This window comes from Carcharhinus amblyrhynchos, chromosome 9 (genome assembly GCF_965287045.1).
Source record: "Carcharhinus amblyrhynchos chromosome 9, sCarAmb.v2.hapA, whole genome shotgun sequence".
In the NCBI taxonomy this organism is placed as follows: domain Eukaryota; kingdom Metazoa; phylum Chordata; class Chondrichthyes; order Carcharhiniformes; family Carcharhinidae; genus Carcharhinus; species Carcharhinus amblyrhynchos.
Genome location: NC_137332.1, coordinates 48,707,210 through 48,779,298, shown reverse-complemented (window position 1 = coordinate 48,779,298; position 72,089 = coordinate 48,707,210). Strand labels below are relative to the sequence as shown.

The window sequence follows — 72,089 nt, the reverse complement described above, 5'->3', positions numbered from 1 at the left end:
TCTGGTATATTTCTGAGCCACACCAACCACTGAAGTCCTGGATTCTAACCCTGAGTTAGCTCAACTTCATAAAGTTTAGCTTCTGCTGGAAATGTTTAAAAATATCAGCTGGAGTTCCAGTTCCGTTTGCTATCCAGAGACCCCTACTGGCAAGTGTGTGACTGTTAGGTAAGAGAAAGACCAAAGTTTTGCTATCATACCTCCCCCCCGCCCACACACACACACACACACACACACACACACACAAACAAACAGACTCAAGTAAACTGCAAACATGTATACCAGTAATTTCTACATTTCTCCCAATCTTCCAAGAAACTGGCAAAACCGACATGGAAATTGCAGTAATTTGATTTAAATAACTGTTTATACAACAGGCTCAATTCTCCAATCTCTTTAGACTCCCAATCAGTTTCCTGCCCAAAGTGGGCAGCAACTGATAATTATGCAACCCTGCTCATTTGAATGTTATTAGTGGGTTTGACAAACCATTCACCAGCTTCCCCCCATTCACCCTGCCTGCCAGTCGGAGTGAACCAGGCTGGCTTTATATGTGCTACCCATAAGTCGGGACTTGGTGTGCTGGACCCTTAGGGTCCAGGGTAGTACCACCAGCCCCTCATAAAAGAGAGACATCCTCACCCCAACACACTCACAGGGTGACCTGACCCAACCCGTTCCAGCTCCCCCTTCCCCCTTGACCTCCTCCCGCAGGCCCCTCCCCTCTTAGACACCCCCCGCCACTTAGCCCCCTCCCACTTCAGACCCCCAACTCAGTCTCCCTTCAGGCCACACACTATAATATTGCCAACACTACTCTCAGTCTTCTATGGCCAAGCCTGTTCTGAATCCACCTAGCTAGTTAGAAACATAAAACTAGAAGCAGGAGTGGGCCATTTGGCCCTTTGAGCCTGCTCTGGCATTCATCTTGATCATGGCTGAATTGTTTTCTTAAGCTCCTCCCTGCCCTCTGGCACCCTGGCACTGACACCCTGACCTGGTACCTTGGGCCCCTGAAGGTGGTCAAGGATGTAGGTCCAATGACCATTTGCCCCTCTGCTAATGTCAGATTGATGAATACAATGACAAGTTCCTGGTGTTGCTCTCAATATTTTTCTTGCATTTATCTGGCAACAAGGAGCGTATTGGAGATACCTCTGGAAGCTCTAAAGTCACACTGTATCACTGGGAGGACTTCCTCAGCCACAGGAAGTAAAAGATTTCAGGGAAATGATTATTAGGAGTTTCACTATAGGCTAGTGGGAAATACCTTGATACTTCACAGCATGATTTATCTTGTTTCTCGAAGATAGTACAATTGCATTCCTGAGGTTGAGGTAGATGTTTTTCCCGCCTGAATCTGTTGGATGAGTGCATGGGATCTTGCTGTCAGCATCAATCCACCAGTTTTGAAGACCTCAGCTGGAATATTATCCAGGCCCAAGGCTTTGTTGTTTCTCACCTATTTGATTGCTTGTTACAGATCTCCCTTTAATGGTGGTTCACCTATGGATTCCACCATAGGTGGGGGAATAGGCGGCAGAGTATCAGCTGCCATTCACAGATAAGGAGTTGTTGCAAAAGTTGAAAATGTTCTTTGCACGTTGACAGAGCTAGATTTGAGCATCGTCATCAGCAAGATTGGTTCAACAAAAATGATGCTCAAATATGTGACCTTCTGGAGTAAAAATGAGCAGCTGCTATTGCCTGGCAGAAGAACCCAAGGTTGTCAAGAAGACGGTACTCCAATAGCTCTAAGTTTAAGTTAAATTAAGTTTATTTATTAGTGTCACAAGTAGGCTCACATTAACACTGCAATGAAGTTACTGTGAAAATCCCCTCGTCGCCACACTCTCGTGCTTATTCAGTCTGCAAGGGTTTCTTCCGGGTGTTCCAGTTTCCTCCCACAGTCCAAAAGGCTTGCTGGGTAGGTGCCGTGGCCATGCTAAATTCTCCCTCATTCTACCTGAACAGGTGCCGGAGCATGGCATTAGAGGATTTTCACAGTAACTTCATTGCAGTGTTAATGTATGCCTACTTGTGACACTAATATATAAACTTAAACTTAGGAACACTGAGGGCCAATGCACCTAATCAGCATGTCTTTGAGACTGTGGGAGGAAACCGGAGCACCCGGAGGACACCCACACAGACACTGGGAGAGTGTGCAGACTCCGCACAGACAGTGACCCAAGTTGGGAATCTAACCCGGGTCCCTGGCACCATGGGGCAGCAGTGATAACCACTGGGCCACCGCGCACCCTTGTAAAGGGAGGTATCAAAACTAATGCCCAAGGAAAAATTCACAAAATATAGGACAAGTCGTAAGAAGAAGAAAGTCTGAGGGATCAAATAATATGCCAACCATCAGGATGTGTGAAGATTTTTAAAACTAAAGGCTATAAGGACAAAATCCTCTTAATTCATAGGGTGGTATTTCTGTTCTGAAAAATGAAGATGCCAGATTCATACTCATAGAATGGCTATTTGGGTGATTACCAGAATGGTAATTAGCATCCTTGGGACTAACACTAACCTCATTATGAGTCGGTAATTTCAGAAGAGAAGAAGAGAAAAATATTGAAGGGAAAGAACTAGATCTGTGGAATTCAAGTCTGCTGAACCAATGCAGGTAAATCAACAAGCGGGCAACTGAGAGAGCAGCTATTCACTGAAAGAAATGAACTGTCAGCTCTCATCTAAAGGAGTCGATCCCACATGAGTGGCCGTGGAGAAATGATGTCAGATTAATGACTTGCTCCATTACCCAACGAAAAATTGATATGTAGTTTGTGACAAATGCAAGCAACTGATCAAGCCTGAAGTCAAGATTCATCAATATTGCATCATGCTTTTTGTGGCAATATGTTCTCAATTTCTGCTGAAAGAATTTCATCACTGGACTAGCTCTTAACAGAAACTATTCCAAGGGTCAGGTTAATGTGCAGAAGACATCTAAAATGCAGAAAATGTTCCCTTTCTGGATCCATGCGGATGCTTAAATTAATCTGCATACTGCTGACAGTGCCATGATTTGTAGTTCCACTCTATGTTTGAGTTTTCAGGCAGAGGTGTTAGGCTGTTAAATTATCCATATGTCTGTTTAGATTTTCTTTTCCTCAAGAAATCTAGGTGGCAGTCATGGATCAAAGAATGAAAAGAGTAGATGTTCAGCTAAATCAGGGCAATTATGTCAGTCTAAGGTTTTGAAAATTTGTAGCAGAAAGCAATTAAGTTTGAGCGCTGTAAAGAGTCCCACAGTCTTCGTTTCTGAAAAAGAATGTGATAGAATTGGAGATAGTGGGTCAAAAAATACACAGCTTACAATCCAGAAGGAGGTAGGCAAGATTGTTTCTGCAGGCCTCCAGAGCTGACCCCAGTAGGATATGAAGTGTCCGGGGCAGGGTTGCAACTGATCTTTAAGGTGTCAGAGGGTATTTGCACCTGTATGGCACAACTTTAGTTTTATAATCTGCTTAATGTAGCCAAAAACACCAGAGGTCACCTGTTCCCTGGAAGGGTATCCCTGTTCCCCCATTCCCCCAGTATCAGAGACACGATTAACAGCCCTCTTTCACCCCTTTACAAAGCGGATGGATGCAAGCAATTTTTGCACTTTGTAATCTTTGATGCTTAGGCCACTTCTTTGACCTGGCCATCCCTCACTACATCCTTTTGGAAGCTGGTATACTTCATTTCACTGTGCGCTGTCACGTTCATGCAACACAAATGTCTTAACTTTAAGAATTAACTAATGAAATATAAATCTGAAATCAGTATTTTCCTATAAAACAAAATGGATAAGAGACCAGGAAATTTTTTCATGCCAATACATGAAACTGTAAGAGCATTGAACTATCATGTCTAAACAAGTCTTGACAAAGTCATGAAAATGCACATGACTTTTCAGGACATATCGTTGAGAAGTCATTAAAATGTAAACAACCCTACTTGTGGTTAATGGCTGCACTTCTCCAACTAATTGAAAAGAAAACTGGATTCACAATATTGTTGCAGATTCTTCAACTCCAATTTTGAAATCCAGAAAATGGATATTTAAAGCTCTATATTATCAGGATGGAATCTGGATAAGTGATACCTGAACTCCATTGTCTACTAACATCTTAACCATCTGAAATGATGATGACAATGGAGGACAATGTTCTGGTCACATGGCTGAAACTGTTTCTGATAAGGGATTTTAAGAAGGACTATTTGATTCAGACAAAGACATCTATGCCAGTGAAGGAAAGACACTGCCTAAGAAACACCAGTAGCAAGAGACTTAGGTTGAACTCTTCACCTTAGAAACCTTACCAGAGTTTGCCATTGATCCTTGACTGGAGTGGAATAAATCTGTTATTGCAGACATAAATCAACAATGAGTCTGTCCTTCTAAATTTACCAGAGATAAAAAAATTGGTCAGCATTGTTTGAAGTTTTCATCCCAGGGAAAAGCGAGTGAATGATTTCAGGAGAACTCTTGAAATCATAAGACTCAAATGTAGGCCACTTTTATAACTGTAATATTTTTTCTGTGAGCGCGTGTGTGTGTATAAGTGAGAGAGAGGGTGTAGTTGCAAATATTTGGACATTGAACAATAACCTTTAAACCTGTCATTTGTTTGCTCTTTACAGCTACAGCTCTCAGGGGTTAAAATGCTTCTTAAGAAACTTGCTGTTTTTGGACAGTGAAGAGATGAAAGGGGTAGCCATCTCTACGTGGTCTTCTACAACTACGCTGACACAGATAGTGAATTTGTACTAACCTCAAAATATATGCCACATCCCATATGAGAAATGTGAACTCCCAGTCCAGGGTATCCCTGCTCATGACTCGACCCTCTCTATATCATTGGCTGTATAAGTTGCAGGCGGAGATTCTCCCTTTTACAAGTCAGGCAGAAAATCCTAGTTGAAATCAGAATCTGTTCTATCTGGTCTCTGGCATTTTTCCAAATTCACTGTCTGTGTCAGCATAGTTGTAGAAGATGAGCATGTCAAATAGAGAGTTTGAGTTGAGGTGGAGCAAGATTTTAATAAAGAAATTACGAAGTATGACTGAATATTTCCAGCCCAGAAACTAGCCATTCAGCCCAACAGATCCATGTTGGAGATCATGCTTCACGCACTCTACTTCCATCCATTTTCACCCAACGCATGCTTATCTAACCTGTGGCCCACAAAGCCCGTTTATGTGATTCCCAGAGCCACTGTTCAAAAAGCTGGTAAGACAAGTAAGTGAAATCCAATATTTTGCAAGGAACTGCTCCAACTACTGAGCCTATGAGCAGCAAATGAGAGAGGAAAATTGTCTCTGTTTAGAGAAGAAGCAAATACAGACAGCAATAAATATGCTGAGTTGTTGCGACCTGGGGGAACGAATGTGTGGCAGGCCTGCGGGGGCATAGAACATAGAACATAGAACATAGAACATTACAGCGCAGAACAGGCCCTTCGGCCCACGATGTTGCGCCGACCAGTTACAAAAACAATGACCCACTAGCCTATACCAATCCCTTTTCGTCCATAAACCTATCCGGAGATCTCTTAAACGCCCCCAAACTAGACGCATTTACAACTGCAGCAGGCAGGGCATTCCAATCCCTCACCACCCGCTGGGTAAAGAACCTACCCCTGACATCCGTCCTGTAGCTACCCCCCCTTAATTTAAAGCCATGCCCCCTCGTGCTAGCTTTCTCCATCCGAGGAAAAAGGCTATCACTATCCACCCTATCTAAACCTCTAATCATCTTATATGTTTCAATAAGATCCCCTCTTAGCCGCCTTCTTTCCAACGAAAACAACCCTAAATCCCTCAGTCTCTCCTCATAGGACCTCCCCACCATACCAGGCAACATCCTAGTAAACCTCCTCTGCACCCTCTCCAACGCCTCCACATCCTTCTTGTAATGCGGGGACCAGAACTGCACACAGTACTCCAAGTGCGGCCGCACTAGAGTAGTGTACAGTTGCAACATTACACTGCGACTCCTAAATTCAATCCCCCTACCAATAAACGCCAAGACACCGTACGCCTTCTTAACAACCTTATCTACTTGATTCCCAACTTTCAGGGATCTATGTACACACACACCTAGATCCCTCTGTTCATCCACACTATTCAAAGTCCTCCCGTTAGCCCTATACTCGACACATCTGTTGCTCCTACCAAAGTGAATTACCTCACACTTCTCCGCATTAAATTCCATCCGCCACTTCTCGGCCCAGCTCTGCAACCTATCTAAGTCTCCCTGCAGACTATGACACCCTTCCTCACAATCTACCACACCTCCAATTTTGGTGTCATCAGCAAATTTACTAATCCACCCAACTATACCCTCATCCAGATCATTAATAAAAATTACAAACAACAGTGGCCCCAAAACAGATCCCTGAGGCACACCACTCGTAACTGTACTCCATGATGAATATTTACCATCCACCACCACCCTCTGTCTTCTATCTGATAGCCAATTCCTGATCCAACTTCCTAGATTACCCACAATCCCATACATCTGCATTTTCTGCAGAAGCCTACCATGGTGAACCTTATCGAACGCCTTACTAAAATCCATGTATACCACGTCAACTGCCTTGCCCCCATCCACCTCTTTGGTCACCTTCTCAAAAAACTCAATAAGGTTAGTAAGGCATGACCTACCCGCTACAAAACCATGCTGACTATTTCTAATCAATTCATTACACTCCATGGGAGAAGGTTCAATGGGCTAAGGAAGGGGCAAGGCAGGGAGAGGGTGCAGTGGGCTCAGAAGGTAGTGAAGGTGCGGTGGTCTCGGGGAGTGATAGTGTGGTTGGCTTTGGATTGGGAAAAGATGCAGCAGGGCCCAGAGAAAAGGAGAGGCTACTGGGTCCCGGGAGAGAAGGCTCTGTGATAAGCGTTTAATGTCGGAGAGAGTGAGTATGTGTGGGTATTGGAGAGAGAGTGAGTATGTGTGGGAGAGAGTGAGTGAGTGAATATGTGTGGGGGGAGAGAGGAGGATTGAGTATATGTGTGTGGGAGAGAGAGAGCAAGTGTGAATGTGGGAGTGAGTGTGTGATACAGTCAGAGTGAGTGTGTGTGTGGGGCGGGAGAGAGTGAGTGAGTGTATGAGAGAGTGAATAATTGAGTCTGTGTGGGAAGGATTGAGTGAGTGTGAGAGGGAGGGTATGTATGTGTGGGAGAAAGTAAGTGAGTGGGTGTGGGAGGGAGTTTTTGTGTCTGTGTGGAAGTGAGTGAGTGTGTGTGGGAGGAAGTGAATGAGTGTATGTGTGGGAGAGTATGAGTATGTGTGCGTGTGCATGGGACTGAGTGAGTTTATGTGCGTTTGGGAGTGAGAGAATGTGTGTATTTGGGAGAGAGCGAGTGTATGAGTATGTAATTGTGTGTGAGTGAGTGTATGGGAGCATCTGTGGGAAAGAGAGAGACAGTGTGTGTGTGTGTGTGTGTGTGTGTGTATACGTGTACGTGTGTGGGAGAGAGAGAGTGTGTGTGTGTGTGTGTGTGTGTGTGTGTTAGGGATCAGATCAGAATACCCAAGTTATATCATGAAGTTAGACTGGACCCCAACAGTTTTTTTTATTTTGATATTAGTGTGAGGATAAGGTGTTTCATTCCAGGTATAACACACTAGGAAGCTTTTATCAAAACAAGCTTTGTCTTAGCAATACAGATTAAATATAATGAATTAATGAGTTAGCTTAACTTTTACGAATTGAAATGCATAAATGTGACAAAATTCAAATCTTACCTGCTAAGCTCCATTAGTTCCAATGTAAGCAATATTCTTCATAGACTAAGCCTCCTCTTCAAAATTAGCTAGCAAACTGCATTGGCTTATGTGCCTGTCAACAACCTCTGGAGAGAGACCTATTTCCCTCAGCAGGTCCCAAATAATAGCCTCCGGAGAGAGAAAAAAAATACCTCTTGCTTCTTTCAGGATCAAGTAGGAAACTAAACTGTTTTCCACTGTAAACTTAACTCCACCCATTCACATCACTGTCTCTCGCCAATCATCCAAATTAAACCCTACACTGAAACCCTAGAGGAAGAACAAAAAATGAACAAAAATGCATGAGCTCAAATTAAAACAAACACCACATAATCTCAGATCAATTATTGTCCTGCATTCTCAGCATGGTTTGCAGGCTAAACCAGAGCTGATTTTTAAACAAAGCCCTCACTAGAAACATAATATAAACACATTTTTTAAAGACACAGTATCGTCACAATGGGAGAGATTCAGCGAATCCGTATGTGGAAGAATGAGTGTGAATGTAGCCTGAAGTGACTTTGTGCATGTGAGAGTGAGCAAATGTGTCTGTGTGGAATGAGTGAGTATGCCAGAGGTTGAGTGATTATGTATTTGTGAGAGGGTATGTGTGTGAGGGAATGATTGAGAGTGTGTGCATGTGGGAGTGAGTGAATGTGTGTGTGGGAGTGATTGAGAGAGCAAGTCAGTGAATGTGTGTGTGTGTGTGTGTGTGTGTGTGTGGGGGGGGGGGGGGGAGAGAGTGAGTGTGTGTGGGAGAGAATAAATGAATGTGTGTGTGAATGTATGTATGTATGTGGGAAGAGTGAGTGAGTGTGTTGGGATAATGTGTATGGGAAAGTCTGTGTGTGGGAGAGAATAAGTGGGAAAGTGTGTGGGGGCAACCTTACCAAAAAAAATTCTATGTCCAGGATGGTCAGGTGAATGGGAGGATTTCAGATCTGTTTTTTGGACAAGTTTAAATCTGCAGTCTTATTCAGTCAGTGCATGAAAAATCAGCAGAAGCAGTTTCTTGCCTATAGAGGGAGGGGGTGGTGTTTAAGTCACTCAAACACTGGCTCAGAGCAGTAGAGGGTGCCATTGCGCATGTGCAGGTCTCTATAGCAGAGACCTGTAACTCAGCCTCTGCCGCTGTCAGCCAGCCTCCATGGATTAAAAATAGCAACACCCCCCAGTTAATTTGAGGACATCCCCACACCTACCCACACTGATACCCCTCCCTCCCACCCAGCGAAAGGCCACCCGAACCCCCGTGATTGGCCACCTAACTCCCCCCGCTGCAATTGGCCACCTGACCCCCTCCCCCACCTCGATTGGCTGCCTGACACCCTCCATGATCAGGTGCCTGACGACCCTCCCCCATGGCCAGTCCCAATTGTCCCCTGTCTTACCCCACGTATCACAATGCAAAGTGGCAGTGTCACCCCCTCTCTCCCCATATTGATCCCACTTCAGAAAGCACAGCCTCGAGTCAGCTTTGTCCCCTCAGGCCCATCCCCTTGACACTGCCCAGTGCCCGGTGGGCAGTGCCAGGTGCCAGGCTGGCACCGCCCAAAGCGCACCCAACACTTGCCCCCCGATGTTGCCAGGGGGCCACAATGGGCCTCCAGTTCTACCAACGAGGCCATCACGCTTAGTGCCCTTTGCCAGGGACCAGCTGTGATTTTTGCCAGAGAGAACCTCTCCTGGCAAGGTCACACAGGCAAGTGAACCCGGATGATAGTGTTCCAGGCTCATTAAATCAGTGTAAAACAACGTTTAAATATATTTAAATAATTTATTCAGCCTCAACGCTGGAAATGGGCACAAGGCTGACCTCACCAGATAGCGGGTGCCAGTAAGATCCAGAGGTGAGAAATCAGGTGTGAACCTGATTTCCTGGCTCTCGTGCATTCTTACCCACTTGCCCCGCCCATCAGCCGGAGGGGTGCAATGATAAGATCGCCATCTGTATGTTTGAATGTGCATGGGAGGGTGAACATATGTGGGAATGTGTGTGGGGCAAGAGTATGAATGTGCATGTGAGTGGGCGGGGAAGAGTGAGTGAGTGTGGGGAGAGTATGAATTTGTGAGTGTGTGTGTGTGTGTGGATGGGGGAGAGTGAGTGATTGTGAGAGTGTGAATGTGTGAGTGTGCGTGTGTGGGTGGGGGAGAGTGAGTGAGTGTGGGGGACAGTGTGAATGTGTGAGTGTGTGTGGGGGGGGAAGTGAGTGAGTGTAGGGGAGATGTGAATGTGTGAGTGTGTGTGGGGGGGGAAGTGAGTGAGTGTAGGGGAGATGTGAATGTGTGAGTGTGTGTGGGGGGGGAAGTGAGTGAGTGTAGGGGAGATGTGAATGTATGAGTGTGTGTGTGTGGGGGTGGAGAGTGAGTGAGTGTGGGGGAGAGTGTGAATGTGTGAGTGTGTGTGGGGGGGGAAGTGAGTGAGTGTGGGGGAGATGTGAATGTGTGAGTGTGTGTGGGGATGGAGAGTGAGTGAGTGTGGGGGAGATGTGAATGTGTGAGTGTGTGTGTGTGGGGGGAGGGAGAGTGAGTGAGTGTGGGGGATAGTGTGAATGTGTGAGTGTGTGTGGGGGGGAAGTGAGTGAGTGTGGGGGAGATGTGAATGTGTGAGTGTGTGTGGGGGGGGAAGTGAGTGAGTGTGGGGGAGATGTGAATGTGTGAGTGTGTGCATGTGTGAGTGGGGGAGAGTGAGTGATTGTGGGGGAGACTGTGAATGTGTGTGTGTGCCTGACTCACTTCCAGTCTCAAGATTTGCAGTTATCTTCACCCCACCCAATAGCAGATTCTCCCACATCCTGTCAGTGGGTGGGGGTGAGTGAGTCAACATTGTGAGAATGGGAGTGAGCCACACACACACTCTCACCCTCTCACACTCTAATGGTCATTTTTATAAGTTACTCTTTCTAAACACATCAATTTACTGCCTTTACCTCACTTTATTTTTGCTTAGTGAGTTGTTTCTTTTCTTCATATTCAACTTTTTTTTGAAATTGATGTAATTTTCTGAAATTTGCTCATTAGCTCCTTTAAATAAGAAAAATAGTACCCCCCCCACACAAAAAAGATTGGACCAGCCTGATCTGACCTCATTAATATATCCTGACATTCTTTTTTCTCTCATGCTTATGTGACTGTCCCTGAAATGTATCAATGCTATTTGCTTAAAATCTCCTTGTGATGACGTCTGGTTTTGGTCTTCTGCACAAGTGAAAGCATTTTCTCTACCCTTTCAAATTATTTGATTATCTTAAAGAGTTCCCCCCCACCACCCTCACCAACTGCTGACCATATTGCTTCAACTCATGTTCTTCTTCCCTCACAGTTGCTACAGTTCCCTATCGCTCCCTTTCTTGGATACCCTTCTTCTTAGTAGCTTTCAAATATTTTCCTGATGGCTACATCTATTGCAGTCATCCAGTCTTCCATTCCTCTCTGGCGACTGCCTGGAGATGCCTAGTAGAATATCTTTTTTTTAATCCCTAAAGTGCAGAAGGAAGCCATTTGGCCAATCGAGCCTATGCCAACAATCCCGCCCAGGCCCTATCCCCATAAACCCTCATACTTACCCCACTAATCCCCCTGACATAAAGAGGCAATTTAGCATGGCCAGTCAATATAACCTGTACATCTTTGGATTGTGCAAGGAAACTGGAGCATCCAGAGGAAACCCACGCAGACATGGAGAGAATGTGCAAACTTCACACAGATAGGGAACTGAGGTCGGAATTGAGCACAGGTCCTTGGCTCTGTGAGGCAGCAGTGCTAACCACTGTGCCACCGTGTAGCTTACCAACTCAATGTTGATGAGGCTCTAGGCCTAAAATCCAATACACCTCAGGCCATTTCCTGCGCCGAGATTGAGCTGTGAAAAATAGGTGCAGTCCAATGATTGCAAGAAAATATTTTCTACAAAATGAGTGCAAGTGGCTAAAGCAGAGTTACATGGACCATAGGTGACTAGTCAGTAACTTTTATTGAGCCACACTGGTGTAAATATCTCACTAAAACATTGGTGAGTGCATCTCATTTGTCGTTGTTTTAAAAGAGGTGAAACTTGCTGCATGAAATTTCTCAACTAAAATATTTATTTGCTTTGATTCTTCACTATTCTGTGAGGTTACTATAAAATCTAACACTTAACACCTGCCATCAAGCCTGTACGTGGTCCAGATGTAAAAACTTGGATATGATTATTGCTGGATGTAACAACCGGTGTATGACACAGGCAGAAACACCCCCACCATTTCAATATATTTTGGGCTCCTCAAAATACTCTATGCTGCCATTATAATTTCTCTAATTATAGTTTCTCATTAACATCCCTTAGCGTACTACATATTTATTATTGGAGGCAAACTGCTTACTCTTCCCCTGCTCATCCCCCACCATCCCAAATAAAAACTAGATGAAGGAAGTAAGAAAAGATTACACTGAATGTATTCGTCTCAGACCTTTCCTAATTTTGATAAAAGCAGGCGTTTCTTTTTCTAAAAAAATAAACAAACAGCACCCCCTAAAGGCCATATGGGCTTCTGTTTAAACCACAAATACGAGTGAATTTTAATATGCTAAAATTGACTTTGAAGGGTACTTATTAATCACCACAATATGGGGCAGGTTGAACTATCACTTTATCAATGTTGATTATCAGTGCACTGCACTTTTACATGGGTCGTTGATCACAGAATTATGGAAGCCCTATAGTGCAGAAGGAGGCCATTTGGCCCAACAAGTCTGTACCGACCACAATCCCACCCAGGCCTCACTCCCGCAACCCCATACACTCGCCCTGCTAGTCGTCCTGACTGGATATTAAAGTAGCAACGCGGGCTTGTAGGGCCAAAGGGCCTGTTTCCTGTGCTGTGTTGTTCTTTGTTCTTTAGGGTCAACTTAGCATGGCCAATCAACCTATCCCGCACAACTTTGGACTATGGGAGGAAACCGGAGCATCCGGAGGAAATCCATGCAGACACGGGGAGAAAGTGCAAAAAGCTTTTTTGATGTCTCTGCCTGTTTCAGCTGGAAGGCTCCTCTTAACATGCAAATTGGAATCTTGTACATTTCATTGCCATTTTAGGACAGGACTGGTCAGGGGGTGTGCCATGACTTGTCAACTAATTTCATTGGTGACAAAGGGTGTTTGGTTTGGTTGCAATTTTTTGGTAGATTGAGAAGGAGCAATTATGTTGCTCAGGCTTCTCAAAATGATACAGGCCACTGCTGTCCTGACTTTCTCCCTCTGAAATGCTGAACCGCCACCTATCCCTCCTCACCCATATACCCTTCTACCACCCGCAACCTTCCTCCTGGAATTAATTTTCTGCCAGCTGAATGGCTTCTATGCTACCCAATATTGGACTGGTCTCTGCCCCCTAAACAGGCAGGCTGCTCACACTTTGTCCAAGAGTTAAAATCTACTCAAAGGACAGAATTTACAACTTCTGTGTAAAATGGGTGGTGTTGAGTTGGCTGTTAGTGATACACCCCCTCTGATTTTCCTTTCTCTCCTGAAATTGAAAGATCTACTAATAAGTTTTGCAACTGTTATGGAACATTCAATTAAAAACTTACTGAATAAATGTAATTATGCAAAGTCTTCAGCAGTGAAAAGTTTCAGTTCCAGATCAGACTTTGACCAATTTATGGCAGAAACACAAACAACGCAATCCTTTATTACAGGGGGAGGTCCAAAGAAATGACCACGTATAGATGTAAAAATACTTGCTTTATTTGGCAATTTTTTTCTCACTGCCAATTTTTCTCCTTTCCACTCTGAATTTTCCCCCAGGTTTCCATATATCTGCCTGTCAATCTAATTTAATACATCAATGATAAAATGGCTGAAGGGACAGGAAGTTTACCCTTATTTGTTCACTGATAAGTTGTCACTAGCAAGACCCATCCCTAATTGCCCTCTAGACGGTAATCTGTTGCAATCTGTGTGGTGTCAGTACACCAGCTGTGCTATTTAATAGGGAGTTCCAGGATTTTCACCTAGCAACAGTGAAGGAAAAGTAATTTGATTTGATTTGGTATTGTCACATGTATTAGTATATAATGAAAAGTATTGTTTCTTGTGTATTATACAGCTTTGTTACAGCTTCTTCCCTGCTGCTATCAGACTTTTGAATGGACCTACCTTGTACTATGTTGATCTTTCTCTACACCCTAGCTATGACTATAACATTACATTCTGCAGGAAGGTACAGACTTCAGGAAGCATAGAGGAGAACATGCGCAGAACATGCCCCTGTCTACGTCAACGGGCATGAAATAGAAAGGGTTGAGACCTTCATGTTTTTAGGTGTCCAGATCACCAACAACCCGTCCTGGTCCCACCATGCCAAAACTATAGTTAAGAAAACCAACCAACATCTTTACTTTCTCAGAAGACTAAGGAAATTTGGCATGTCAGCTATGACTTGCACCAACTTTTACAGATGCACCATAGAAAGCATTATTTTTGGTGGTGTCACAGCTTGGTATGGCTCCTGCTCTGCCCAAGACCACAAGGAACTACAAAAGGTCATGAATGTAGTCCAATCCATCATGCAAACCGGCCTCCCATCCCATTGACTCTGTTTATACTTCCTGCTGCCTCGGCAAAGCAGCCAGCATAATTAAGGACCCCACACACCCCGATATTCTCTCTTCCACCTTCTTCCGTTGGGAAAAAGCTACAAAAGTCTGAGGTCATGTACCCACCAACACAAGAACAGCTTCTTCCCTGCTGCCATCCAACTTTTGAATAGGCCTGTCTTGCATTAAGTTGATCTTTCTCTATACCCTAGTTATAGCTATAACACTACATTCTGCACTCGGTTTCTTTTCTATGAACATTGTATGCTTTGTCTCAATAGCATGCAAGAAACAATGCTTTTCACTGTATGCTAATACATGTGACAATAATAAATCAAATCAAATCAAATTCAAATTGAATATCCCACTTCTGTTCTTATGATGGAGGGGAGGTTGATCACAAAGCAGCTAAAAATGGTTACACTAGAACACCACCCTGAGCAATTTCTCTAACAATGGCCTCAGGTTGACATGATTGAACATAAGAACATAAGAAATAGGAGCAGGAGTAGGCCATCTAGCCCTTCGAGCCTGTCCCGCCATTCAATAAGATCATGGCTGATCTGAAGTGGATCAGTTCCACTTTCCCGCTTTCTCCCCATAACCCTTAATTCCCCTGTCTAACAAAAACGTATCTACCCGTGACTTAAATATATTTAGCGAGGTAGCATCCACCACTTCAACGGGCAGAGAATTCCAGAGATTCACCACCCTTTGAGTGAAGTTCCTCCTCAACTCTGACCTGAACTGCTCCCCCCTTATCTTGAGGCTGTGTCCTCTAGTCCTGCTATACTTTCTAAGCGGGAAGAATCTCTCTACCTCTACCCTATCCATCCCCTTCATTATCTTATACGTCTCTATAAGATCCCCCCCCATCCTTATAAACTCCAACGAGTACAGACCCAGTCTATTTAGTCTCTCTTCATAGTCCAACCCCCTCATCTCTGGTACCAGCCTAGTGAACCTCCTCTGCACTCTCTCCAGGGCCAATATATCCTTCTGCAAGTGCAGTGACCAAAACTGCACACAGTACTCCAGCTGCGGCCTCACCAGTGCCCTGTACAGTTGCAGCAAGACCTCCCTGCTTTTATATTCTATCCCTCTCGCTACAAAGGCCAACATTCCATTCGCCTTCTTGATCACCTGCTGCACCTGCAGACTGGGTTTTTGCGACTCGTGCATAAGGACCCCCAGGTCCCTCTGCACCATAGCATGCTGCAGCTTTTTTCCTTTTAAATAATAATCCCTCCTACTATTATTTCTGTCAAAGTGGATAACTTCACACTTGCTAACATCCATCTGTCAGGTCCTCGCCCACTCGCTCAGCCTATCCAGATCTCTCTGCAGATTTTCCACACCTTCCATGCAATTTGCTTTTCCGCTCATCTTTGTGTCATCAGCAAACTTCATCACCCTACACTCAGCCCCCTCCTCCAGATCATCTATATAAATGGTAAATAGTTGAGGCCCCAGCACCGACCCCTGCGGCACTCCACTAGTCACCAACTGCCAACCAGAATAGCACCCATTGATACCAACTCTCTGCTTCCTATTAGACAGCCAATCCTCTATCCACGCTAACACCTTACTCCTAGCTCCGTGCACCCTAACCTTCTGTAGCAACCTTTTATGAGGCACCTTATCAAACGCCTTTTGGAAATCTAAAAACACCACATCCACTGGTTCCCCTCTGTCTACCGCACTAGTCACATCCTCATAGAAATCCAATAAATTCGTCAAACATTGCCCTCCAACAACCATATCCTTTGTGCTGGGCTTGGTTCCAAGCAGTGGAGTTTTTCTCCTGATCCCCATTTTAAAAAATAATTCAAAGGATGTGGGCTCCACTAGCCAGGCCAGCACTTTTTTTTATCCATTCTTAATTGCTCTTGAGAAGATGGCAGCGAGTTGCCTTCTTGAACCTCTTCAGTCGTGTGGTGTAGGTACACCCACAATGCTGTTAGGAAGGGAGTTCCGGGATTTTGACCCAGCGACAATGAAGGAGTGGTGCTATAATTTCTAGTAAGGTTGGTGAGTGGCCAGGAGGGGAACTTCTCATGGTGGTGTTCTCATGTATCTGCTGCCATTGTCCTTCTAGATTTGATTTGATTTATTGTCCCACGTATTTACATGAAAAGTGTTGTCACTTGCGCGCTATATAGACAAAACATATTGTTCATAGAGAAGAAAATGAGGGAGTGCAAAATCTAGTATTATAATCATAGCTAGGGTGTAGAGAAAGATCAACTTAATGCAAGGTAAATCCATTCAAAAGTCTGACAGCAGCAGGGAAGAAGCTGTTCTTGAGTCGGTTGATGCATGACCTCAGACTTTTGTATCTTTTTCCTGAAAGAAGAAGGTGGAAGAGAGAATGTCCAGGGTGTGTGGTACCCTTAATTATGCTGGCTGCTTTGCTGAGACAGCGGGAAGTGTAGACAGAGTCAATGGATGAGAAGCTGGTTTGCGCGATGGATTGGGCTTCATTCATAACCTTTTGTAGTTCCTTGTGGTCTTGGGCAGAGCAGGAGCCATATCACACTGTCTATCATGCATCTGTAAAAGTTGGTGAGAGTCATAGCTGACATGCCAAATTTCCTTAGTCTCTTGAGAAAGTAGAGACGTTGGTGGGCTTTCTTAACTATAGTGTCAGAGTTGGGGGGCCAGAACAGGTTGTTAGTGAGCTGGACACTAATAACGTGAAGCTCTCGATCCTTTCTACTTCGTTGATGTAAACAGGGGCATGTTCTCCTTTATGCTTCCTAAAGTTGATGACAATCTCCTTCATTTTGTTGACATTGAGGGAGAGATTATTGTTGCCGCACCAGTTAACCACATTCTCTATCTCATTCCTGTACCCTGTCTCATCATTGTTTGAGATCCAACTCACTATGGTAGTGTCATCAGCAAACTTGAAAGTCAAATTGGAGGGGAATTTGGCCACACAGTAATAGGTATATAAGGAGTATAGTAGGGGGCTGAGAATGCAACCTTGTGGGGCACCAGTGTTGAGGATGATCGTGGATTATCCAAATGGTAATGGTGGTGGGTTTGGAAGCAGCAGTCTAAGGAATCTTAGTTTCTGCAGTGCATCTGTAGATGGTACACATTCTGCTACTGTGCATCACTGGTGGAGGGAGTGAATGAATGAATGTTTGTAGATGACGTGCCAATAAAGTGGGCTGTTTTGTCCTGATTCCCATTGACTTCAATTTTATTACAGGTAATTTATGCCACACTTGGTCAAATGCTGCCGAGGACATCACTCTCACCTCACCTTTGGAATTCAGCTCATGTCTATATTTGTCTGTTAGCACCAATACAATTTGGGAGCAGTTTATTGGAGAGTAAATGTTGCTTATCAACACTGAATCAACATCTTCCATAACTCGGCTGGTGAATGAAAAACTGATGGGGAAATAATTGTCCAGATTATATCTGACCTGCTTTTGTGGACAGGACAACCCTGTGAAATGTTTTCACTTCGTCTGGTAGATCCCAATGGTGTAGCTGTATTGGAACAACTTGGCTGGGGACATGGTCAGTTTTGAAAAGCAAGTCCTTATTGCTACAGCCAGGATGTTGTCAGGGCCAGTGTCCTTAATGTACTCCATGCAAGTTGGTGTCTCATGATATTAAGTGGAGTGGATTGAGTTAGTTGAATACTGATGGTGACTTCAGGAGTTGACTAAGGCCCAACATCTATTCTGCACTTCTGATTGAAGATGGTTGCGAAGTGCCTCTTTGCAATATAAATGAGGACGTTTGTGGAACCTCCTGGATTACTGACAGGAATTGTCAACCACTGACTGGCAGGACTGCAAACCGATAATTAAAGATGGTTTAAAATGAGTCCACAGTCCAACAGATTCCGCTTTGATCATTTGATTAGTTTCTGAACGAATGCTGAGACTTTACACATCTTTTATTTATCAATTAATGAACAATAGACAGAGACATTCACCGGCAATGTTCAGCGGGGAGCGCCGGGTTCCGTTCCCGCTCCGCCCGGGGAGGAGGCCCCGGGTTCGGGTCCCGCTCCGCCCGGGGAGGAGGCCCCGGGTTCCGTTCCCACTTCCGGCTGCACGCTGGCAGTTGCGGTTAAACTTCCGGCGAGAGGAGCGGCGGAAAACGAGCGGAGAAATGTACTGGGAATTGGCAGTGTAAGTGACGGGCAGCCCGGCGCTGAGTAATGGCGTGCCCGGGATGGAGCGGGGTCTTTCCGCTGAATCCCTCCCGCTAGGCCCTAAAGGCCTCGGGCCTGAGTAACTGCGTCTCGGAGACTGAACGCCCGCTAAGCGGCCTGGTGGATTGTAAACTCCTTCTACCAAAAGCAGGGTTTACAACAGCAATATAACTTGCAGTAATTTTTAAACTTTGATGTATTTAGGCCAAAAATGTGCTGGTTGGGTGGATTAGCTATGCTGAGTTACCCCTTGTGTAAATTAAGGGGATTGTGCGGTAAATCCGTGCCGGGGGGTGGGCAGGATTGTTGTTAATACAGGCTGGATGGGCTGAATGGCCTCCTGCACTGTAGGGATTCTATGATTCTAGTGTTTTTGTTTCCAGTCACTGTCTAATTCATCTTTGTCTCTCCTGTATGTGTTTTTAAGAGAGTGAAAAACAGACTTCTTGTGGGAGAGTGACTGGGAAGAAGTTTTACCTGCTCTCTCTCACTCAAAAGTTAGGCTAAATGGCTGCTTAACGGCATTGTTTATTAAACTTTCTAATAAGGCTTTCTTAGTGGTTGGATGGTTTAAGTCAGCTAGTGGTTGAGTCATACAGAGTTCAAGATGGTACTAGTTAGAACATAGAACATAGAACATTACAGCGCAGAACAGGCCCTTCGGCCCACGATGTTGCGCCGACCAGTTACAAAAACAATGACCCACTAGCCTATACCAATCCCTTTTCGTCCATAAACCTATCCAGAGATCTCTTAAACGCCCCCAAACTAGACGCATTTACAACTGCAGCAGGCAGGGCATTCCAATCCCTCACCACCCGCTGGGTAAAGAACCTACCCCTGACATCCGTCCTGTAGCTACCCCCCCTTAATTTAAAGCCATGCCCCCTCGTGCTAGCTTTCTCCATCCGAGGAAAAAGGCTATCACTATCCACCCTATCTAAACCTCTAATTATCTTATATGTTTCAATAAGATCCCCTCTTAGCCGCCTTCTTTCCAACGAAAACAACCCTAGATCCCTCAGTCTCTCAGTTGGTCCATGGTAAGTCAGTTAATCTCTGCCAGAATGCCAACTCATTACTACAATTGGTTTTATTAATTCTGGGGTGGAAAATTGCCAGAATTCCTGATCTTGGTTGGCGTCCAGTGAATACTGCTTAAAGTGGATATGTGTGACAGGATGTGCTGCCTCCATAATAGCTTTAAACACTCACCTTCTAGAGTGACGCATGTAGAATGCTGCCCTAGGTGAGTTCAAAAGGGCGACAGATTCTAATGCCAGAATGAGTCAGTTTGTGGGATTTTCCTGCCTCGCTTGCCCAAAACTGGAAAATCCCATCTGATGTCAATGGACCTTTCTGTGGTTCCCCCTCCCCCTCCCCCCGCTCTGATTCCCATGGTGGGTGGGATGGTAAAATTCCAGCCAGTGTCTTCAGGAAAGGAAGGAGAAAAAAATCTTCCAGAATTATTCTAAGTAGTTAAAGGAGATATAAATAATTGTGAGTGTATGTTTGTGTAAGGGAACAGATCAGAAATTCCAAGGTATACCATAAGGTTAGCCTTTTTTGATTTTGGTATTAGGACGAGTATTAGGTGTTTATCTCTGGGTACAATTTGATTGATCCGCTAGGAAGCTTTCATTAAAACAAACTTTATTTAACACTGTTAAAATATGACAAAAATAATTAGCAAAACTTTCATCTGTAGGAATACTTAAATGAGATAAAATATAATTCTTAACTAGCTATTTCTGTAGTACAGGGGATTTTCACAGCAACTTCATTACAGTGTGCAATGTAAGCTGACTTGTGACTAATAAAATAAACTTTATAACTTTTCAATTGGTTATTGTGGTAAACAATAACCACACAGACACCAGTCATCACAAAAACAAATATGCTCACGTGGGTGCTACATTTCCACCTTTTTAACCCCTCTGGCCAGATGCAGAAAGACACCTCTTTTCTGATTCCCATACAGCAGTTTCCAGAAAACTGTCTATTCCCCAAGCAGCAGAATCTCAGAAAGGGACCCATTTTTCTGGCAGATCCCAGTCTCCAAATCAAAGAGAGAGATTTCTCTCTAAAGGTTACAGGTAAAAAGTAAGCTGCTTTCTCTATGTAAGCCTGGTCCTGCCCAGTCACATGATTTTTTCCTGTCAACTGAATCAAGCCTACTCTGAAAAAACCCTGGGAAAACACTAAAATAACAACACTGCATTCACCCAGATTAAAATGAATACTTAACAATGAAGATCAATTATGCTGCTGCAGTAACAACATGGGCTGCTAGTTATAGACAAAGCAGCACCAATAAATGGAACTGACTGCTAAAACAAATCCTGCACAAGAAGTGTGCCACAAATGCATTCCTTAAAGACATAGTATCATCACAGTTTGTAAATATTAAATGCATTGATTATGGTATGTGTCCTTTGCTAGAAGACGGGTCCTTCGTTTAATGTCTGCTAATGCTTCACCCTGATACAATTTCTTGACAGTTTACGGTGTTGGTTTGCTATAATCTTCTGTTCTCAGGGACAGCAGGTGGGATTCTCCAGCCTCAAAAGTAAGAGAATGCTGCCCGAAATCAACGGACCTTTGCATTGTCTGCCCTCTGCCTGCTACAATTCCCATGGCGGGCGGGACAGAAGAATTCCGGCCAGTTTGACCAACTCTCATAAAATAAGGGACATTTCAATTGGGGCTTCAGGAAGGAAAGGGAAGGATCCATAGATGCTGGTCACCACGTGGAACTGGGTGGGTGCTGGTGATCATAAGAGTGTTGGGCGGCCGGTGGTCATAACTCCACCTAGTTATTGACAGCTATAGTGCACGTGCTTACAAAAATGAAGAGGCAAAGACAAGGGTAAACTCCCAGGTTCAGTCTCTCACAGACTGTCCTAGAAATAAGAGACAAAAAGGGATAGAGGATAAAAGTCACAATAAGGTACAATCCCTTTAAAATATGAGAAATTGTTCACCCACTGACAGGAACGAGGAAGTAGGTCCCAAGTCTACTTCACCCGGAACAGGTACTTAATCCATGTTGTTGGTGTTATTCTGAAGTACGTGCTAGCCACCTGATCAATTGAACTATACAGATCTGAAAACAACCATTCAAACACTTTGGGGACAATTCTCCCAAAAAAATTCTGTGCTGAATTGATGGGGAAAATGGTGTAATTCACGATTGCCTTTTCGGTGGGAGTTCAGACTCGAATCTCCCACACTGTGTGTACCACAGATGTCACAATCGTGAATATTATTAAAAGCTCGGGCGTGGCCTATTCACATCAAAGTCTGACAGTTCTGGGTCTTTGCAAGGATGCCCGTGCCCAGAGAGCACCACCCTCCTGCCACCCAACTTCCTGGAGGGCCTCAATTGGCCCCCCCCCCTTCAGTCCAGCCAGTTCCCCAAGAGTGGGGAGCTACTCTAAAGCCTGCCAGAATGAAATACTCATGGTGGGATGGGAGATACTATTGGGCTTGGAGAATTCAGTCCCGGGCCCGATAATCACATTTAAATTACATTACAAATAGATTAAAATCACTTCCCTGGTCTTCCCACCGGTTCCCAGCGTGGTCCGAACTGGGCCTGTTCTCCAGCAGTGGGAGATGCTCATGTAGGGCGGGGCTTAGGGGGTAGTGCAAAGGAAGTGGGACCTACTGTGGGCCAAGGGACAATCCGAGGGGATGTGGGGTCCCTTTGCCACTCTTTGTGGGGATTGGTTGGGGCTGGAGGGAGGCCAGCAATCGGGGCAGGTGGGGGGGGGGGGGAGGATTTGGGAGTGGTCTGCTAAGGGTTCTGTCTCCCGGGGATTGGTCTGCCTCCTGTGGGAGGGTGGTTTGCCAGAGTGGGTTGATGGGGGATCATCTCTGCTGGCGGGGGAGTGGAGCTGGAGATTGTGGTGATCTGGCGATCGAGCTGGCCAGCAAAGTGTAGGCTGACAGGTAGGGGCCACTGCGCATTCACGAATCAGCGCGCGCACGTTTCTCACATTCCATCCCACCAAAAAAACTAATGGGTCAGAATGGGAGAATCGCCCCCTTTGTATCACAATCATGCTAACCCTAAATACTGTAATGAGCAGGAATTGGGACATCACCAAAATCTAACATAGATCATAGAACCCTACAGTGCAGAAAGAGGCCCTTCGGCCCATCGAGTCTGCACCAAACACAATCCCACCCAGGCCCTACCCCCATGTCCCTACATATTATACCCACTAATCCCCTCTAACCTACAAATCCCTGGACACTAAGGGGCAATTTCTTAGCATGGCCAGCCAACCTAACCTGCACATCTTTGGATTATCTAATTTCCAACATTTTGAATATTGGAAATTAGATAATCTATAGAAAGAGTGAGTGGAAAAATTCATGCTATTTTGTCATGGCAGAGGGGAAAAATGATATCTGAAAGACATGTTACTGCACTATATGTGAACCAGAACTTTGTATACAAATTCCCTCAATCTCTACTACTGACAAAAAAAATCTTAATTAGTCATATTATTGATGTTTTCAGAAAGATTTTTGAATGCATTGACAGTATCTCCACAGTACTAACCAGAACTGTAGTTCTCCCAATGTGCCTTAGTCCAGCCTTAGAAGTTCACCAGCTTGCTTCAAATGAGGACAAAAGAGCTGAATTCCAGAGGTGAGGCGAGGGCGATAGCCCTTGGCATCAATGCCACATTCGATCGAGTGTGGCATCAAGGAGGTCTAACAAAACTGGAATCAATGGCTGTCAGGGGTCAAACTCTCTGCTGTTTGGAGTCATACCTGGTTCATAGGAAGATGGTTTTGGTTGTGGAGGCTCAGTCATCTCAGCTCCAGAACATATCTGCAGGAGTAGGGATTTCAGTTAAGTCAGGCAGCACGGTTGGTGCAGTCTTGGAGGGCCGAAGGGCCTGTTCCTGTGCTGTAATTTTCTTTGTTCTTTGAGTCCCTCATGGTAATGTCCTAGGCCCAACAATCTTCAGCTGCTTCATCAGTGACCTTCCCTCCATCATAAGGTCAGAAGTGGGGATGTTTGCCAATGATTACACAATATTCAGCACCATTCGCAACTCCTGAGATATTGAAGCAGTCCATGTTCAAATGCAACAAGGCCTGAACAATATTTAGGTTTGGGCTGACAAGTGGCAAGTAACATTCGTGCCACACAAATGCCGGGCAGTGACCATCACCAATAAGCGACACTCTAACCACTGTCCTTTGACATTCAATGGTGTAACTATCACTGAATTCCCTACTGTCAACATCCTTGGGGTTACCTTTGACCAGAAACTCAACTGGACTCACCACATAAACACAGTGGCTGCAAGAGCAGGTCAGAGGTGACGAATACTGGGCGAATAACTCACCTCCTGACTCCCCAAAGTCTATCCACCATCTACAAGGCACAAGTCAGGAGTGTGATGGAATACTCCCCACTTGCCTGGATGGGTGCAGCTCCAACAAAACTCAAGAAGCTTGCCACCATCCAGGACAGCAACCCACTTGATCGGCACCACATCTATAAACATTCAAACTGTCCACCATTGAAGTACATACTGCTGCTACAAGATACACTGCAGCAATTTATCAAAGATCCTTAGACAGCACCTTCCAAATCCACGACCATTTCCATCAAGAAGGACAAGATCAGTGGATCAATGGGAACACCACCACATGCAAGTTCTCATCCAAGCCACCCACCATCCTGACTTGGAATCGCAGTCGCTGGGTCAAAATCCTGGAATTCCCTCCTTAACGACATTGTGGGTCAATCCACAGAACATGGACTGCAGCATTTCAAGAAGGTAGCTCATCACTACCTTCACAAGGGCAACTAAGTATGGGCAAAAATTGCTGGCCAGCCAGTGACACCCATGTCCCACAAATGAATAAAAAATAAATAAACCCATTGGGCTGGTTAGCTGCCTTCCTGATAACCCAGTAAGCAAATCTTCAGTTAAAGGAAGTGGATATCGATCAGCATACAACACTGGTTTATGATTATTTTGAAATCAAATACAAACTGAACCATATGGTTTCATGACAGATACAATGGTGTTAGCCCAGTCATTCATTGTAACAGCTCCAACATGTCAATAGTCAACTACTTGTCAACAAGTAGTACTAATTCTTCTTTAACCTTGGGATGAATTGCATATGGCACCATACTTTTGAGACTTTTTGGTTGCCTATTTGACTTTATCCTGAGTTTCACTTAAACTCTCTTCATTGAGCCAAATGTCTCTTGTATTTATCCAGAGAGTGCTGTAGGTCTATTTTACATCCACCAGTCTGTTGACAGCACTCCCGTTAAGCTTTATCTTCTCCAAACATGAGCTGGAAAATTACCGCAGACCACATGGAGAGGTAACTTCTCTGTTTGTCCACTCAACTCTAGGTTGACCATGATGTAAACTTTTAATGGAACAATCTCTTCTGTGTATGTCCTTAAAATTGCATCAGCTGGCTTTAAAGAAAGATGTTTCAGCTTTTGTTGGTAAGTAATCTCAGGAATTAAAGATACAGCAGCACCAGCAGCAACCTCCATCCTCCTATGTTATCTGCTTCAGAATCACCCAGAATCGATCTGATTCACCGGATGTGGATAAGACGTTTAGTTGGAACACTTCATCAATTTCTGCACATTCTCTTCACGATTGTAATTCTTTTCTTCCATGGTATAAATTCTTTTTATAGAATGCCACTTGTTCTTTTTCTTGAAGATACCCAGATTCTTCTGAAAATTCTCAGGGAAAACTGGTCTAGCCCAACAAGGTTTTGCAATGTGACCCATTTTCCCATAATTCTTGCATTGACTATCCTTGCTTCAGCAATCACTCGCTGAATAGCCAAGTTTGGCACATCTGTGATATGCTTGTTGCTATTTTGACGACTTGTGGGCAATTCCCAACTTGTGCATCTTCATTCCTGCACCAAATTGTGAAGCCTTTTTCTACTGATGTATATAAAGTCAAAGCACATTCAATAAGCAATCTGCTTTGGATGGCCTCATTTTGAAGACCACAAACTAGATGACCTTGAAGAGTATCTTCTAATGGCTCACCAAACACACAATGTTGTGCCAACCATTTTAAGTTTGCCACAAACTGAGCAAAGCTTTTGCCTTCCACTTCATTCTTTTTTCACTTCCTACTGAGAAAAATTGGAACAAGCAACTTATCTGCAATTTTATTCACTTGTATAAAGTACTGAAAATACTCAGCATAGGAACTTCATGATTTATTTATTTCATTGAAAGTGCCCATGAATCCTAGCTAACCCACAATTTTTCTGGCAGGCACTAAGCAACTTGAGACTGCGCAGTATTTTTTTCTTTGTATTTATTGTCTTCCCAGTACAACTCTTTTTACCCTGGAGTCATATGACTTGAAACGTTTTTTCAAATGATCCAACTGTACAACAGGGCATTCCTCCTTTCAAATATGCCAAATACTACCTGGAATCTCACTCTGATCAGGAAAAAAACCCTTCTTTAAAAACACACAGAGTGCTTTATTCTTATTTGTTTAGCTACACTGGTACTTCAATGTTTTTATCCTGTTGTTACTTCTCCTAGCCTTCTAATATTTGAAGTGTGAGGATGCATAATTTTTTTTCTTCTACCTGGGATCTTTTCTCAATGAAAGAAAATCCCAACTCATCACCAATTTTCTTTTTGTCTTGTCTTAACTATGTTTGGGGTTGTGGATTTCAACCCAAAAGTAAAGGTGTGGTTTGCAAATGTAGATCCAAACTAACAACAGATTTATTGAAGAAACTGTGGCCTTCAGTGACTACAAACTGAGACTAAAACTGCAGCCTGTGCAACACCCTAATGACATCACCATTAAATCATGTGATCAAACTCTTAAAGCAATCTGCAACCACTTAAATATATAACACTTTTCTAATAGTAAAAAATCATTTCCAGTGTTGTCAATCTCTTCCTATCAAGAATCATAATTTCTCACTGATGATAAGACATGAATCACCCTTTCTGCAGGCGCAAAAAAGACAAGGTACTTGCAGTGAAACAAAATAAAACATAACAATCAAAACTAACAGCATTAGAAATATTAATTGTAATATTATACATGTTTATAAGTACAATGATTTATCATTTTCTTCTTGAACAGTTACTTCTACGATTGAAAATAAAAGTATCATTTATTAAAACTTTTCTACTTATTAACAGGTCCAAATGGGTTGCTTGTCGACTAGGTTCAGGAGCTAGGCTAACCTCCAGCTTCATATTCCACGAATATTTGCACAGACAGCGCAAAACATGTACCTACAACCAGGGAAAACAGCCCATTTGTGTTCATGCTCTGAGAACATTATGGACAGACCACAGCTGTCTCAAGAGACAAATTGTTGGATGGACAATTCCTTGGAAGAATGTACTACGCTTACCCCCCTGTTTAACGTACAACAGTTTGGTAAGAAGTTACCTTACAAAATCATATCCTGTTTTAAGTGGAGATCTTCAATCAATTCACCGGCATGTTTTTGAATCTAATTTACTCAACAGTAAGGTCTACAATAAAAGGTAAGGTTGTGTTTTGTTAAAATTGAGCTTTATTGAAAAAATGGGCTGTGGCTGAATCAATCATGATATGATACTAAACTGTTAAGACTCCAAGGTCCCAGGGTTACACATTGAACTGTGCCAAATTAGCAGATCTCAAAAGAAGCTGCAATTGCCTTATAACAAATTTGTCAAATGTATTATCTCAAATCTTCAACCACTTATTCCTGGTAGGAGTGAGTAAATGTATGTGAGGTAATGATCTTATAGTCATGTATATTACTTAATGTTACACATGATCATTTGTATAAGTGCTGGCAGTGCCGGTGCAATTTTACCTCTGATTTGGGCTTTGGTGTTTCTAGCTTTCTCAGTTTGACTCAAGTCAGTCACTGTCTTTAGGAGAAGCTTGGAGAAAATGAATTGACATGGCGGAATTGGTTTATAATAAATAATAAGTAGATCATTTAGCAGAGAATATTAAATTTTATCTTATTTTGGAAAGTACTTTGCTAAATGGTGGAAACATATCCTTAATTTTCGATAATAATTAGCTGATCTCCTATTGCACTGTACATGATAAGTTGGGTAATGTGTTCCTTGATGTCACTGGGTTGATTTTCTCCCAGTTTCTTCTTTGCCTTTCTGCTTCTGTCTTGTCTGCCTTGTTTCTCTTCTGCTTCTATCTGCTTTAACCTTTTTGTCCTTTCTCTGTCAGTTGGAAGATGAGTGGAACTGTATGGTGTGACACTGAAATGGGCCATTAATGGCTGCAATATGTATTGGGGTTTGTGGGGAAAATATGATATTCAGTGCCTCTCTCCTCATTCCCTACCCTTCCCAATTACTCATGCTTCTTCTATCCTTCACTCCAATTCTCCTTACTCATTCACTTTTCCATTACATACTACATTTTGCCCTCCTGTCACCTCTCACTGTTATCAGCACCCCAAATGTCTCCTTTAAATGATCCATCAAACCCTTATCTCTTCCTCACTCTCTCCCTCAGCTGTCACTAACATTATCCACTTCATTTCATTCAATCTCACTCTGACTTACATCTCCTGTTTTGCTCTCTCCCTTTGTCAACCGCATCTCATTTCCGTCTTCCAGGTATCACGGTTAGCATTGACATTCTTTAACTGTCAGCAAAACACTGGTATTTCAGTTGTCTTCAAAATTCAATTGATTTAAAAAAGAAAATAAATATTGAAAAGGAGGAAAAATTTACTTTCCCAAAGCTTCCAGAACACACAAAATCTATGGCTGACACATCATTAGTATACTGTTTTTTTTTCACACAAAGGCAAATGTGACTTCTGTTTTCAAACAACATTTTTAATATGTCTTTTTTTAGATAAATGATGCTCGGAGCTAAAAAAAAACTATTCTAGCAGTACAGTTCACCAAGCAACAATGACTCATCCTGTGAAATTGAGTTCATGCCATGTATTCCGATGCACTATCCAGATTCAATTAACAGTGCTCAGGGTAAAAAAATCAAATACAAGTTCAGACTTTAGGAGAGGCCATGTACCTCATGTAAAAGCTAGAATGAAATTCAGCTGATAAATTTAATCATGTTGTGAAAACTATTCACTTATGTTAAACCTTTACATGTTTCAATTACTGGTGAATGCAAAAAGATTACACAAGCAGACAATAATTTTGATTTAATTTAGTTTATTATTGTCACATTTGTATTGGTATACAGTAAAATGTATTTTTCTTGTGAGCTTTGTAGATAAAGCTATTGAACATAGAAAAGAAAAAGAGAGGGTACAGAATATAGTGTTAGTCATAGCTAGGGTGCAGAGGAAGCTCAACTTAATGTAAGGTAGATCCGTGGCAGCAGGGTAGACACTGTTTTTGAGTTGGTTGGTACGTGATCTCAGACTACTGTATCTTTTTCCTGGCGGAAGAAGGTGGAAGAGAGTATGTCCGCGATGCGTGGAGTCCTTGATTTTGCTGGCTGCTTTTCCAAGGCAGTGGGAATTGAGACGAGATGTGGATGAGAGGCTGGTGTGCGTGATGGATTGGACTTCATTCATGATCGTTTGTAGTTTCGTGAAGTCTTGGGCAGAACAGGAGCCATACCAAACTATGATACAACTAAAAGAATGCTTTTTATGGTGCATCTGTAAATGTTGGTGGAAGTCGTAGTGGACATGCCAAATTTCCTTAGCCTCCTGAGAAAGTAGAGGTGTTGGTGGGCTTTCTTAACTATACTGTCAGCATGGAGGGATCAGGACAGATTCTTGGTGATCTGGACACCTAGAAACTCAAAGCTCTTGACCGTTTCCACTCTGTCCCAGTTGATGTAGATAGAGGCATGTCCTCCACTACACTTACCATAGAATGACAGCAAATGTGCCATGCATTATGACATTTTTAACATTTAAAACATCTATTGTAATAACATCTATTGAAATAATGAACGATGCATAAATTTAAATTTAGAACGGGTTTATTACAAAACTAGTAAACATACTTCGTATCAATCAGTCAAAGGTTTAATAAGATCAAGAGTACAAATTACTATTACCAGGGGTACTGACATACAAAGAATCTGCCTTCCAAAGCTTAAAATATAACAATATTCTTATTGCGTGTAATATAGTTTTATAAAGAGAAACTTTCTGAGAGCATGCAAAGAACGATGGTTTATTTTCATTGTTTATTTCTCCATTGGGACTATTAGAGGTCTCCAATTAAACAGCATTCTTTTACTGAAACTATTTCATAATTGTTCAGATAGTATCCTCCGCACATTACTGAGTTAGACTGGACCAAATTATTGCTGGAGGGTGGGTAGGGAAGAAAATCACATCAGGGTCAAACTTCCTTCAAGGTAGCTTATGATGTCATGATATTTATGATGCTCTTTTGGAAATTTCTGCTCCTGTGCAGCATTTAAGGAACCATCCTGGGATCTTATGTTGCTTTCCCAGCAGTAGGATTTGCATTTCATTTAAGATGAAATTCTTAGTTTCGCCATCCAAAAATGCTTCATTCTTCTCATATTCTTCATCATTTTCAACGTAAAAAGAAATCCTCATCTACCTCTGCCATTTGCCAATTCAAATTTTTAATTTTAAAATATTATTAATTTGGATACAGGGTATATTGCTTTACGTAGCCATTATCCCTTCTCAAAAAGCATGACCAAGTATTTATAGTGTTTCTGAATTTTCCTCCAGCATCAAGTATCTAGTCCAATATCATAAATTTTGACTGAATTCCCGTATCATTGCTATGTTTCTTAAAACAGGTACTTGGAGCTGATGGAGCAGGTAATAAAGGGTGGAGGTGAAAAAGCAACCCTGAGGCACACCCAGAGGAATAAAAAACTACTGGTCAGAGAGCGTTTGCAGTTGCTTCTGGACAAAGAGGAGATCTTGGAATTGTCTCCCTTTGCTGGTCTGGGAATGCCATATGGAGATATTCCTGCTGCAGGCTGCTTAACTGGTACTAATGTACAGGTCTACTTCATTTCAAAATGTACTGTAAATATTAGTTTGAAATTCTCTTTTCTTTGAAGTCACTTTGTCCTGGGCTCTTGAAACAACATTAATTTCTCCACCAGTAACATATGAAGTTGCTGATTTCTGGCCTGGTCATAAATTTATTTTGTCCATGTTGCATAGGTACAGAAACACACCACTTGGCCCAGCCAAGTCTTTATGCAAGTCTTCATGCTCCACTCAAGCCTCCTCCCATCTTTTATTTATCTAAATCTACATTTGTATCCTTCTATTCCCTTCACCTTCATATCCTTATTGAGCTTCCCCTTAAATGCATCTATACTATTCATTTCCACCACACCCTGTGGCCGCAGGTTCTACATACTTACTACTCTGGATGAAGAAGTTTCTTTTGCATTCCCTATTGGACTTGTTGGAGACCGTTATATGTAGATGGCTTCTAGTTATTCTATTCCCCACAAGAGGGAACATATTCTATCTCTCCACTCTTATCAAAAGTTTCATAATTTTAATGACATCTTTTAGGTCATGCCTTAGCCTTTTTCCAAGATAGAAGAGACTCAGCCTGCCAATCCTTCCCTGATATTTATATCCATGCATTTTTGATATAATTCTTGTAAATCTTCTTTGTACCATCTCTACTGTCTTTATATATGCTGTTTATAAAATGGTGACCAGAACTGCCCATGGCCCTCCAAGTGTGGCCTAACCAAGGTTCAGTACAGATTTAGCATTTCTTCCCTATTTTCCAATTCTATTCCTCTAGCAACTAAGCCCAGTGCTTGTTTTGCATTTTTATGGCCTTGCCAATGATTGGGCAGCTTTTAGTGATTGATGTATATGTGTTCCTAGATACCTTTGTTCTTCTGCCTCACCTAGACTTGCATCTTTCAAGTATTCCTCCTTATTCTTCCTATTGAAATATACTACCACAGTTTATCTGTGTTGAACTTTATTTGTCAATTAATTTTGCATTCTACAAGTTTATTTATGTCCTTCTGTAATGTATCTGCAAATTTAGGAGTTGTTTTGGATTCCAAAGTCTAATCATTAAGATAAATTTTGAACAGCAATGGTCCTGACACACCCTCATGGAACATTGCTTCCCACCATCTGCCTCCCTGAATAACTACCCTTCACTCCCATTCTGCTTTCTGTCTTGAAGTCAACTAGCAATCCATTCTGCCACTTATTCCCTGATTCCCATTCACTGATCTTATTCATCAGTCTATTGTGGGTCACTTAATCAGAGGCCTTTTGAAAATAAAATAAATTACATCTATCACGTGATATGAATTCAACAGTATTAATGGTATTTACTGATTTGAGAAATACTATTTATTCGTACGTATATATTATAGATTACTACCCTCACCATCCGCAGGAATGTTGGCAGGCCCTCGAGGCCCATGAAACCCAGAAATCATGAATCTCGCTGATGACATCATGATATCAAAGGGTGTGAACCTGATTTTGATATATTTAAATGCATTTAGATATTATTAACTACACCTCTCGCTATATATTTAACCTGAGACATATTTTCAAACCTCGCCAAGGTCATGTCACATTAGTGTGATTTACAACATGTTCACACAGACGTGAACCTGTCATGGGGATCCCTCTGGGGTCGTAAAGTTGAGTATTGCCCCTGGGGAGAAGGAGATGGCCAAGTAGTGGCCTGGCACTGCCCTCTGCCACTGCCTCCTAACACAGTTTGGCACTGTGAGCTTGGCACCATGCCAACCTGTGCCATTGAGCAGTGCCAGGAGTGGTAACTAGCTCAGTTTTATACTCTTTAAAACCACCTCTTCAATCAAGTTTTTATATTCATCCCAGTATTTTCTCCTTTTGGCTTGGCATTCTTGTCTGATCACTTCTCCATGGGAAGAATCTTTTCTATGTTAATGGCCCCATATATATTTAAGTTTTTTTGAGTCACATGATTCAATTATAGTGAAAAATAAATAATAACACTTCCAGTTTCTCCTGCCCATTTTTGCTATTTTGTTTAATATTGATTTTTAGTTCTGGCTCTGAAGGATTTACTGAGCCTTCATGGTGTGAGGGAATTGAATTACTATGCAGTTGATTCAGAATATTTCTGGGTTTATGATTGCAGTTCCACAAGGGTTAGGATAGGATAGACAATCTCAGTACCTCCCCTAAACCAGTAAAAAGAAAGAACTCCTATTTCTGTAGTGACTTTCACAACCTTTTTGTAATCTAAATTGTAATGTTGTAGCATGGCAGCCAATTTGCACAGCGGGAGCTCACATAAACAACAGTGTGATAAATGACCAGATGGCCTGTTTTGTGTAATGTTGGTTGAAGGATAAATACCAGTCAGGGCATCAGGAAGAAATCCACTGCTTTTCAAAATAGAACTGTGGAATTGTTTACATCCATTTGAGAGGGCAGATAGGACTCAGTTTAATATCTCTTCCTAAAAATATCTATCAATCTGTTGCTAAACAAATAGAAAAATATTAGTATGCAGATGATATTATCATTCGGTATTTAAACAAAAAATAACCAGATAATGATCGGAAAAATCAAAGAATATAATATTTGTAATCCTTTGTAACTACTGATATTTGAAAAAGTTAATGATGTGTCAGTACTCTAATGGTCATTGTTCACTGTATTCATTTTTACAAACCAAGAAGGCCTCTATTCAGTTCCCGTCTATGTTGAACTAACTAATCTTAGGCAGGTGGCGATAATGATAAAAACTTAAAGAAATTGGAACAGGAGCGGGTCCTATAACCCTGGGAGGCTGCTCCACCTTTCAATAAGATCATGACTGAACTTTCTGCATCAAATTACTCTTTCTTGTCCTTTCCACCATCCCTTAATTTCCTTAATGCATAAAAATCTGTCAGTGCTGCAGTTGGTCTTTGCACTTTCAGAATAAAGAGGGGGAAATATTCAGCCATCCTCTTTACTTTTTTATCCTGATAGGTAGCGATTTAGTGAAAGATAGTAAGAGTAATGCACTTATCTTACAATGCTGAAAATGAAATAGATTTTTGAAGACCTGAATGTCAAAATAAAGTTGAGACAGTTCAAACCAGAACAATAAACAATTAAAAAAAGCACAGCAATATTTTGTGTAGCAACAAAACTCCTGTATTGATAATATCAGTACCAGCTATATGTTTTGATAAAGCACCAGATATTTCCCAAATCAACAATATTTTAGATTGTTAGCATTATTTTAAAATCTTGTACATCAGAGATGTATGAAAAATGAAAATGAGCTGGACTGAGCTAACATTCCGGCTGTTTCTGGGATCAAAGTACAAAGTCTAACAATTTAAAGAGAAGAAAGTCCTGCATGTCCTTCCTAAGCAATGAATAATCAACCTCTATCAGAGTCATTGTGAAAGAAATTATTGGACACTGTGTGAAACAATAAGTAATCTTCTCTCTCTAAAGTAATCACATTCTGGCTGTTTAATCTGTGAAGGTCAAACTGAAAAGTGCTGCCTTTTCACTAAAACATGTACTACATGTTCAATGGTTGTAACAAGATGATTCACTGTGATTGTTTAACTAAAATTTCTTAATTCTGAACTGTGCAGGAGTGAGGTTAAACTTCAACATGAAGCTGGGGGACTTCTCTTTTTTCTCAATTTCCAGATCTGAAGATGCTAATTCATATTAAACGCAGCTGGTAGCTCATGTGAGGTAGTATTTCACATGATGTAAACCTGGATCGTGGGCAGCAGCAGACTATTGGAGGAGATTAGGTTTTCATGCACATTTACACACACTAGTGTCTGTACCAGGATTACTGAATAACATTCAGCACTGGGTCTATGGCTAATTTTACTTTCTCTTTGTTTAGCCCTTTGTTAGAATCTAATTGTTGCAAATTAATTTTAGAATTAATCTAGTAGATAATTTAGACTAATGATTGTAATTGAACCTCGTCACCTAATACTGTATTATTTATTATGTTTACACAATCTATTTCATCTAGGAATAGGGAAAATTAATGGAGTTTGGTGCGTGTTCATTGCTAATGATGCAACAGTCAAAGGGGGGACAGCTTACCCAATTACAGTGAAGAAGCAGCTGAGAGCTCAGAACATTGCAATTCAAAATGGACTGCCCTGCATATACTTGGTGGATAGTGGAGGAGCATTTTTACCACTTCAGGTAATAATTAGTGCCTAATAATAAAGGACCTTTACAAAGCAGTAACAAGATTAAGATCATACCTCTTGCACTCTATTGAAGCCACCAAAGACTTGTTAATACTTTGTAAAGTAATCTGAAGAGCTACTTTTTTGGTCACAGATTGTGGCCTCTTGCTTTACGGCATTGCACCACACAGAGTGCTAGGGTGTGATTATGCATTCACAAGTCTCAAATGTGTTGTCTGGATATTTGCTAAATGAGGCAGCTCCCCACAAATAATGTTGGTGAAAATGTGAGTGCATTCTACAGAGGAAAGGTATTTTTATAGAACTGATTAAAACCATAGATCATCAAGTCAAAAAACAGAGTAGAATACTTTCACTCGCTCCTAATGATATTCCCTTACTTATCCTCAAAAGCAACATGAGAAAAGGCTGCAGCACTGAATTCTAGCAGTGGTGTTTGTCCTTTGAGGCAAAGATGAGCATATCCATTATCTGAGATTTTTAGTAATGTTCCAGTGGTTACATAGGTGACTGCTAAACTGATCTGCATCCAGAAAGTTGCTGCAAATAAGGCAGAATACCAAAGGTGGTTATGTTTTGCATCGGCTGCTGACTCAGGATTTCCTTTTCTGCTGTTTCTTTCTGCCTCCGATATGCGTTTGCTTTCATAGGAGGCCGCATCTTATTTTATTTGGTTATGCTAGACAAAGCTGTCTTGGATGAGCTTCTCCCAGGACTCAAAGTTGGTATCAGAACTCCCAACTGAAGCCTTCAGAGTGTCCTTGTAGCACTTGCTTTGACCAACATGAGAGCACACCCCATTAGCTCACTTTGGTAACTGAGTGTCATGCATTCTGACTACAACTCAGTTGTGACTGTTTCAATATGATGTGGATACTTGGCATGCCAGCTAAGGGGTACACATCAGTATCTGGCGTTTTGTCCTGCCATCTGGTCTTCAGGAGCTTCCAAAGGCAACTGGAAAGTGATAGTGGTTGGGCTTCTTGGCATGATGCCGGTACACAGTCCAAGACTTGCATACACAGAATAGAATAGGCAGGGCTATAGCTGTATGGACGTTCAGATTAGCAGACTTACTGCTCTTTGTTCTCAGACTGATGTTTGAAGTCTGCCAAAGGCTGCACGTGCATGTCTCATCATCAGATCAAGACAGTTAAAAAGAGTGTGCTGCTGAGATAAATTAACTTAGCTGCTGCTGACAAGTTCAGGTCATGGACTGAAACTTTGTGCTTGAGATGGGGTTTACCTGGAACAGGCTGGTACATTATTTCAACTTTTTTTGTGCTGATTGCAAGGCGCAAGTTGTCACATGCATTGGAGAATAAGTCAGTGCTATGTTACATCTCCAGTTCTGATCTGGCAGCTAGTGCACAGATATTGGCAAATAGGATATTGTGATGTATGTTCTTGGAAACCTTGGTCTTAGCCCGGAGTCATCTCAGATTGAGCAACTTTCTGTCCACGCAATAGCTGAACGCAAGGTGAGGTGAGAATGACTGCCCTTGACATCATGGCAGCATTTGACCAAATCAGGCATCACCAAGTCCTGGCAAAACTGGAGTCAGTGGGAATCAGGAGGAACACTTTCCCTTGTTTGCAGTCATACCCAGTACAAGGAAAGATGGTTGCGATTGTTGGAGGTTGGTCATCTCATTGCCAGGACATCGCTGCAAGAGTTCTTTGGGGGAGTACATTTGGCCCTACCATTTTCAGTTACTTCATCAAGAATGTTACAGACAGAAGAGGCAAACTGAACTTTTTTATCCTCTCACCATCTGCCTGTAAGCAAAGGTGTTTTTGAATTATTTTATTAGGCTGTGATGTGTTTTCCCAAACCCTCAGCTTTTGTGGTCATAAATAACATGAAACAAACTCTATTTATGATTATCTCAAGGATAGTTAATTTCGTGTTGAAACCTGGGCAGTGGTGAATGTTCATATGCACAAATCTTTACAACTATTGATAACAGCAAAAGAATCACAGAAATGAATATTAGTTTATGTGATTTCCAAAGTCCAGGAAGTTAAAGTCTAATGATGTTTTCTTTGTGCGGGAGTTTTGTTCAGAAAAATCCCTGATTGAAGACACAGCATAGTAGAACTCAAGACAAATGACGCACAAACATATGAAATAGGAGCAGAAGTAGACCATTTGGCCCCTCGAGCCTGCTTCACTAAACAATAAGATCATGGCTGATCTATTTGTGTTGAGTTCCATATTCCCTATCTACTTCCAATAACCTTTGATAAGCCCAACAAGAATCTATCTACTTCTGCCTGAAAAATATTTGGTGATCCTGCTTCCACCGCCTCCTGAGGCAGAGTATTCCAAAGCCATACAATCCTCAGAGAAAAATATTTTCCTCATCTCTGTCCTATAAAGGCAACCCCTAATTTTAAAGCTACTTCTTATATCCCTTGCATCCCATTTTAACAATATTCCAGAGCTATCCCAGAAACATAGAACAACAGGAGGCCACAGATGAAACAGATGACAAATAGTCTTTGGGTTGCCACTGTTCTGGAGTGTCTTTATAATGCATTGATAGTATGATAATGTTTTATTAGAACTATGTGATGAAGCATATACTCAAGATTGTATCTGCCTCTTTCAGGCAGATATATTTCCTGATAAGAACCATGGAGGTAGAATGTTCTACAATGAGGCAGTAATGTCTGCAGTGGGCATCCCACAGGTAACTAATTTTGCACCCTATTCTATTCAGAAAGTTGCTGATCTATGATTTGTTTGATTGGTGAGGGCAGGAAGACAGCAGGGATGTTCCTTTGAGATCAGGTGTCAGAAAGAGTACTTCATAATGGGTGCTGGGATCCTTTGAAATTAGGGGGAAGCTGGAGCTGGAAAAATCAAGTACCTGAGGGACTTGGAGAGCTGAAAATGTAACCTCCTCATGACACAAAAGAAGTTTAAACAGAAGGAAATTTTCTGCCCTTATCACAGCCTCTTCTGGCCAGTTGGCTTTTCCCACAATGGATCTTCTTTCCGGACAACAAGCACCTGGCTCGACATTAATAGTACTGTGTAGCACTGATGATATCATTTAGGGGGAGGTGGTGATATATTGACATTGTAATCCAGAGACCCAGGGCAAGATCCGAGGATCCAGATTCAAATCCCATGGCCAGATGGTGAAATTTGAATTCAATAAAAATCTGGAATTAAAAGTTTAGTGATGACTGTGAAATCTCGTTGATTGTCATAAAAAAAGCCACCTGGTTCACTAATGTCCTTTAGGAAAGGAAATCTGCAATCTTTACCCAGTCTGGCCTACATGTGGCTCCAGAGCCACGGCAATGTAGTTGACTCTCAAATACCCTTTGAAATGGGTTTGGGTTGAACAATAAATACTGGCCCAGTCAGTGACACTTACATCCCAGAAATGAATTTTTAAAAATAGGCCACTACTTTTGTACATTAAGTAGGCCCCTACACCTGTTTTTATCAGGAATATTGTCAATGGATCAAATCACTGCCATTAATGTAATATGACCGAGAGCTGGCCAGATACCAAATCTTCAAGATTTTAACCTGTTGCCTGACCCCTGCCTTCCTGATCAGTGGAAATTAAAATGGGGACTGTTTTCTTGAACTTGGTCTGTGGCAGTAAAACAAAGCAGATGATGACACATTGTTAGCCCATATTACAATCTGTCAAATTTTCTCCCCCATTTTGTGGTTACTTTAGTGATAGTTTTGCCAAATCACTGTTGCCATAAACCAATTACACTGCCTGTTTCTTCAGAACAGCATGGAAGAAAACTTTCAAAAAAGAAGGAAATAAAGGAGGAAAACTGAGAAATATTATTTACTGATGAGATGTTTACTGAGTGTGTTTGAGTTCAGTGCTGAAGTTTCATAAGAACATAAGAACATAAGAAATAGGAGCAGGAGTAGGCCATCCAGCCCTTCGAGCCTGCCCCGCCATTCAATAAGATCATGGCTGATCTGTCGCTGCTCAGTTCCACTTTCCCGCCCTCTCCCCATAACCCTTAACCTTTCAGTGTCTCAATGTACCCTACAGATAGCAGTTGTGTGTGGTTCATGCACAGCTGGTGGGGCATATATCCCAACAATGGCAGAAGAAACAGTGATGGTGGACAGGATTGGGACAATATTCCTTGCTGGACCCCCACTTGTTAAAGCAGCAACAGGGGAAGACGTTAGCCCTGAAGAATTGGGAGGTGCAGCTCTGCATGCAAAGTAAGTACCGGAAATACATTTTATCATGATAGGGTGGGATTATTTATTCTAATTAGCACCAAAAATGAATAATTATTGGAGTTTGCAAGCACTTTGAAGATTTGGTTTGATAGTTACTTTAATTGTTGAAGGAAGTGTTTACTGTATACCAGAGCCTGAAACTTCGAAGCTCCGAGCAGAGTATCTTGCAGGGATTTTGATTTGATTTGATTTATTATAGTCACATGTATTAGTTTACAGTAAAAAGTATTGTTTCTTGTATGTTATACAGACAAAGCATACCGTTCATAGAGAAGGGAAGAAGAGATTGCAGAATGTAGTGTTACAGTCAGAGCTAGGATGTAGAGAAAGATCAACTTAGTGCGAGGTAGGTCCATTCAAAAGTCTGATGGCAGCAGGGAAGAAGCTGTCCTTGAGTCGGTTGGTATGCAACCTCAGACTTTTATATCTTTTTCCAGATGGAAGAGAGTATGTCCAGGGTGCGTGGGATCTTTAATTATGTTGGCTCCTTTTCTGAGGCAGCAGGAAGCGTAGACAGAGTTAACAGATGGAAGGCTGGTTTTCACAATGGACTGGGCTTCATTCACGATTCTTTGTAGTTACTTGTGGTTGTGGGCAGAGCAGGAGCTATACCAAGCTGTGATACAACCAGAAAGATTGCTTTCTATGGTACATCTGTAAAAGCTGATGAGAGCCGTAGCTGACATGCCAAATTTCCTTAGTCTTCTGAGAAAGTAGAGGCTTTGCTGGCATCCCAAAGGTGCCCTGGGCCATGACAGAACTGACCCCCAATTACTCTCACTGACCCTGACTCAACCTCACCATTGGACTTCCATCTCAAGCTGTCCCCAAACCAACTTGACGAGTGGCCACTCCTGACCCACTCCCTCCCTGAAATCTTCCTGCCCCCCCAAAAATCATGTGGAGCACAAAAGTAGACATTTGGCCAAATGGCCTGTTTCTGTGTTTGTCTAACATATACTTATATATAGTCTACCATGTAATACCATGTGATTTCTCTTTGTACCTCCTTCCCATAAGTTTAAAGCCACATGCACAACATGCTTTTATTTTCAGAATTTTTTCTGTTCTTTTTTAAAGTTTTAAAGAACCAAGCATAAATAAGCTTTTCATTAGTGTACTGTATAAAATAAATGGAACGGTGTTTAATAAGTTGCTTACAGTTTCCTTTATCTATCTTCTTCAGCTCATCCATGTAAGGCTAAGGTGAAATAGTGTTTAAAAAATTTTTGTGACCTCCCCTCCTCACCATGCTTTCCAATGCAGTAATTTTGGATCTTCCAGACGTTCTGTTTTTACATAGCACATTGTAAAAGTGGCGGTTTTCTGTTTTTCAGGGTTAGTGGATGCATCGATCACTTTGCAGCTACAGAGGAAGAAGCTTACGAGTGTGTCAGGAATATCATAGCCACTTTAAATTTTGATCTTCCCCCACACAAGACAGCTGAATTTGAAGAGCCTCTCTACGCAGCTGAAGAACTGAATGGTCTTGCCCCAAAGAATTATGCACATGCATTAAATATAAAACTGGTTAGTTTCGAAATAACTGTAACCTCCATAAGCCTTTGAAACCCAAGGCCCTATTTTACCATATTGATTCTAAGTGCTGGGCAGACTTGAAACTGGGAGTGTTTCAGATCCGACTTTTAAATCTGTTCTCAGGTGTACCCATACGCACTTTACCTTAAAAAATATCAGTGATTCTGAATTGTGCTGCACAAGCTGGGGCTTAATGCACCCAAAATCCTGCAGCTCCAATTGGCCCCCATGCCTCCCCGCTCCACGCCACTGCGCATGTGCAGAATAAAAGTGATAGAATGTGGCTCCCCTGCCACACCGTTCCCAGGTTGGATAAAACCTCTCCCTGGTCCCTACAGACATTGCCCCACCTGCACAACATAACTGACCCCCTCATCCCTCCACCTCCCTGCCACCCAGACCGAGCGCAGGCCCCTCCCCACTTCCCCCTCACTGGCAGTGTGGCAGTGGACCTCCCCTCCCCCCAACAATCTCAAGCAGAGAGCCATCAGACACCCCCGCCCCAACGATTTCAAGCAGAGAACCGTTGTACACTCGGCAGTTACCTCCCCACTAACTGGAGTGTCCAAATCGGACTTTTGTAGAGCATGTCTGTTTTGCGCTGATTCTGGATGGGCAAATGTGGTGGTAAAGAGGGAAGTGCCAATAAGGTTGGGCGTGCAGCCCATTAAGTCCATTTAAATGCATGCAAAAGTATTTAAATGGATGTTGCACCCGTTTTGGGCGCAGTCCTGATCGCAGCCATTTTTGGGTCTTTTAAAGGGGGAACCAGCATGGAGGCAGGTGTGGATCATGCTACTCGTCTCACACCCGACTTTGCCAAATTTTTGCGCCCGAAAATGGGCCCCCAGTGTAAGAGGGAAGTTTCTTCGCCCCCTCTCATAGATATACTACACTACATTATGTCTGCTGAGGCATAAGAACCAGAAGATACTGGGTTTAATCCCTGATATATACTAAAGTTAGTTGAACCAGGCAGGATTAACAGTTGAAACATTTCAATTGGCCTTGGGCATGGAAGTGTTAAAATCAGCTTGAGATCTTGCTCTTGAACATTATTTAGTTATCCACTGATGTAAAGTATGGTGTAGCTGGCTGCTGGAACAGAAATGGGCATGATAGCAATGCTGTCTGCAGTTAAATAGCTCATTTATATGAGGAGGATTTCCATAGGATTTGTCCTGCTGTAACTTCAGCAAGAGAGCTGCAGAAATGAAACAGAGACGAGCAATGGGATAACCTGTTGGAAGTTCATTCCTTTATTGTTTTACACTCAAAAGTGGCTACAAAACAGCAACTTAGCAGGAATCACCAATTTCAAAAGGGGAAGGAGGAGGAGATAATGGAAAATTCTTTTACTAGCTTTGGAAAAAAAACTACACAAAGATAAATTAATTGTTTTTTGGATTTCTTTTTTAAAAAGAACTTCCAGTATTGTTATCACTGCAAATTAGTTGAATTGATCACTTTCTCCAGTTGTCATCTTCACGTAAAATAAGCTGGAAATATATGCTGAAAAAACAGAATCAATAGGGTGAGTTACAGAACCTTCCTATGAGGGATCACCTTAACAATCAGCCTGTTACAAAGAATTAAGATTAACCTTCATACTATCTTCTTTTATTTGTTGCTACTTGATAACTGGATAAAAGCTGGTAAACTGTGCTTCATTTATAGCTTAACAGTTGAGGAAGCAAGGCAGTAAAGAAAGACAAAGGGAAGAGAAAAAAAAACTTGGGTTTATATACTGACTTTTGCAACCTCAAGATTTCCCAAAGCACTATACAGGCACAAAATATTTTTTATGATGTGCAGTCATTGTTGCATTGTAGGATATACTCATTAATCATGGTTGCCTGCGGTTCACACGCATGGGGAACAATCAGAAGTAACCTGTTTACAGTTATGATGTTTTGTAGTGACTGAAAGACAAACTAATTTCATCATTGCAATGTCCCTTTGCTCATCATTGTGGTAACTGACAGGTATTGAGGCATATGTGCAAGACCAATAATTGTAACAAGGAGGTATGAATCGGTCTCTTACCTGCATCAAATCTGGCATCTGTGGTTTCTCTTCCCATTCTCATGTAATTGGAGACACCGTCCCCCATTGCACATAGGATTTGAGGAGTAACAATGGCGGGTTTGAATCGCTCAGTCACTGACTGAAGCTGATTGGCAACCAGGCTTCCTGGAGAGATAGGCTGCTATGCTTGGTGAAGTCATAGATTGTTAAGGTACAGACCTGTCCGTTTTACTGCATGAGTCCTGTTTCTTTGGTCATCCTTTAATGTTAAGCAAGTTAAGTGGAGCTGCAGGAGGACTGTTATCACCTTTAAGGAAGCAATTGAGAGAAACTTTGTACCTGCCATGACTACGGACAGCTCATGTGCAGCATCTCAGATAAGGCAGTTTAGAGGAGGCATGCGAGTGCACAGTGGAGAGCCACTGAGGTCTGCAACTGACATGCACTCAGCACTGTACTGGGAGAAGCAGCATGCCTGAGATCAGCTGTAGGCAGAGACTTGTGATGATAAGAATAGGTCATTTAGGCTAACATTAACGATAGTGGTGTTGGTAAGGAAATTGCTGATAGTTCCTGTACAGACTTCCACAACCTCATGGGGCAATAAACCTCCTCATCTTCCTTCCACTTTTTTCAGAAGTAGCTCGTCAAAGGCTGCCAGTAGGCCATTACGTTCTGCATGCTCAATTGTGATCCTGACTTGCTGTCCTGCCAGACTTCCCTAATTAGACTGTGACCCTAGCGATAAAAGCAAAATGCTGAGGATACTGGAATCTCAAACAAAATCAGGAAATGCTGGAAAATCTCAGCAAGTCTGATAGCATCTGTGGGGAGAGAATAGAGCCAACATTTCAAGTCTGGATGACCCTTTGTCAGAGCACATGTGCTCTCAGCTTTGACAGAGGGTCATCCAAACTCAAAACATTGGTTCTATTCTGTCCCCACAGATGCTGTGAGACCTGCTGAGATTTTCCAGAATTTTCTGTTTTAGTGATCCTAGAGATGGATTTCTAAGTAGAAACCTTGCTGAAATTTCAACCGGAAGGCTGGTACTCGTGTTTCATTTTTCATGCAAAAATTGAGATGGTAAGATTGTGCCCGATAGGTCTACCAATAGCAAGCTTTTTGTACAGATAGAACAGGGGTGTTGCGAGGAGAGGGTGGTGGAAGGTGGCCACTCTGCAGACCCAAGCCCTAACAATCTCACTCTCAAAGTTGACTAAATCCAGAAGGGATTATACAAGTCTTATACAAGTGCTCGCTCTTTATGTTTGAGCTTAGAAATTGAGTGTTAGCAGACTTTTGAACAAGTCATCATGGTTGAGGTTGACTTCATCTGTATTTGATATCCACAAATACACACTTTATCCAGCAGGGGTCAGTAATTTCTTTTCTGAGAACAGGGATAGATCATTATGGCCATTAAGTTTATTTACTGTTGATTATCAGAACAGTGTTATTGCAAAAACATTGCACATTTGCATTCTGTAATAAATGGTATCCCACTATCACTAACACCAATGATGCTCCTAATTTTAACTTTTACATTGAACTTATAAAAATGTTTTGGTAAAGGCAGCAAACCAAACAGTCTGGGGGCATTTTTGAGAAAAAGTGGGTAAGTTTTAACTCCAGACGCAGAGAATATGGGCACAACATATAGGGCCTGAGGACAAATCAGGCTGGCCAGCAGGTAGGTTTAGAAGATGAATGCTTATTGCCAAGACAGAGAGCTCACAGACAGTGATCCACCTTATTGTTCTGATGCTAGAGGGGGACATGTGTTCTTCTGGCTCCAGAAAAGTAATTATTTTCTATTTTCTCTGCTCAGTGTATGTGCACAGTGGACACTCTGCTTAATTGTTCCTCAAGCTTTCTTCCAGTTATTAAGTTTGTCACAGGACCTCAATTTGCAAAGTTGCTGTAAGCTGATTATTACACTTGAGGTGTTTTCTTTTGGTGTGTTTCAGTTCTATGAAAATTTTTTAAAAATATTTTTGTAATGCTGGTACTCCAAAAAGATTAGGGACTATGATGATTCAGAAGGGTATCTGGGCTTTCCAGCTGAATATGCCAGTGTATAGGTGGGCAGCACAGTGGTTAGCGCTGCTGCATCACAGCGCTTGGGACTTGGGTTTGGGGTTCCATTCCAGTCTTGAGTGATTGCCTATGTGGAGTTTGCGTGTTCTCCCTGAGTCTGTGCAAGTTTCCTCCAGGTACCCCAGCTTCCTCTCTCAGCCCAAAGATGTGCAGGTTAGATGGATTGGTCATGCTGAATTGCCAATAGGCTAGGGGGATTAGTGAGGTAAATACATGGGACTACAGGGATAGGGCCTGGGTAAGATGCACTGTTGGAGAGTTGCTACAGACTCAATGCGCTGAATGGCCTCCTTCTGGAGTAATTCTCTGATATTCCTATAGAGCATTAACAGGACAATGAGGAGTGAGCAATTTTAATTCCTCTATTTTCCTGTATTCACCAAGTGTGTCAAATTAAAATCACATTGTGTTTATTTTCTGCACTTTTCTTTCTCTTTAACAATCATTAATTTTCTAATAAGTATGACTTTTTTGGTTACCCAATTTTAGAGATTGATAGAAGACTGTAACAGATGCTTGAATTCAGCTGCAGCATTGAGCTGGTCATTGCTCCACTTTATATCTGTATACATCTGGAATGGTTATTGTGCAATGGATTCCGCTTTTCCTTTGTGTTGCATCGCTACATGCCATTTGCTAGTTGAGGTGACAAGTGGCTAATCTATACTTGACTAAGTACTGTGCATTTTAGAAATCTATAAGAAATGATTAGATGTTATGACCGAGTTTTGCTGTCATGATTTTAAATGGTGAATTGCAGAGCAGTCAGCATTAGTCCTCCAGCATGATTTGGGGTATCATTGCTTGCCATTCAATCATTACAAATTACACAGTTAAAGATTGAGCTGGTGGTAATTACCAGCACCAGATGAAGCATTCCTTCAGTTCTCTTTGTGCAGGTTTTTCTTTCATATTTTTTCTCAGCTTGACACTTCAGAATGATTAGGGACAGTCATAGGCTGATGTTTCTATGGTAACTGAAATCAAATACCAACCTTATCCATACTTATAACTATAAACCTTCAGTTCCTTAGCATACATTTTTGGGCCTCTTCTTGCGAGGGTTGGAGATGATGATAAATTTCTTTATTGTGTCAGTGATTCTTGTTCACTTTGTATTCATGTTTTGCACTTAGTCTAACCTATGGATTAGATTTTCCATATCTCAATTTTCCATCCTTTGTGCTCTTCAAGACTGTCAGTCATGTTGTAATATGGTCTCTCTTATATACAAGCCCTCTAGTGCCACCTATAAATGCTAATTTTTCAAATGTGAACCCAGGTGGGTGGCACTGTGGCAGAGTGGTTAGCACTGCTGCTTCACAGTGCCAGGGACTTGTTTTCAATTCCAGCCTCAGGTGAGTGTGTGGAGTTTTGCACATTCTCTTCATGCCTACCTGGGTTTCCTCTGGGTGTGCCAGTTTCCTCCCACAGTCCAAAGATGTGCGGGTTAGGTGGATTGGTAGTGCTAAATTGCTTCTGAGTGTCAGGTGGATTAGCAGGGTAAATACATGGAGTTACATGGATAGGGCCTGGGTGGGATCGTTGTCAGTGCAGGCTCAATGGGCCAAATGGCCTTCTGCACTGTTGGGATTCTATGATTCAGGTGGGAAGTTATTTGGTCATGGAGAATACCACAACCAAATTCAATCCTGTTCCTGTTTCAACAAAAGACATTGACTAGAATACAGTAAAACAGCTTAGTTTTCCATTATTAATTTTGATCAGTTGAATAATTTGCCGGATGTTAGAGATGGAAAGGTGGGAGGACTGGAGGGTCTCAATGACATTACTGTTACTAGAGAGGTGGTGCTCGACAGACTGGAGGGGCTGATTGTGGACAAGTCCCCAGGACCGGATGGAATGCATCTGAGGGTCCTGAAAGAAATGGTGGAGGTGATAGTGGATGCCTTTGTGGTTATTTTCCAGACGTCGCTGGATTCCGGGGAAGTGCCGGAAGATTGGGAAACGGCTAATGTTACACCGTTGTTTAAGAAGGGTGCCAGGCAAAAGGCGGGGAATTATAGGCCTGTTAGTTTAACGTCTGTTGTAGGTAAAATGTTAGAATCCGTCATCAAGGAGGAAATAGCGAGGCATCTTGAGGGGAACTGCTTGATAGAGCAGACGCAGGTTTCGTTAAAGGGAAGTCGTGTCTGACGAATTTACTGGAGTTCTATGAGGATGTGTCTAGGGCGGTGGATAGAGGAGAGCCGGTGGATGTGGTCTTTCTTGATTTTCAGAAGGCGTTTGACAAGATACCTCACAAGAGGTTATTGCAGAAGGTCAGGGGGCATGGAGTTGGGGGTAGGGTGTTAGCGTGGATAGAGGACTGGTTGTCAAATAGGAGGCAGAGAGTGGGGGTGAATGGGTGCTATTCGGATTGGCGGATGGTGACTAGTGGAGTGCCCCAGGGGTCAGTGCTGGGGCCTCAGCAATTTACCATTTATATAGATGATCTGGAGGAGGGAACCGAGTGTAGGTTGTCGAAATTTGCTGATGACACCAAAATTGGTGGAAAGGCAAATTGTGCGGAGGGTGTGGAGAGTCTACAGAAGGATCTAGATAGGCTGGGCGAATGGGCCAGGAAATGGCAAATGGAATTTAATGTTGGCAAGTGCGAGATGGTCCACTTTGGTAGGAATAATGGTAGGAAGGATTATTACTTACGTGGAGAAAAACTGCAGCAGGCGACGGTGCAGAGGGACCTCGGGGTCCTTGTGCATGAGTCTCAAAAACCCAGCTTGCAGGTGCAGCAGGTGGTCAGGAAGGCGAATGGGATGCTGGCCTTCATCGCGAGGGGGATTGAATATAAAAGTAGGGAGGTCTTGCTGCGGCTGTATAGGGCATTGGTGAGGCCGCAGCTGGAGTACTGTGTGCAGTTTTGGTCGCCGTACTTACGCAAGGATATTTTGGCCTTGGAGGGAGTGCAGAGGAGGTTTACTAGGCTGATGCCGGAGTTGAGGGGGTTGAGCTATGAGGAGAGGCTGAATAGATTAGGCTTGTACTCGTTAGAGTTTAGAAGAATGAGGGGAGATCTCATTGAGACATATAAGATGATGAATGGGATGGATAGGATAGAGGTGGAGAGACTCTTCCCGCTCAGAAAGGACAGTAGGACTAGGGGGCACAGCCTCAAGATAAAGGGGAGGCGGTTTAGAACAGAGTTGAGGAGGAACTTCTTCACTCAAAGGGTGGTGAATCTCTGGAATTCTCTGCCCGTTGAAGTGGTGGAGGCTGCCTCGCTAAATATTTTTAAGACGCGGATTGATGGGTTTTTGATAAGAGAGGGGATTAAGGGTTATGGGGAGAGGGCGGGAATGTGGAACTGAGCCACGACAGATCAGTGATGATCTTATTGAATGGCGGGGCAGGCTCGAAGGGCTAGATGGCCTACTCCTGCTCCTATTTCTTATGTTCTTATGTTCTTAAAGCCTAGTTCCATGTACTATCAACTTAGCTATAGTCTATCTTTGAAAATTTAACTATTACATCTTAAACGTATTTAATGTTTTGCAGATTCTGAGCCGTTTGACAGATGGAAGTAGATTCCTGGAGTTTAAAGCTTTATATGGGACCACATTGGTAACTGGCTTTGCTCAGATTAAAGGGTGAGAAATTCTGTACATTTTTCAAAGAATCTAAATCAATTTATTTACATGCTAATCAATGACACTGAAACTATGATTTTACTTCTGTTGTACTTTCAATTATTTTAACAATAGGAAAAGCATTTTGTAATGATCCGTGCAGACTAGCAGAGTGTGAGGTTTGATTCAAACTGCCCATTTGGGTAATATTAGCTTTTGCAGTTCTACTGTCGAGACTGACCTAAGCACCATCGGGTTACAGGCAAGGAGGGAACAAAATCAGCCAGTAATTCCCATTAGAAAGTACATGGACATGTTGGCTCAGCAAAGTATTGAGTTCAGCAGGGTTTAGTGAAATATGCAATAGCCTAAGAACATTAATCCTGGATTCAGTAGGATCACATTCACTGTGTGGGCTCAAACATAAAAAATGACCACTTTGGAAAGGCACTGGTGCTCTAGTAATCACTAGAGTCAGCAAAGTTAATGAAGAATTGAATTTCTTTGCATGGCCCACAAGCTTTGCAGTATAGCCTCAGCTGGAGTCCACTGGATCTTGCTTTAATCAGCAGCGATGTTGCTGTGTTGGATCCCCATCAATTCTTGGATTTTCTGATTAGCCTTTTAAGAGACAGAACCTTCACCCACATCTTACAAGGTCACTGATGTCAGCATAGTAATTGTGTGGCTGGACGCTTGGTGTTAAGTGAGATGAGATGAACCAGAATCTAGATGGACCAGAGTGTGATGAGGTAAGGTTCTCTCAGGTCTTAAGGGCAATTATTGTCCTTCCCATTGGTAGACTGCCCTGTAGTGGTGAAGTTCACCAGTCATATCCTAGAAGATTGCCTTCTATAAATCCTGCAGACGCTGGTGGGTTTTCCCTGGAGGTGCAGTCCCAGAGATTTCACTTTAACTTTACAAATATCGATTGGAAAAGCACGTTAGAGGGGTCAGTTTTTGTCCAATGTGTGCAGGAAGGCTTCATGACACGGTATGTAGATAGGCCAACAAGAGGTGAGGCTACATTGGATTTGGTATTGGGTAATGAACCAGACCAGGTGTTAGACTTGAAGGTAGGTGAGCACTTTGGTGATAGTGACCACAATTCGGTTATGTTTACCTTAGTGATGGAAAGGGATAGGCATATACCAAAGGGCAGAAGTTATAACTGGGGGAAAGGTAGTTATGAGGCTATTAGGCGAGATTTAGGATACATTGGGTGGAGTAGGAAATTGCAGGGGCTGGGAACATCTGAAATGTGGAGCTTATTCAAGGAGCAGCTACTGCGAGTCCTTGATAAATATGTGCCTGTCAAGCAGGGAGGAAGCGGTTGAGCGAGGGAACCATGGTGTACTAAGAATGTTGAATCTCTGGTGAAGAGGAAGAAGGAGGCTGATGTGAAGGCTCAGTTAGGGCACTGGAGAGTTATAAATTAGCCAGGAAGGAGCTAAAGAGAGAGTTAAGAAGAGCTAGAAGAGGACATGAGAAGATTTTGGTGGATAGGATCAAGAAAAATCCTAAAGCCCAGGTATGTCAAGAATAAAAGATTGGTTAGGGCAGGATTAGGGCCAGTCAGAGACAGCAGTGGGAAGTTGTGCATGGAGCCTGAAGAGATAGGAGAGGCACTGAATGAGTATTTTTCGACAGTATTCATGCAGGAAAAAGTCAGTGTAGTCGAGGAGAATACTGCGATACCAGGTAGTCGACTAGACGGGATTGAGGTACATAAGGAGGAGGTGTTGGCAATTCTTGAGAGTGTGAAAATAGATAAGTCCCCTGGGCCGGATGGGATTTACCCTAGGATTCTCTGGGAGGCTAGGGAGGAGATTGCAGAGCCTTTGGCTTTGATCTTCGTGTCGTCATTGGCTTCAGGTATAGTGCCGGAAGACTGGAGGATAGCAAATGTTGTCCCCTTGTTCAAGAAGGGGAGTAGAGACCATCCTGGGAATTATAGACCGGTGAGCCTTACTTCTGTGTGGGCAAAGTTTTGGAAAGAATTATAAGGTATAGGATTTATAATCATCTAGAGGGAAATAAATTGATTAGGGATAGTCAACACGGTTTTGTGAAGGGTAGGTCGTGCCTCACAAACCTTATCGAGTTTTTTGAAAAGGTTAAGGGGAAGTCGTGTCTGACAAATTTATTGGAGTTCTATGAGGATGTGTCTAGGGCGGTGGATAGACAAGAGCCGGTGGATGTGGTCTTTCTTGATTTTCAGAAGGCGTTTGACAAGGTACCTCACAAGAGGTTATTGCAGAAGGTAAGGGGGCATGGAGTTGGGGGTAGGGTGTTAGCGTGGATAGAGGATTGGTTGTCAAATAGGAGACAGAGAGTGGGGGTTAATGGGTGCTATTCGGATTGGCGGTTGGTGACTAGTGGAGTGCCCCAGGGGTCGGTGCTGGGGCCTCAGCTATTTACCATTTATGTAGATGATCTGGAGGAGGGAACCGAGTGTATGGTGTCGAAATTTGCTGATGACATCAAGATTGGTGGAACAGCAAATTGCGCGGAGGGTGTGGAGAGTCTGCAGAAGGATCTAGATAGGCTGGGCAAATGGGCCAGGAACTGGCAAATGGAATTCAATGTTGACAAGTGCGAGATGGTCCACTTTGGTAGGAATAATGGTAGGAAGGACTATTACTTACATGGCGAAAAACTGCAGCAGGCGACGGTGCAGAGGGACCTTGGGGTCCTTGTGCGTGAGTCGCAAAAACCCAGCCAGCAGGTGGTCAGGAAGGCGAATGGGATGCTGGCCTTCATAGCGAGGGGGATTGAATATAAAAGTAGGGAGGTCTTGCTGCAGCTGTATAGGGCATTGGTGAGGCCGCAGCTGGGGTACTGTGTGCAGTTTTGGTCGCTGCACTTACGCAAGGATATTTTGGCCTTGGAGGGAGTGCAGAGGAGGTTTACCAGGCTGATACCGGAGTTGAGGGGGTTGAGCTATGAGGAGAGGCTGAATAAACTAGGCTTGTACTCGTTAGAGTTTAGAAGAATGAGGGGAGATCTCATTGAGACATATAAGATGATGAATGGGATGGATAGGATAGAGGTGGAGAGACTCTTCCCGCTCAGAAAGGACAGTAGGACTAGGGGGCACAGCCTCAAGATAAAGGGGGGGGGCGGTTTAGAACAGAGTTGAGGAGGAACTTCTTCACTCAAAGCGTGGTGAATCTCTGGAATTCTCTGCCCGTTGAAGTGGTGGAGGCTACCTTGCTAAATATTTTTAAGACGCGGGTTGATGGGTTTTTGATAAGAGAGGGGATTAAGGGTTAAGGGGAGAGGGCGGGAAAGTGGAACTGAGCCACGACAGATCAGTGATGATCTTATTGAATGGCGGGGCAGGCTCGAAGGGCTAGATGGCCTACTCCTGCTCCTATTTCTTATGTTCTTATGTGACCAAAGAGGTGGATAAGGGTAAGGCAGTTGACGTGGTGTATATGGATTTTAGCAAAGCGTTTGATAAGGTTCCCCATGGTAGGCTATTGCAGAAAATGCAGATGCATGGGATTGAGGGTGATTTAGCAGTTTGGATCAGGAATTGGCTAGCTGATAGAAGACAGAGGGAGGTAGTTGTTGGGAAATATTCAACCTGGAGTGCAGTTACAAGTGGTGTACCTCTGGGATCTGTTTTGGGGCCACTGCTGTTTGTCATTTTTATAAATGACCTAGATGAGGGTGTAGAAGGATGGATTAGTAAATTTGCTGACGACACCAAAGTTGGAGGAGTTGTAGACAGTGAGGATGGATGTTACAGTTTGCAGAGGGACGTAGATAAGCTGCAGAGCTGGGCCGAGAGGTGGCAGATGGAGTTTAATACAGAAAAGTGTTAGGTAATTCACTTTGGTAAGAATAACAGGAGTACAGAATATAGGGCTAATGGAAGGACTCTTAGTAGTGTTGACGAGCAGAGAGATCTCGGGGTACATGTGCATAGCTCCCTGAAAGTTGGCACCCAGGCTGATAAGGTTGTTAAGAAGGCGTACGGTGTGTTAGCTTTTATTGGTAGAGGGATTGAATTTCGGAGCTGTGAGGTCATGTTACAACTGTACAAAACTCTGGTGCGGCCGCACTTGGAGTATTGCTTACAGTTTTGGTCGCCGCATTATAAGAAGGATGTGGAGGCATTGGAAAGGGTGCAGAGGAGGTTTACTAGGATGTTGCCTGGTATGTTGGGAAGGTCTTATGAGGGACTTGAGGTTATTTTCATTGGAGAGAAGAAGGTTACGAGGTGACCTGATTGAGGTATACAAGATGATCAAAGGATTGGATAGGATGGACAGTGAGAGCCTTTTACCTGGGATGGTGATGGCTAACACAAGGGGACATAGCTTTAAATTAAGGGGTGGTAATTATAGGACGGATGTCAGAGGTAGGTTCTTTACTCAGAGGGTAGTAAGGTCGTGGAATGCCCTGCCTGCAGCAGTTGTGGACTCGCCAACTTTAAGGGCATTCAAATGGTCCGTGGATAGGCATATGGATAACATTGGAATAGTTTAGGTTAGAGGGTCATTAGATTGGTTCCATTGGTCAGCGCAACATCGAGGGCCGAAGGGCCTGTACTGCGCTGTAATGTTCTATGTTCTGTGTTCACCAGAATTGTAACCTGTGGGTTTTCGGAGGCGGTCACTTTTGTTGGAAACTTGTAGAGAAATTTTACTTTTCATGGAGGTGAAGGATCACATTGATAAGGAATAGGAAACTTCCCAAACTTTCACCCCCCCATAAACAAAGGATGGCAAAGTGCTGACAATATGGGGCTTGATGACGCTGCAAAACTCAAATAAGTTGCTGTACACATCCCCATAGAGCCTTCTATTGGTGGGAGGCATTGTCCCTGTTGGTGGAAGGATTGAGAACCAGAGGACATTGATTTAAAAGTAATAGGCAAAAGAATTTTTTTAACGCAGTGGGTGGTTAGAACCTAAATTGCAAAGCTTGAGAACTTGGTAGAGGCAGGTGCAGTCAAGACCTTCAAAAGAGAATTGCATAATTATCTAAGGAGAAACAATTTGCAGAGCTATGGCCTTGGAGGACTAGCGTAATTAAGGAACCACGCACCCTGGACATTCTCTCTTCCATCGTGAAAAAATACAAAAGTCTGAAGTCGTGTACCAACTGACTCAAAAACAGCTTCTTCTCTGCTGCCATCAGACTTTTGAATGGACCTGCCTTGTACTAAGTTTATCTTTCTCTACACCCTAGCTACGACTGTAACACTACATTCTGCACTCTCTCCTCCTCTATGAATGGAGTGCTTTGTCTGTATAGCATGCAAGAAACAATAGTTTCACTGTAAACTAATGCATGTGACAACAATAAATCAAATCGAAGGAGTTCAAAATACACCAGGCAATACTTATTGCTTCATACTATCCCACTATGTTGAATTTGTGACTCATTACACAGACTCTTACTGCCATGCACTTTTTGCCCCCAGCATTTCAAAACTGGAACTCCTGAACTTTTATTTTTCTTTTTAACCCTCAAGTTTTTAAAAGTCAGATTTGGTCCAAGCCACTATTTTCCATTTGCCTGGTCTTTTTTACGTTATTTTCAACCTGTACTGTAGGCGCTGGTCCTTCACCTTGATTTCGCAATAAATGAAAGCTTATGTAATAGTTTAGGATTATGTGTTCTTTAAGAAGAAAATGTATCCTGAGGTAATAGACCTTTGCTAATCAGCAGAGGATCTACCCACGAGAATTAAGAGCCAAACTTTGTGAACCTTATTTAATTAGTTTAAACTGATTATGGTTTCAGGTTGCAAAAAAGGACAGATTGGAAAAATCCAAAACAGATTGACAGGATTGCAGCCAAACAAATATGTTTCTTCTAATATTGTGTTATCTTTTCATTATGGTATCTTTTAATAGCAAAGAATACAGCATATACAGTGCTTGTTTTAGGAATTCAGATTGAGCTGATATAATTTTTAGCACTGCCATTATGCAATTCACATTAATTTCCTGCGATTATTGTCATTCACACCTTGATGGAGAGTATTCCTTAAAAGGTATTGATGGTATAATTAATAACCATAATCTGTCACAATTTTTAAATATTCGTCATAGAAAATGTTTTTGAAACTAACAAATTTGTCCTTTTCTTTAGGTGTTGACTCCTTGCGAGGAGATGGTTTCACAAGTGCGCTCCTTTATAATACCATTATTCACATTGGAGCCGGTGTGATGGCACAATGCTTCACAATGCCATGGACCTGGGTTCGATTCCGGCCTTGGGAGACTGTGTGGAGTTTGCACATTGTCCCTGAGCCCATGTGGGTTTCCTTCCACAATTCAAAGATGTGCAGACTAGGTGGATTGGTCATGTCAAATGCATGGGGTTATGGGAATAGGGTGGGAGAGGACCGGGTGGACTCTTTTGAGAGTCGGTGCAGACTCAATGGGCTGAATGGCCTCTTTCTGCACCATAGGGATTCTATGTGAATCTTGGCAGTTCGTTCTGTCATTGGGAGGGTGGGTGATAGTGCTACTAGCCGAGTCAAATTCTGTCTTCATCCGCTGGCCCCACATGTTTATGTTTAGCTGGAATCGGTTTCTACTGATCGGAAATGGAAGTACCCGCTAATTTCCTCGCAAACTTCCTGTTGTACGTTCACAGCTATTAGCCTTGATCATATAATTCAGATAGGCAAAGGATCTGAAACTTTCCTTACTTATGTGTATCAGCCAATAGAGATGTCTGATTTGTAATTTTATTCTTTTTAATGATAGGTTGTTTTATGGTGCAAGCTGCTAATTATACAACTAATTGACACTGTAGTAATGAGAAAATGCAATATTCCTTGTCTCCTCATGTTTAAAGGATGCATTACACGCAACAACCAGCGCAATGGTCTTGTTACTTTCTTCCATGCTCTCCTCTCGCTGGAGCACAATCCAATAACTTCTCAAATGCCTAACCATGTGTGAATTGAGATAGTGAGTATCTGGAGGCTATTTCATTGGAGTGCATTTCAAGAGAATCTGTTTGTATCCTCACTCGGCTTCATTTTGTGTTCACTTTTCAGTTTGAGTCATTGTATAGCCAGATCCCTGGCTCATTTTGCACCTCCTTAGTTCTGAGGCACCAACATAACTACAATGGCCATGCTGCCACTCATTTGAGGAGATCAGTTAGCTGTAAAACACTAAAGGATGACCTTAAATGAAAGCCAGTGCACAAATGCCAGTTCTTTCTTTAGCTATGCAAGGTATTACATTTGGCAAACATATAAAAGTACAAAAGAGGAAAAATTGACATGTTTTTATGCAGAGATTTTAGTTCTAAAGAATTCAATCTCAGTGAGAGATGCCCTAATTTTATATACTGGAGGAAGCTGTGGAATTAGCATTCATCTGCATGCATCCTACCTAGGATAAACAGTGTCCCCTGAGAGCTGCAAAGTATATTCTCAAATTAAAAAGTCAAGTTTATGTATCATTAAGTGAAGAAATCAGATGACGAACTCAAACTTAAGGGGTGATTTTTAGGTGTATAAAAATCTGCTAAACAAAATGAGGGCAGTAAACATTTTCAGGTGGCATAGACTGGGTGATAAAATGGGCATACAAATGACAGATGCAATTTAATGCAGCAGGGATGAGAAATTTCCTTTTGGTGGATTTCTGACTTTTCAAGTATGAAATCCCACCTTTGGAAATGTTCCAACGTCTGCCTCTCTATAGTTGTTGGTGCACTTGTCCTTGATCTCACTGCAGTTCCTGCCCAGACTCAAACCCCAACCATCACCACTCAGCTTCACACCAGTCTGGACCTGGTTACCATCACTCCACCTGCCAGGATGGTCGGTCTGCCATTGGTCACTTGGTGGATCTACAGTTGCAGTGGTCAGACTTCATAAACTCACCCCTTGGTTTTTACAAAATGTCTGTTGTCTTTCAGCAAATAGGAATCAACTCTAAAAGCTTCAAGGAAAGCTTGATCCCAGAACCAGTGGTGATAAATCTTTTATCCTTAGAAGCCCAGATCTGACTGGGGAGCTTACCATTGGCATAAATCAGATCTGATGGCAAATATTTGCTTTAAATTTATCAATAGCAGACTATTTATATTTTGAAGAATAAACAATATTTTATTGAAAAGTCTTTCAAGCGCGCAGATTCTCAGAATGCAAAAATGTCTGAAGTGATGCATTTTGGTAGGAAGCATGAGGAGAAGCAACATAAATCAAATGATACAATGTTAACAGGGAGGCAGGACGAGAGATCTGAAATGTGCACATTTTTGATGGTACTAAGACAAGTTCAAAAGCCTGGTTTTTAAAAAAAATCCTTTATTTATATGAACAGAGACATAAAATCAATTTGTCTGCTGTGTTACATTGTAACAAAACATCAAAAAATCACTTTTTAAATTCATTCATGGGATGTAGACATTGCTGGCTAGATTAACGTTTATTTCCCATCCCTAATTGCTCTTGAGAAGGTGGTGGTGAGTTACTTTCTTTTAGGAAAGTTAATAGAGGTGTTCAAAATCATAGAAGGATTGTTAGGGGAAATAGAGGAAAACTATATCCTGTGACAGAACTGTAACCACAGGACAAAGGTTTAAAGTTATTGGCAAAAGAATAAAGAACAGCACAGCACAAGAACAGGCCCTTCGGCCCACCAAGTCTGTGCCGTCACAGATACCTCTCTAATATTTTCTTGCCTCTACCTGGACCATATCCCTCTATTCCCTCCCTAATCATTTATCTATCCAGATGCCTCTTGAACGTTGTTATAGAATCAGCGTCTACCAGCAGCACATTACAGGCATTCACCATCCTCAAAAACTTGCCCCTTACATCTCTTTTAAACTTCCCCTCTCACTTTCAACCTATGCCCCTGAGTAATTGACTCTTTGTCCCTGGGAAAAAAGACTCTCACTATCCACTCTATCCAAGCCTGTCATAATCTTGTAAACCTCTATCAGGTCTCTCCTCATCCTCTGCGCTCCAGTGAAAACAATCCAAGTTCATACACTTGAAAGGTATGAAGTTCAACCTTTCTTCATAATCCATATCCTCCAAACCAGGCAACATCCTGATAAATCTCTTCTGCAGCCTTTCTAAAGTATCAACATCCTTCCGGTAGTATAGCAACCAGAATTGTACACAATACTTCAAATGAGGCCTAACCAGTTTTGTACATCTGCAACATGATTTTCCAACTCAGCGCCCTGACTGATGAAGGCCAGCATGCCATATGCCTTGACCACCTTGTCCACCTGCATGACCACCTTCAGCGAACTGTGGGTCTGCACACTACTCTTTATGCCAATATTTCTAAAGGCTCTACCATTTACTGTACATTTTCCTTCTGCAGTAGACTTTCCAAATCACATCACTTCACATTTGTCCAGGTTAAATTTCATCTCCCATCTTTCAGCCCAAGTCTCCAGCCGAAAGAACTAGAGGCAGTTTCTCTTTACGCAACAAGTTGTGATTTGGAATGCATGCCCAAAAGAGTGGCAAAAACGGGTTCGATAAGAACTTTCTAAAGGGGATTGGATAAATACTTGATTGGGAATAATTTGCTGGGCAATGGAGAAAGGACATAGAAATGGTACTAATTAGATATCTATTTCAAAGAGCAGGCACAAGTAAATTGGGGCAAATGACAATCTCTTATGTTGTATCATTCTATAATGCCACAATATGAAGATCAGGAAAGCTGACATTTAGTTGGATTTTGTAAGAAGTGCTCCTGAAGTCTGTTATGTATTGGGCTTCAGCAAAGTAAATGCCACTCCTTAAATTTTGACAGAACACACTGTTTTGAGAGCTATGATTCAAAAAAGCAAAAATACGAGAATCATGTTTTGTACAGGTGGCACAGCACTGGAATTAGTTTGTGGCTGAAATCTTTACACTGTAAACACCCACTTACTGCAGTTAAATCTGTGTTTTCTGATTGAAGCTTTGTTTAATCACTTTAGAATTATTTGTATTAGTAGACATGTAAATACAATGATGCTGCATTGTTGAGTAACGCTGAGCTCTTTGCGTAACCAGTTTGCTGACTGGATTAAGGTTATTGTGAATATTATAACCAAAGTAAAAAGTTATATCACTTTCAGCAAAGACCTTTTAGTACTATTGAATATTAGCCTTAGGCTCAGTGGTATCACTCACCACTGTGTCAGAAGGTCTGGGATTCAAGCCACGTTCTGAAGACTTGAGCACTTAATGTTGGCTGACATTTCAATGCAATGCTCAAGGCACTGTCAGAGATGCAGTTTTTTGGATGAGATGATAAACCAAGATTGTGGTTGCCCTTTTAGATGGAAGTAAAAGATCCTATGATACAATTTGAAGAAAAGCAGGGTAGTTCTTCTGGTGTGTTGATCAATATTTATCCTCAAACAACAGCACAAAAAAAATTATATGGTGTGACGATGTATTTAATTGCTGTTGGTGAAACCTTACTTTGCCCAAATTGACTCCCACAATTTTCTCATATAACATTGATTAACTGCGTGTCAGAAGTACTTTATTGGCTGTAGAATGATTGAGGATGTCACGAGGTTGTGAAACACGCTATTAATGTAAATTCATTTATTCATTCATTCTTATTGATTTTTTTCTCACTACAATTTTTCCCCACTACAATTTTTCCCCTTCTCTTAATTATGCTGGATCTTGATGGGGCTACAATTCTGTGGGTAGCAGCAACTATCAGTATTTTGTACAGGTGGCTGCGAATCTGCTGTATATTCTGTGACTATAGGGTCTCATGGTTAACCTCATAACTATTCTCATTTGACATCCAAAGTAGGGGATCACTGGAAAGTAGTTGAGGCTGGGACCAACGATCCCTCCAATTCTTTTTAGGGAGTATGATTTATTTATGTGTGTGGTCCTTTTAAACACTTTGCATGGCTGTGCACACATGGTAGTTTAAAGGAGTGTACTAGTGCATGGCCTGCATGGAGACTTTTAGGTTGCTTGGTGGTTGCACAGCATTGAAAAATTAGCTAGATCCCCAGCAAATTGTCCTTTCACTAGCCCAGTAATCCAGAGACCATTAGTCACAACTGGTCAAGAATGAAACCACGGACATTTCCCTTGCCATAGCTTGGGTTTTGTGAGCCTAAACAATTTAAAAGTTTTTGTGCTTGCTGTAATACATTCTGTACACTTACAGGTCTTCTGTCTTTGCTATTTCGATAGAGATCCTTCCAGGGATCTTTCTACTCTGGAAGAAGAATGGAAACTGTAAGGTATAGTGCTAAACCACAGACCAGAGCTCTGATCCCTCATCAGTCTGTGCAGAGTTAACTGATTTCAGCTGGTGATAGGTTGGGGGTTTATAATTTGCCCTAAGGCAGGGGAGAAAAATCACCTAGGTTTCCACTCCTGATTAGTATATAGTGATGCTACCTGGGAAATATTTGGGTAAACATTATCTTCCTTTCTTCTGATGCATTACACAATCAAATAAGTCGCTAAGCTCACTGCCTAGGAACACACATGAACAATAGCCAGAGCAGGACAGCTGCTGCCATACATTGAATCTTAGCTAAAAAAAAAGCTAGTTTCCAGGATAGATGGAGAGACTATGAGAGATTATTGAACAGGAGGAAATAAATCAGTTTGATAATGTATAGAAAGAATTATTGTATCACCAAATATTTTTGCTCTGTGTAATTATGTCACTAAAATTTCAGTATTTTTACAACTGGGTATTTCCGAGTGTTGCTACTTATGCAGATTACTTGCACATATTGTGACAATAGGCTGTAAACACAGTTGCTGACTTTTCTCTTTTCAGTCATCTTGTTGGAATTGTGGCTAACAATGGTGAACTTACTCATAATGCCTCACTAAAAGGCAGCCATTTTGTGCAGCTTTGTGACCAGAGAGATATTCCTATCATATTTCTTCAAAATACAAGACCAAATGTAACCATGGCTGGAACATTATCCAAGGTAATAGGGAGTTTCTGTTTCTACCTATATATAAAGTTCTTGCACCTCGGCCCTCTAGAATAGTTTAATAAATATAGGAAATGCATATATTTGAGACAAAGGTAATGTTTCTACCTATATATAAAGTTCTTGCACCTCGGCCCTCTAGAATAGTTTAATAAATATAGGAAATGCATATATTTGAGACAAAGGTAATGTTTCTACCTATATATAAAGTTCTTGCACCTCTGCCCTCTAGAATAGTTTAATAAATATAGGAAATGCATATATTTGAGACAAAGGTAATGTTTCTACCTATATATAAAGTTCTTGCACCTCTGCCCTCTAGAATAGTTTAATAAATATAGGAAATGCATATATTTGAGACAAAGGTAATGTTTCTACCTATATGTAAAGTTCTTGCACCTCTGCCCTCTAGAATAGTTTAATAAATATAGGAAATGCATATATTTGAGACAAAGGTAAAGTCAAGATGTTACTTAACTGTAGACCCATGAACATGGGGTGATAGGGGAACAGGAATTAACTCGAGTTAAGATATGAGCAGCAGACCTTGGATGACCATGAGTTTGTGGACGGTAGAATAAGACCAGATGAAAGTGCATTAGAATAGCCAAGTCTAGAGTTAACAAAGGCATGAACAAGGGTGTCACCGGCAGATGAGCTGAGAAGGGCAAAGTCGGGCAAGGTTATGAAGGTGGAAATAGGCGGTCTTAGTGCTGGCACAAATATGAAGTTGGAAGCTCACCTCGGGATCAAATGTGCCACCAAATTTGCAAACAGACTGACTTAATTTCAGTCTGTTGCTGGGGACAACGCTGGAGTCAGTAGTTCGGTAATGGAGTTTGAAGTAAGGATTAGAAAGAGCGACTTTGGTTTTCTCTGTATTTAATTGTAGGAAATTTCTACTTTCCAGTACTGGATGTCAAATAAGCCGTCTGATAACTTAGCAACAGTGGAGGAATCAAGTGAGGTGATGGTGAAGGGGTAGGACCTTTTTTTTCGATCCCTTTGGTGAACAGTTCTGTGACTAGCAGCTTCTGATTCTGAGCTTCTGATCAGTCTGAAACCTGGGCTAGTTCTCACACAGTGATAGTATTTAGTAATGAATGGTCATGTTTCAAGAATCACCTTGGTGTAAAGAGTACAGCAAATGCATCTGTTTCATCACAATTTCAGGGTTTGTTTCCCCTTGAGTTGAGATATTTAAAAGTGTTTAAAACAATGACAGATGCCACTCTTTTCACAATAACAAAAATATACATGTTCTTGCTGTATATTTGGAAGTTCAGAAAATAATAACATTGAAAGTAGTGTTTCAATTTTAAGAATGCTGTTGATTCCTGTGCACTATATAATTCCGTAAATCTCCTTATGGTTTCCTCTGTAGGCTGAAGATATTACAAACCAACTTAAGGCCCAAGGCTCCATGATAGCAGCTGTGGCATGTGCCACTGTTCCCAAGATAACCATCATAATTGGAGGCTCCTATGGTGGTGAAAGTTTTCCAATGGTACATTCTAAAAATGCCCTTTTTTGACTGTTGTACTGTGGAAGATAATTATTGTTTGAAAGTCATTATTTTTTGAGAGTTGTTTTATCTTGTGGCGACATAGGGCGCAATCTAATTAGCTTGATATATTCTGTTTCTAGATGGTCAGATAGGGACCTGAACCCAAGTAGCTTAGTTGACGATAGGCATTGCATAATATATAGCTCAGCTGTACAAAATCATGCAATCCCAGATTCAATAAGAACATAAGAAATAGGAGCAGGAGTAGGCCATCTAGCCCCTCGAGCCTGCCCCGCCATTCAATAAGATCATGGCTGATCTGTCGTGGCTCAGTTCCACATTCCCGCCCTCTCCCCATAACCCTTAATCCCCTTGCCTATCAAAAACCTATCAACCCGCGTCTTAAAAATATTGAGCGAGGCAGCCTCCACCACTTCAACGGGCAGAGAATTCCAGAGATTCACCACGCTTTGAGTGAAGAAGTTCCTCCTCAACTCCGTTCTAAACTGCCCCCCCTTTATCCTGAGGCTGTGGCCTCTAGTCCTACTGTCCTTTCTGAGCGGGAAGAGCCTCTCCACCTCTATCCTATCCATCCCATTCAACATCTTATACATCTCAATGAGATCTCCCCTCATTCTTCTAAACTCTAACGAGTACAAGCCTAGTTTATTCAGCCTCTCCTCATAGTTCAACCCCCTCAACTCCGGAATCAGCCTAGTAAACCTCCTCTGCACTTCCTCCAAGGCCAAAATATCCTTGCGTAAGTGCAGCGACCAAAACGGCACACAGTACTCCAGCTGCGGCCTCACCAGTGCCCTGTACAGTTGCAGCAAGACCTCCCTACTTTTATATTCAATTCCCCTCGCTATGAAGGCCAGCATCCCATTTGCCTTCCTGACCACCTGCTGCACCTGCAGGCTGGGTTTTTGCGACTCATGCACAAGGACCCCGAGGTCCCTCTGTACCATCGCATGCTGCAGCTTTTCACCACATAAGTAATAGTCCTTCCTACCGTTATTCCTACCAAAGTGGACAACCTCACATTTGCCAACATTAAGTTCCATTTGCCAGTTCCTGGCCCATTCGCCTAGCCTATCTAGATCCTTCTGCAGACTCTCCACACCCTCTGCACAATTTGCCGTTCCACCAATCTTGGTGTCATCAGCAAATTTTGACACCATACACTCGGTTCCCTCCTCCAGATTATCTATATAAATGGTGAATAGCTGAGGCCCTAGCACCAACCCCTGGGGCACTCCACTAGTCACCAACCACCAATCCGAATAGCACCCATTGACCCCCACTCTCTGCCTCCAATGCATGATCGACATTCAGTTAGCTGTTCTTTGGTAATGGATTGAGTGGAACTCAGTGTCCCAAGGCTAGAAGGGTAAAAATGAACCCTTGCTCCTGATTTTTATTCAATGGCTCCTACAGAAAAGTGCACACATTTAAGATAGTGCAAATGATTGAGCTTGCTCATGATGCCTCTTTTGGTAGTCCAAAGTAGGGAAATAACTTTCATTTCTGGTAAGAGTAACAATGAGGTGAGATTTCTGGCTACGGTTCTTGCCCCACTGTACATAACAAACCTATTGTCCTTGATCAGAAATTACTGATTTGCGGGAAAGGTCCAGCGGAATCCTGCAAACAAACCAGTGATTTTCTTTGGAGGCAGGCGGCCTTTTGAAGAGGCCAGTAGAGTCCCTCAGAACAAACAAACATTCCGGGCATACCATGCAACTTCCCTTTCTGGCCTCAATGCCAGCTTACATTCAAAAGAAAATTTGGTGCTTATTCCTACTTGTACTGAATTACTGCTTGTGAACTTGGTACCAATGAAACTGTACCAAAGGCTGCAAGTAGTGATACCAGGCTGTTTCGATGCCATGCCAGTTTAGTGGTACATCCAGTGAATGTATTCAACATCATAATTTTCAGTTGTAACTTTTTCAGACCTGCTCAGGTGAAACCTTAATTTTTTTTTGTTTTCTCACTAAGCATGCTGCTCACCTCTCCACCCTATCTTGAGCAACTCGCTGAGTTACAACGTTAGACTGGGAAGTGGGCAGTTGATGCTGCACATAGGAATGCCAACCCATTGTCTTATAATGTAAGGAAATGTGCATTTACATCTGCAGTTCCTCACTCTGATGAGTTCATGGTCTTATTCTTGGTATGGGAAGCATTGTCTACTGGACATGCACCTGCCTAGGAAGGGAGAGAAAGTGAGAGAGACAGGCAGAGCGATAGGACAAACCCAGTTGGGCTGCTCTGATGAAATTTTTGGCAGAGGGATCAGAACACATTGGCAGCTGGAGGATGCAATTGCCAGTTTGCTATCTTGGCTAAGTTTCTCAAGCATCCCAGGAAATGAGGCTTTCTCAGAAGACTAAGGAAATTTGGCATTTCAGCTACGAGTCTCATCAACTTTCACAGATGCACCATGGAAAGCATTCTTCCTGGTTGTATCACAGCTTGGTATGGCTCCTGCTCTGCCCAAGACTGTAAGGAACTACAAAAGGTCGTGAATGTAGCCTAGTCCATCATGCAAACCAGCCTCCTATCCATTGACTCTGTCTGTACTTCCCACTGCCTTGGCAAAGCAGCCAGCATAATTAAAGACCCCGGACATACTCTCTTCCACCTCCTTCCATCGGGAATAAGATACAAAAGTCTGAGGTCACGTGTCAACCGACTCAAGAACAGCTTCTTCCCTGCTGCTGTCTGACTTTTGAATGGACTTACCTCACATTAAGTTGATCTTTTTCTACACCTTAGTTATGACTGTAATACTACATTCTGCTCTCTCTTGTTTCCTTCTCTATGAACAGTATGTTTTGTCTGTACAGTGCACAAGAAACAATACTTTTCACTGTATGTTAATACAAATGACAATAATAAATCAAAACAAAAGGTTGACTTTAATCTTTCAGTTTAAAGTGCACAAAGTCAGCTTTTGGTTATATTTTCTGCATTTTGGTCTTCATTTTCTGACTTTCTTCTGAGCCGATTAGCCCAGTACCTCTTGCCAGTGCTGCCCTTTGGTTAAAAAGGTAAGACATACAAGGACTGTCCAAGTTGGATCTCTCCAATGGATTCTCCTTCCCTTGTGAGCCTTTGTTTGATAGCTTTCCACTAGCAGCTCAAATTGGGAAGTTGGAATAACAAAACTTATGTTACAATGACTGGCACCAACCTTAGATGTTGAGGTATTTTAAAAGGGCTTCCCGGTGCCTTGTCTATTTCTCATTGCTCAATATATTCACAGAAAACTTCCATTATGATTTTCCTGATCTCCCACTGTAAGTTCAGTGGCAAGCCAGGAGGAATGATGTAAATGATTATCAGTGCCAATTCTCTTGGGGTTCTGCTGAAACAGTTGTCTGAGAAAATCTGTGCAGAAACTTCAGGTAATTAATTCAATGCTAAAAATGCTTTAAAATATTGTGTCTGCCTTAGGTTTCCACAGTAGCATAACTTGAACATTAACAGATGGAAAGTTACAGTTGAGAAAATAGTGTTGGTGGCCATAATGTTGCACATTATGTAGACTCGGACATGTATGGATAATGTTTAAGTGGAGTTTATTTATGTTTCAGTGTGGTAGATCATTTGATCCAAACTTCCTTTTTCTATGGCCCAGTGCCAGGATTGGACTAGTTGGTCCGGATTACTTCTCAGAGATCCAGGAATCTGAAGGACAAATCCAGGACGAGGCACAGATGAAGATCATGAAAGAAAGGTTAGCATTGTGATGCTTGAGTAAAGAAAAAATGATTCCTTACCTTACAAGAGGACGAAATTGGTAGTTATACTGGAAAGGTGATGTTAATGTATGTAAATGACTCATTGGGCCTAAACTCAATAGCCACTGAAAACTGGTGGAGCTTTGTGATGTGCCATTAATTTGTAGCCATTGATTGCAATCTAGGCAGCACAGCATCTTCATACTGCTTGCCAGATCCAATGATTTTAGCGTTCATACAGGCCTAAGCATGCTGTTGATTAGCTGAACTCCTTCCCAAGGAGTGTTCAACACCACTTAAAGCTAGTCTGGACCTCTTAAAAAGGAGAGTTTTTTCTTATTCATAGCCGCTGGCTATGTCAACATTTATTGTCCATCCCTAATTGCCTTCTTGTGGGCCAAACAGCATAAGCAACAAGCAAGACAGAACTAAGCAATTTCATAACCAGTGGAAAGTTCTACGGTCTTGCTATATGCAGCCATGAATGAATTAAACAGCTCATGGTAGGAGGAGGCTCCACAATTATCCACATGTTCAATGATGGAGGAGTCCATCAGATGAGTGAAAAGATAAGTCATTTGCAGCAATCTTCAGCCAGAAGTGCCAAGAGGATGGTCCATCTCAATCTCCTCTGAAGGTCCCCATCATCATAGATGTCAGTCTTCAGCCAATTTGATTCACTCCATGTGATATCAACAAATGATTGAAGGATGGGATACTGCCCGTTGAGTCTGCACAAACTCTCTGACAAAGCATCCTATCCTGCAGCAACTCACAAGGGCTCCTTTCATAGCATCTTCCAAAACAGTGACCTCTACCACCTAGCAGGACAAGGGCAGTAAATGCATGGGAACACCATCACCTGCAAGATCCCCTCCAAGCCACTCATTAATCTGACTTGGAACTTTTTTAAAAAAATGTATTTATGGGGTGTGGGTGGCGCTGGCTAAATGAGTATTTTTTGCCCATTCCTAATTGCCATTGAGGAGGTGGTGGTAAGCTGTATTTTTAACTGCTACAGCCTATAAGTTATAGGAACACTCACAGTGATTGTAGGAAGGCAGTTCCAGGTTTTTGATCCAGCGACGGTGAAGGAGTGACAATATAGTACCAAGCGGGGAATACACTGATGGGACTGCCATTCAGTGTCATTGGAGTGATAGTTAGATTCTCGCTTATTGGAGATGGCGATTGCTTGGCACGTGTGCAGCATTATTACTTGCCATTTACAGCTCAAGCCTGAATGTTTTCCAAGTCTTGCTTGTGGACATGGATTAGTATCTGAGGAGTCATGAATGTTGTTCAATATTGTGCAATCATCAGCAAACCTCTGACCTCATATCGCTTTGAAAAAGATTTACTTTGAATATATTCAGGGATGGGAGATTACATTTGTCTGAATAGACTGGAGAAGCTGGGTTGTTCTACTTCTCAGACCAGAGAATGCCAAGAGCATATTTGATAGAATTGTTTAAAATCATGCGGGACTTTGATAATCAATAAAGAGAAAGTTTCCAGTTGTGGACAATAATCAGACAGCATAGATTTAAGGTGATTGGTAAAGGGACCAGAGGTAACATGAAGAAAATCTTTTTTATGCAACAAGAAGTTAAAATTTACAACGTACAGTTTAGGGTGATGGATGCAGTTTAAATAATAGCTGTCAAAAGAAAATTGGATACAAAATTGAAGGAGGAAATAACTACAAGATATGGGGAAAAATGAGGGAAGAGACAGCACTGATTTGATGGACAAAATAGCCTCCTACTTTTCTTTTAGTATTTTCATACTACCATGCTCTTACCAATGCCTTTGGTGATTAACTAGCACATAAAGATCAAGCATTAAACAGGAGGCCTAACAGTGCCTACTACAGCTAGTCATGGATAAACATACTAAGTCATCAAGAAACCTAATTGTTTATCCTAAAGCTAACATTGGGAGTTAATTGGTTTATCTATTGATAAACTCATTATGGATGTGTCAGACAAAAAAATGGAACCTTAATATTTATTGATGAATTCAATTTGTTCATACATTTTGTCATCAAAACAATAGCAGACAGATTTCACAATTACATGTGGACAAACTAGTTTTAAAATTTGAATTTCAATCAATTAAATTTAATGTGATCATCAAGCTACATTTTAGTTTTATGTAAATAGCCTTAAAGTTTGAACTGTATAAAATAACTGTTGCAAATCGTTAGAAAAAAGAGATATAACTTTCTATTGCTTTAATGGATTTTAGAAATATTAGTTCAACGTTCAATAGATGCTATAAAAATATTCCCTCTACACTGTGTTCAAACTAATATAGAAATTTCTGATTTAAATATTTGTGTAGTTTTAAACCAAATCATTTTTCTTTTTAGGCTAGCAAATGAGAGCTGTGCTTTTCACTCCTCTTCCAGGATTTGGGATGATGGTGTAATACTGCCTAAAGACACACGAATGGTAAATTCACTTTTCAATCGCTGTAGTTTGTATGATGTTTGTCCAGTTGAGTTTTTATTTCCTAAGTACTGCTGAAAAAATACCTGTTGTTGAAGCTTTTTGTCTTATACTTATCAGAACAATTGACAAGAATATCAAATGTAAAGGCAACAACAACTTATATTTCATGAGAAGTACTACCAAACGACTATTTTTATTTCTTATTGCTTTTTCCCCAGTCCTCTCCCCTTTATTCCCGATACATTCCCATGGGTGCCAAAAACCTCAGAATACCTCATTTCTGGGGTCATTTCTTTGCTTCTGGCTTTATTTGTGAGTACCAAGTAGTAAAATGGGGTACTGATCTCCTATTTAGAAGTTTACAATGGTCTGATTAATAAAATCATCAACTCAAAATGTGTTTCTATGAGGCTTTATTTAGGTAGCATCTGCTGAGCTGCTTTCCTTTAGAGACTATTTTTCCAAACTGAATATTTTTATTCTAATGTGACTTCATCTATGTCACAGATGTAAAAGCATGCATTGGTGAGCTGGAGTAAATCTCTCCTTGAGCTCTCATTTGGGAAGAAATCACTGTAGAATTTTACAATATGTATTTTGACTTTGTTTCCCCCTCTCCTCTATTCTGATGGCACAGAGTCATGTTTTGGTATGATACTATGGGTACTAGTAGCCTTCCTGCGATCAAGTAGCCAGTCATTATATGGCAGCCAAGGTAATGTGATTCAACAAGTTATCAAACTGATTCCCTTGTCCAGACTCCTATACATGCGCTTACTGACAGGAGTCACCTAAGAAACCTGATTTTTTTTCCTCCCCTTATTCTGAAACAGTGGGGACCAGTTGTAGCAGCATTGCTCTTCGTCTTCTTAGATCAATGGCTTTTAAACTGGGTACCAGATTTTCCATGTGGTCCAACATGTATGGCCACCCTTACATTGAGTAATGTGTGTAGTTGCATAGAGCACTGTGGTCAAGAGAAAACAAATGAACAGAGTTTAGAGGCATGTTCTATTCCCCTCAAGCTTCTGGTCTGCCCCTGCTCCCCTAGTGCTGTCCTGAGTATTGCATCCCCTGTGCTCGTACTCTATCCATGCTCCAGCCACTGAAAGCAAACCTGCAGGCACAGCAAGCAGTTAGGAAGGCAAATCATACGTTGGCCATCATTGCAAGAGGAATTCCATACAGGAGCACAATTGCCCTACTTCAGCCGCACAGGGCCATGTGAATCTATACTTGGAGTATTGTGTGCAGCATCGATCTCCTTCTCTAAGAGGGGATATACTAGCCACCAAGAAAGTGCAGTGAAGATTCATCAGACTGATGAATGGCAAGATTGTCAGATGAGGCGTGGGTGGTGGTGTGGTGGGGAGGGATCAGAAGGGGGAAAAAGGTGGGTTCAGGATATCAAATTTGATGATCAGCAGTGATCAAAATGGATGGCAGAGCAGGTATGAAGGGCTGAATGGTCTATTCCTGCTTCTATTTTCTATGTTTCTATGAGAAGGCGGGCTTTCATGAACAACCTCGGCCAGTACGGGAATTGAACCCATGCTGTTCGTGTTGCATAAACCAGCTGTCCAGCCAACTGAACTAAAAAGCAATATGGTTATGGAGAAGGTCAGCGGAAGTATCAAAGTCAAAGTCAGGAGAGAAAAATAAGAATCTGGAAACATTTTTGCAAGGGGTGGGGTGTGTAATCTCTGTGCTCATTTGTTTCCTTTTAAAACATCTTAATTTTCTTTGCATCTATGATAAGTGAACTGAGACCTTTACTCAATGCTTAATGGTTGGGGCATGCTAATTCATATTGTCCAGTAAAAATCAAGTTAAAGCTTTGCTCTGAGTCCATATAGCTGATCTAAACCAGTGTTCTCAGAATATTTTTGAATATGTTTGAAAAGAGAATTTCTTAATAAATAATTAACTGCAAGACTTCAGAACAAATGTAGAACTGTGCTGCTGAGCATCAAATGTAACTGTGAGCTTCTGTCTATTACAGGTATTAGGTCAGTGTTTAGATATCATCAAACAGAAACCTCGGCTTCATTCACAACCAGAAAGACGTGCTGTTCTGAGAATCTAAACTCAGAAATTAGCATGATCCACCAACTCAACCACTAAAGATGAGAGGCTGCAGTAAAACCAAAACAAGTGGACTGAAAGTATATTTCTATTAAATATGGCACAGCAAGCTCAGTATTCTGAAAGGCCATGTACAGTTAATATATTCTTAAGTACCAAATTAAAAATAGACAAATCAACTTGACTCTACAGGATTTATTTTTGTTTACTGGAAAACATATGCCTAACATGCAGCAACAACTGGAGTACTGAATTCAAGATTTCAGTGTTGGGGAATGGAAGCATTTTTCACTTTGACTACGGCAACGCTTGGTACAAATACATTGTTGAGTAGAGCGCGACTGCACTCAGCTGCATCACATGCATTAACAACGTGTGCTGTCTGACCTCAAAAGAACATCTCCTGCTGCACAGAGTGATCTAAATGAAGAAACCCACAATCATCTGAATTAATTTAAACCTGAGAATCACGAATGAAAAGACAGTGAACTAACCCGAGTTGATAAGCTGCCTGTCTAAATATCTTCAGGCATTTTCCAAATGTTCATTCGTTTGATTATTTGTAATGATGCTGCAAACGACAGAGATTCTGAGACAACAGTAATTGATATCATTGCCCTGGTAAAGTGTTTTACCCGGGTATTTCAGGTTTAAATTAACTCTGTATTTTTCAATGCAGAAAGGAAAAGTCATCCTGCAATATTCACAGTTAAGTTACTTCATTTGTGGTTCAAAGCTGTGCAGACCAATGAACTAAATGAGAAAGGAACTTTCAACGCCAGAATCATAGGACAGGCTATTATTCTTCTAAAAGATACATTAATCATGCTATTTCCCCCATCTAATTGCCTCCATTTCGCTGGTGAAGGCATTGTCTCATGCCTGCTGTTTTTCACATAACTGGCTCTTCTCTTTAAATTCTCATTCTGGACATGGATAATCCATTCTTAGTTGCACTGACAGATCAGTGGCTTGTTAGGTCATTGCAGAGGGCATTATGAGTCAATCATGTAATGTAGGATTGGTATCACGTAAGTCGTACTGTATAGTGGTTAATAACTTCCTTTCTATGACAATATTAGCGAATCAGTTGGGATTTTACAACAGCCTAGAAATTTTCATGGCCATTTTTCCTAATGTCAACCCACTAAATTATCAGATATATTGAATTCAGTTTCACAGTTTGCATGTGGAGTTTGAATTCATGACCTTTGGATTGATATCACAGCCCCACTACACCGTGATATGCCTTATGTTTGAGTCACAATTAAATAGACTGCCAACACTCACATTTCAGGTTCAATATTAGAGAATGACAATGTGGATGAAATACTCAAGGGTAGTCAGCATATCTAGGATACCACAGCCCAAGGGGAGAAAATTGTGTCAAAATAATTGTAAACATATGAAGTTTTGCTGATGACACCAAGATTGGGGGAACGGCAAATTGTGTGGAGGGTGTGGAGAGTCTGCAGAAGGATCTAGATAGGCTGGACGAATGGGCCAGGAAATGGCAAATGGAATTTAATGTTGGCAAGTGTGAGGTGGTCCACTTTGGTAGGAAGAATGGTAAGAAGGACTATTACTTACGGGGCGAAAAACTGCAGCAGGCGACGGTGCAGAGGGACCTCGGGGTCCTTGTGCATGAGTCGCAAAAACCCAGCTTGCAGGTGCAGCAGGTGGTCAGGAAGGCGAATGGGATGCTGGCCTTCATAGCGAGGGGGATTGAATATAAAAGTAGGGAGGTCTTGCTGCAGCTGTATAGGGCATTGGTGAGGCCGCAGCTGGAATACTGTGTGCAGTTTTGGGCGCCGCACCTGCGCAAAGATATTTTGGCCTTGGAGGGAGTGCAGAGGAGGTTTACTAGGCTGATACCGGAGTTGAGGGGGTTGAGCTATGAGGAGAGGCTGAATAAACTGGGCTTGTACTCGTTAGAGTTTAGAAGAATGAGGGGAGATCTCATTGAGACGTATAAGATGATGAATGGGATGGATAGGATAGAGGTGGAGAGACTCTTCCCGCTCAAAAAAGACAGTAGGACTAGGGGGCACAGCCTCAAGATAAAAGGGAGGGCGGTTTAGAACGGAGTTGAGGAGGAACTTCTTCACTCAAAGGGTGGTGAATC

The 72,089-nt window shown here is 42.1% G+C and overlaps 1 protein-coding gene across 1 annotated transcript; it reads left to right on the top strand.

Moving 5' to 3' along the window:
- Positions 1 to 18,423: 18,423 nt before the first annotated feature.
- On the top strand, positions 18,424 to 71,575 carry LOC145347776 (methylcrotonoyl-CoA carboxylase beta chain, mitochondrial). Its single transcript, XM_080195574.1, has 13 exons — positions 18,424 to 18,511; positions 26,735 to 27,088; positions 30,339 to 30,535; positions 34,541 to 34,719; positions 37,343 to 37,423; positions 38,771 to 38,949; positions 40,308 to 40,500; positions 48,154 to 48,245; positions 60,005 to 60,161; positions 61,552 to 61,674; positions 65,277 to 65,419; positions 67,798 to 67,879; positions 69,882 to 71,575. Exons 1-13 carry the CDS (start codon positions 18,492 to 18,494, stop codon positions 69,963 to 69,965), a joined length of 1,884 nt encoding a protein of 627 aa, XP_080051700.1. The 5' UTR covers positions 18,424 to 18,491; the 3' UTR covers positions 69,966 to 71,575.
- The last annotated feature ends 514 nt before the right edge of the window (positions 71,576 to 72,089 follow it).

Coding starts and splice junctions, on each gene's coding strand:
- LOC145347776 (XM_080195574.1), top strand. CDS start 18,492: ATGTACTGGGAATTGGCAGT. Junction 38,950..40,307: donor GGTGCAGCTCTGCATGCAAA/GTAAGTACCGGA, acceptor TCTGTTTTTCAG/GGTTAGTGGATGCATCGATC. Junction 60,162..61,551: donor TGGCTGGAACATTATCCAAG/GTAATAGGGAGT, acceptor TTTCCTCTGTAG/GCTGAAGATATTACAAACCA.